We start from the raw sequence: 72,089 nt of genomic DNA, 5'->3' as shown, positions 1-72,089 counted from the left end.
ACAGAAATAGACAAAATATGGCTTTTTCATATGGATCCTTTGATAATTCAAAAAGTATAGCGGCTATGTTTATAAAATTTGGTATGTGAATACATGCTGATATGGAGATTATGCACATCATTTTGCTTTTTTCTTGGGTCAAAATTCTGGTTGCTATGGCAACAGAAATAGGCAAAATATGGCTTTTTCGTATGTATCCTTTGATAATTCAAAAATTATAGTGGCTAGGTTTATAAAATTTTGTATGTGAATACATGCTGATATGGAGATTATGCACATCATTTTTCTATTTTCTTGGGTCAAAATTCTGGTTGCTATGGCAACAGAAATAGGCAAAATATGGCTTTTTCGTATGGATCCTTTGATAATTCAAAAAGTATAGTGTCTAGGTTAATGAAATTCGGAATTGTGAATTTATATTGTTATGTAGATTATGCACGTCATTTTGTTTTTTGTCTTGGGTCAAACAGAAATAGTCAAAATATGGCTTTCTCATTATGAATCCTTTGATAATTCAAAAAGTATAGTGTCTAGGTTAATGAAATTTAATATGTGAATACATGGGAATATGGCGATTATGCACATGACTTTTTTACCTTCAATTAAAAATTTTGTTGCTATGGTAACTGTTGTTGTCAAAACATAGCTTTAATATCATGTACATTGCATCCTGTGATACCCAAAGAGTTATACTAGCTATGTGGATGTGAATAGGTGGCAAATCACAACACTGTGTTTTCCTTTGATCTTTTTTTCTAAAAGGGGGTTGGATGGGGAGTCAAAATATGACTTTGACTTATTGAGCCTTTGATAACTGAAAAGTGAGTTATGTTAATGATTGAAAATTACTTATATTTATAGTATCTAAAAAGATAGAACTGTGGAGTTTATGCATGCCACTTTGTTTTTAATGGTACGTCATGAGAAAATCATCAACATATGACTGGTATTTCGTTTTCAAGGCGTAACCGGTAGGGGACTTAATGTGTTGTGGGCAACACCTGTGCCTTGTTATTTCTGTCTGTAGTATTTATAGTACATACTATGCTATTCTTGTCAGGGTTATTTCTCAGAAAGCACTGGTTGGAATTCAATGAAACTTAATGGGAATCTTCATTATTACGAAGACATGCGCATATCTTAGGCATTTTCAGGTTCAACTTTTTTTTCATGGAGTAATGCCCCTTTGAATTCAACAAAACTTTGAAGGAAGGTTCACTATCAAGTTTGGGTTCATATATTATCATCATTTTCTGGTTCAATAATTTATGGCCCTTTTATACATCTTGTTCAGTGAATACTGTTATTATGCCCCCACTTTCGAAGAAAGAGGGGTATACTGTTTTGCAGATGTTGGTCGGTCGGTCGGTCCGTCCGTCCATCCGTCGGTCCGTTTCCGGATGATAACTCAAGTACCCTTGAGCCTAGGATCATGAAACATGATATGGAGGTCAGTCATGACTAGTAGATGACCCCTATTGATTTTGAGGTTGGTGGGTCAAAGTTCAAGGTCACAGTAACCTTGAACAGTAAAACAGTTTCCGGATGATAGCTCAAGAACCTTTGAGCCTAGGATTATGAAACTTTATAGGGAGGATGGTCATGACTAGTAGATGACCCCTATTGATTTTGAGGTCAGTGGGTCAAAGGTCAAGGTCACAGTGACCTTAAACAGTAAAACGGTTTCCGGATGATAACTCAAGAACCCTTGAGCCTACGATCATGAAACTTCATAGAGAGGTTGGTGCTGACAAGTAGATGACCCCTATTGATTTTAAGGTCAGTGGGTCAAAGGTCAAGGTCACAGTGACCTTGAACAGTTAAACGGTTTCCGGATGATAACTCAAGAACCCTTGAGCCTAGGATCACGAAACTTCATAGGGAGGTTGGTCATGACAAGTAGATGACCCCTATTGATTTTGAGGTCAGTGGGTCAAAGGTCAAGGTCACAGTGACCTTGAACAGTAAAACGGTTTATGGTTGATAGCTCAAGAACCCTTCAGCCTAGGATCATGGAACTTCATAGGGAGGTTGGTCATGACTAGTAGATGACCCCTATTAATTTTGAGGTCAGTGGGTCAAAGGTGAAGGTCACAGTGACCTTGAACAGTAAAATGGTTTCCGGATGATAGCTCAAGAACCCTTGAGCCTACGATCATGAAACTTCATAGGGAGGTTGGTCATGACTAGTAGATGACCCCTATTGATTTTGAGGTTGGTGGGTCAAAGGTCAAGGTCACAGTGACCTTGAACAGTAAAACGGTTTCCAGATGATAACTCAAGAACCCTTGAGCCTAGGATCATGAAACGTTATGTGTAGGTTGTTCATGGCTAGTAGATGACCTCTATTGATTTTGCGGTCTGTTGGTCAAAGGTCAAGGTCACAGTGACCTTGAACAGTAAAACGGTTTCCGGATGATAACTCAAGATTGCTTTGGCCTAGGATCATGAAACTTCATAGGGAAGTTGGTCATGACTGGCAGATGACCCATATTGATTTTGAGGTCAGGTGATCAAAGGTCAAGGTCACATGATCGACAAATGCATCAAAGGGGGCATTTTGTGTTCGACGAGCTCTTGTTATATATAGAACATGCTGATTCAGCAAAAGCATTTTCAGTTCAATGATATATCAGTATTTTCGTATCCAAGAATGTCATTTCGGTGAGCATACATCGGTTTCACCGATATCTTCTTGTTGAGTGAGTGAGTGAGTCAGTGAGTGAGTCAGTGAGTCAGTGAGTTGAGTTTTACGGCGAATCGACACGATATGGTCCATTTATTGAGGACTGATGGTTAATGAACATTAACGAAATAAATTTGTCGCTTTGTTAAGAGTGATGCGTGACTAGTAGTGAATCTGACCGAGAAAAAATATGTGTACTATTATTATTTCAGGCTGATTACCAGGGAGATCTGGAGGAGGCCATCGAAGAGTTGGAGACAAAGATGGATGTTAAATTTGAAGCGTTAAAGTCCTTCACGTTCCAACAACTAAAAGCTTCCGAAAGTGAAGTTCATGAACTGGCTGAACGCATTCATGTAATGGAAGATAAAGTTGCAGATTTAAATGTTGAGGACAAAATGGAGTCAATGAACGAGAGCATGTCTTCACTTAAAGACGAAGTCCAGACTTTTATGTCAAGTAAAATAAATGAACGGAGAAGTTTGTCAAAGCCTCCTGCGGAGCAGGACTGTAGTAGGAAGAGATCGTTTGCAGGGTTTGATTTCGTACCATTGAATAAGCGTTCTACTAGTGGCACATCAACACCTTTGCCGAAATCCCAGGCCAGTTCAATTAATGAGATACGAGATCCATTGTTAAAGAAACACCTGGAGAAATACCTATCGGATGCTCCTAATCCGACGGGGAAGTTGACACCCCTGCAGAATGCCTATTTCCAGTTTTTTTTTCTGGAACTGCATAGAGGTTATACTGGTAAGATACTGTTCACTCTATTTATGTCTCCTACTAGTGGGGGAGACATGTTGTTTTACCACTTTTGGTTGGTTAGTTGGTTAGTTGGTTGGTCCGCAAAAATGGTTTCCGTGCGATATCTCTTGAAGGCCTTTATGCATTGCATTCATATTTGGTATGCAGCTATACAATATAAAAATACAGGTCAAGTTCGACTTTGGGGTCAGTAGCTCAAAGGTCAAGGTCACAGTGACCCTTAATAGTAAAACGGTTTCCGGATGATTACTTGAGAAATCAAAGGCCTAGGATCATAATTTTTGGTACACAGGTTCAGCATCAAAAAATACAGGTCAAGTTCAACTTTGGGGTCAGGGTTAGGGTTAGGGTTAGGGTTTAGGGTTAGGGTTAGTGGCATTCCATATGGCGGCCCGCCAAAATCCCGTGTAGAGGCATGGCCTTAAACGTGGTTTTCCATATAGAGGCTTTCCTTGCTATATATTGGCCCTTGAATAAAGGCCCCGTCCTATATAGGCGCCCGTATTTCACATGCAGAGGTCTTCCGTACCTTTTCGTCATAGAGATTGACCTTGACCTTTGGAGTGACCTTGACCTTGGTTTCTGGACAGTTTTGGACTCGCTCTTTTACGTGAGGGGTAACTGTTGGGCGTAGGGGTAGTAATAAAAAAAGTCCAAAAAATAACCAGATTTTTCTGACCCGATGGTACCATATAAAGGCTTGGAGTACTGAATTGCCTCCCTTCGAATTGTTCCCCTTTGTCCATTAAGGGTAGAATTACTTCCTATACAAAGGCCCTTCTATCAAGTTGTCTCCCTTCTTGAATTACTCCCCTTGGGTGCGTCGGGGTACGATTACTTCCCGTGCAAAGGCCTTCAAATATTTTAACACTTAAACGTTTCATGTGCACATCTGTGGGGTAGGATACTTCCTATACAAGAGCCCTCTATACTCATTCGAGATATCGAACATGTTAAGATTTGGTAGGGTTCGGGACCGGAGTCGGGGTCGAGGTCGAGCTCGGGGTCGGGGTCAGGGTCAGGGTCATTGTCGAGGTCTGGGTCGGGGTCGAGGTCGGGGTCGAGATCGGCAAAAGGGGTAGGCCATTGTATATGAAATGAAGATTTGAAGTTAATTGAACCTGTCATTGAAAAGTAGATGTCGGGTTAGGGTTCCATATAAACGTCCTTCACCGAACCGTGGGCACGTCGAACTGGCTTTATCGCACCCTCTTTTACCAGCCCTGACTTACCTATGGAGTCACTGAATTAAGTAAAAGAATGTTTCCTAATGTCCATGAATCGAAGGGCCGATGTATGTGAAAGGGGTAGAAATGAGGTCAGGTCAAGCAGATGGCTTGACCACGCCCTCTTTTACCAGCCCTGACCCAGCCCTGAGCCAGCCCTGACTTACCTATGAAATTCATAAGAAAAAGTTTCTCCAAGTCCATAAATTGTAGGGCCTTTGTACGTGTAAAGGGGTAGAAAACTTAGGACATTTTTTTATATGAAAGGGCCTTTGTATAGGGAAAAGGGTCAGGGGCAGGTCATCCCGGGCAAGAGCCACTATATATGAGCAATTTTGAGATTTGATGTTTGAGGGGGGAAAGTCATGGACGCCGATCGGTAAGATTCGTGGTGCAATCGATCGAGCACAGTGCAGGCATCAATCGGCCGAACTTTGACCCCGATCGGTTTGACCCTTGAGGAGTTATGGGCTCTGAAAGGTCAAAGTAAAGGTAACAAAGCAGCTAGTTTGGGCATGTAATTGACCTTGAAGGGATAGATGTACTCCTACCCCGAGACCATGGATGGAACACCAGGACCTCTAAGGTTATGGTCAGGGCTGATAGAGGTGGTCAAGGTCATGCCCATGGACGCAAACCATGACCAAACATGGACCAAACATGCTGATGCGACATGTATTAAAACGTCCAAGTGTAATATGTTGAGGGCGGTTGTATAGGAAGTCCTTTGTATAGGATTGTAACCCTATCTCTGAAAAAACATTCTAAGTGCAAAAGTGTAAGAGCCTCTGTACAGAAAGGCCTCTATATGGGAAGAACGGGGGGCTTTTGTCTGGGAAGGCCATTGTATGAGAATGCATTACCTATATAAAGGCTCCGAACTCACATGCAAAGGCCCTTTCCTGTACAAAGGCCTGGTGTAAAAAGACTAAGTGTAATATAGTGAGGGCTTTTGTACGGAAAGGCCTTTGTATGAGAATGCATTCATATATGAAGGCCCTTAAATCACATACAAAGGCCCTTTCCTGTACAAAGGCCTGGTGTAAAAAGACTAAGTGTAATATAGTGAGGGCTTTTGTACGGAAAGGCCTTTGTATGAGAATGCATTCATATATGAAGGCCCTTAAATCACATACAAAGGCCCTTTCCTGTACAAAGGCCTGCTGTAAAAAGACTAAGTGTAATATAGTGAGGGCCTTTGTACAGGAAAGGCCTTTGTATGAGAATGCATTCATATATGAAGGCCCTTAAATCACATACAAAGGCCCTTTCCTGTACAAAGGCCTGGTGTAAAAAGACCAAGTGTAATATAGTGAGGGCTTTAGTGCGGGAAGGCCTTTGTATGAGAATGCACCTCATATACGAAGGCCCTTAAATCACATATAAAGGCCCTGTACTATATAAAGGCCTAGTCAAAAAAGACAAAGTGTAATAACTTGAAGGCCTTCACAAGGGGAGGCCTTTATATGGGAAAGGGGTTAAAGGGTTAGAAAGGGTTAGGGTGCCTTTGTATAGGAGAGGACCTATGTATGGGAATGTCTCCTATACAAAGGGCCTTTATATGGGAAAGGGGTTAAAGGGTTAGAAAGGGTTAGGGTCTCCTGTACAAAGGCCTTCTGAGAACCACCACAGAACCCTAAGTGCAATAATTTGAGGGCCTTTGCAAGGGATGATGCTAACATTATAAGCAGGAATAGTAGGCTGTGTCTGTCTGTGCGTGCATGATCTCTTTATCGAAGGAGCCACAAAAGCACTCTTACCCCTTCTTACCCCTTCCATTTAAAACAAAGTACAAACAGATAGAGGGCCTTTGCACGGGAAGATGCTGAAATTAGAAGTATGCTGTGTCTGTCTGTGCGTGCATGATCCCTTTATCGAAGGAGCCACAAAACCACTCTTACCCCTTCTTACCCCTTCCATTTAAAACAAAGTACAAACAGATAGAGGGCCTTTGCACGGGAAGATGCTAAAATTAGAAGTAGGCTGTGACTGTCTGTGCGTGCATGATCTCTTTATCGAAGGAGCCACAAAAGCACTCTTACCCCTTCTTACCCCTTCCATTTAAAACAAAGTACAAACAGATAGAGGGCCTTTGCACGGGAAGATGCTGAAATTAGAAGTATGCTGTGTCTGTCTGTGCGTGCATGATCCCTTTATCGAAGGAGCCACAAAACCACTCTTACCCCTTCTTACCCCTTCCATTTAAAACAAAGTACAAACAGATAGAGGGCCTTTGCACGGGAAGATGCTAAAATTAGAAGTAGGCTGTGACTGTCTGTGCGTGCATGATCCCTTTATCGAAGGAGCCACAAAACCACTCTTACCCCTTCTTACCCCTTCCATTTAAAACAAAGTACAAACAGATAGAGGGCCTTTGCACGGGAAGGCCTTTATATAGGAAGAAAAATGTAATGTTCATTAAACTATAACTTTTGAACCGGAAGTAGCACGAGGTTGAATGTAACATCAAATTGTTCGTCTTAGCAATACCAAAAAATAGTAAGCGAGAAAACGGAAATGTAACAAAGGGGTTAGAAATTGAACACTAAAAACGAAATGACACCGGTTTTCAGAATATGCAAACTCGCTTATAACTTTTGAACCGGAAGTAGCACGAGGTTGAATGTAACATCGAATTGTTCGTCTTAGAAAGACCAAAAAATAGTAAGCGAGAAAACGGAAATGTAACAAAGGGTTTAGAAATTAAACACTGAAAAAGACGAAATGACACCAGTTTTCAGAATATGCAAATTCGCTTATAACTTTTGAACCGGAAGTAGCACGAGGTTGAATTTAACATCAAATTGTTTGTCTTAGAAAGACCAAAAAATAGTAAGCGAGAAAACGGAAATGTAATAAAGGGTTTAGAAATTAAACACTGAAAACGAAATGACACCTGATTGCTGAATATGCAAAATCGTTTATAACTTTTGAACCGGAAGTAGTACGAAGTTGAATTAATATCAAATTGTTTGTCTTAGGAGGACCAAAAAATAGTAAGTGAGAAAACGGAAATGTAATAAAGGGTTTAGAAATTAAACACTGAAAACAAAATGACACCTGATTGCAGATTATGCAAAATCGGCCATAACTTTTGAACCGGAAGTCACAAATTTAAAAGTGACACACCAAAGTGTTTGTCTAATTAATACCAATAATTTGAGACCATGATCAACAAAATCGGACAAGGTTCATGTTTAACGCCATATGAACAGAGGCCCAAACTCAAAACCTAAATATCTTTTGAACCAAGGACCGTACAGTGCTGTCGAGTATACCAAATGATTTGTCTCTTTCATACCAACAATTTGATACCAAACTTTTTCTGTCCTTGTTCGATTGTGCATGATAAAGTCAGTCTCTTTCTAGTTTTCGTCCTGATAAGACGTGTTTTTTGATCTTCTTCAAAATGGGACGAAACAATTTCATATGCCCTATTTGTAATACTAGTTTCGTGAGAATTACACCTCACATTCACAGAGTACACCGTGAGGACCTAGGGTCCAGGTACAGGTGTAGGCTGTTTGGTAATTATGCCCGTTTGAGGGGGGTGACCAGTTACAGGGGTACGGCATACCGGGTATGCCCAATTAGGGGTTGCCCCGCTATTGTGGCCGAGATGCCACTGCACTTGAGAAATGTGCACTGTTGCACATCTCATAGGTCACGGGAATTATCCCGTATGGCCCCTCTTGTCACCTCCTTCTCATGGGAGGTTAATGTGGCCGGGTCAGATGTTGACGTTTACTCTGACATCAGCAGGGAGCCTTCCCCTGTGAGGGAACGGTCACCAATGTCTGCCAATTCCTCCCGATCAAGACCCCCTATTACCAGGGAACCTCCCAATTCCTCCCGACCAAGACCCCCTATTACCAGGGAATCTCCCAATTCCTCTCGACCAAGACATTCTGTTAGTAGGGAACGTGTGCAGCACACTGTATCTGCCAATTCCTCCAGATCAAGACCCCCTATTACCAGGGAACCTCCCAATTCCTCTAGACCAAGACCCTCTGTTAGTAGGGAACGTGTGGGGGATAGATCTGAACAGTCTGTATCACAGAATTCCTCCCAACCAAGACCCCGTATTAGCAGGGAACTTTACCCTGAATCATTAGTATCACACATACCAAGGCCAACAACCCGAGTCCGACACACTATATCTGCCAATAGATCTTCTTCCAATAGTCCTATATCATCTCCTAATCCAAGTCCTATATTTACCAAGTTAAAACGGTCGTGTGAAATACCGTCTGGTCTTTCCACTTTAACTAATAAGTGGTTTTTGTTTCAACAATCCTTCCAGGGTGGGAGCACCACACGTGAAAGGGCCCTTGAGTATGCAAGGGCCCTAGAACGGTACTGTGTTTTTATTAACTCTTATGACCCAGAGGTGTTATTAGACTCTGACAACATCGAATCTTTTATTCGTCACAATAATAAGTCCGCCTCTTGGGGTTACGGTATGATACTTCATATCGAGAAGTATAATTCATTCTTAGCCAAGAAAGGGGATGTTTCATCCCATAGTGTGCAAGCTTCTAAGCTTGCGCACTCTGGGATGAAAAGAACCCTAGGAAAGCTAAAGCAGAAGTCCAGAATAAGCAATGCTGGCCGAAAAGCAGGAAATATTTCGAGAGTTAATCTCCATGACTTTTTTAATAACAAAGCATCAATCAAATGCTTAGAGAACATGTCCCAGAAGGTAACATCTAACAACATCTCAAACAGGAGACACCTCATTGCAAGGCTACTTTTAAATAGTGGGGCCCGATCTGGGGCAATAGCCAACATGACTATCAACGAGGTTTTAGACGCCAAGAAGGTGAAGAAAGGGGAGCATGCGTCATACATTATCAGTATATCTGACCACAAGACGTCCTATAACGGCCCCTTTCAAATACCCTGTGACCGATTGGAATATCGGGTCCTTATTAAAATGTTGATATTTCTGAGACGGCGATTTCCCGCCGCGACTCACCCTTTTCTTACCTCTACGGGAACCAAATTTTCGACATCTAGGATATGCCGGGAACTACGGCTGGTCTGGAAAGAAACCGGCATGAGGGCCCTTTATGGGCCGTACTCATCCACGGACAACAGGAAGCGAATCGCTTCATTAATTGGTGAGAGGTTCCCTCATATGAGGGAACAGATTGCGAAACAACTGAAGCATTCGGCGGGGGTTGAAAGGCTTGTTTACGATCATGCCACGGGGGCTGAAAATGCACTCAAAATTTCATCCATAATGAGAACTGAGGATCGTGCAGATTACAATATGAGCCAGAGTACAATCAGTCTTGAATCTGATGACATAGCTCAGGTTATGGAGAGCCGCCAGAGCCAGTGTGGCAGTGTCTCTGGTAGCAGCGTCCCTCGAACTTCGGTTCGGGAGATGGCTGGTACCAGTGGCACTGCCACTCAGGCTCTGTTCAGCACAGCCTCAACCCTTAACCCTGATATTAACCCTGAAGGAAACTCAGTACCTTCAGTACCACTAATCAACACTGCCGCACGGGGTATTATACCCCTGAACCTAGACTTTAACCTGGAAGGAGACCCAGTACCTTCATGTACCAGTGGCCCTTCCACTCAGGCAGTGCCACTATTTAACACTGCATCACGGGGTATTATACCCCTCATCCCTGAAATTGTCATTCAAGAAAACCAAGCACCTTCAGTGTCCAACAACGACACTGAAGAAGGATCTTACATATTGATTGGTAAGGGTAACCCAGCGCCTATAGCCTCGACCCAATAAGGAATAATACTTTTACTCCATTGTCCCCCATAACATCTTCACCTATAGCCACCCCCCAAAAATCTGATACTAGCCTCAAAAAAGTGTCAGACTGGGTCCTGAATATGCCCGATACTTTGTCTACCGTACCCGAAGACGACTTCAAATGCCTTAATAAGTCTCTTGTATTCGGGTCTGTATCCGAATATACTTCCAAATCTGGAAAGACCTGTGTCCGGAGGGCTTGGACGTCTCAGGCTCTCCGGGAATTCCAGAGAGACTGGGCATTTGAGATAAGCTTAGCCAGGACGCTTGGTAAAAAGCCCAAAGTAACCGATATACGGGCCAAGTTGAAGGCCATTTCCGATATGCAAGACAGATGGAGTGAACTGACTCTGGTCCAAATAAAGGACAAAATCTGGACCGAGGCACTCAAGCATAAACGCAATCAGAAAGAGACTCCTTGAGTGCTTACGGCCCAGATATATCATAACAAGTAATACATAAAAATAATCACTAAAAATAAAGTCCTATAAACACTATAAAATAATCAAGAAATAGTAAAAAAATAAACATTGATTATTGTTATAATTTTTGTAAATATAAAACCAATCAGTTCAGTTGTTATCTGTGATTCATTTTGTACCTATATTGTATATTCATGTGCACCCTTTGATGATGTTATGATTTATGTACATAGACTACCAATGACTTTTATCTGTGATAGCCAGCCGGCAGAAAATTTATTTATTAATCAAATAATGAAATTGTATCGTCTGTGATAGTCAATGAACTTATTTATTACTAAATGAATTTATTTATTATGGAATGATATATTTAATTGATTTTAACTCCGCCAATGAATTTATTTATTATGGAATTATTTATTTAATTGATTTTAACTCCGCCATTGCCTGGTCCCAAGCCCAGGATGCGAAAGGAGGAGGGTTGTGCCTAGGCACTTAAAAATCAAGTACATTTACCGCAAAGAATTTTATATTTACTTAATTGATTTTAACTCCGCCATTGCCTGGTCCCAAGCCCAGGATGCGAAAGGAGGAGGGTTGTGCCTAGGCACTTAAAAATCAAGTACATATACCGTAAAAAAATTTACAAGTACAAACACATACAGGGCCTTTGCACGGGAAAACGGGTTTAAAGGGTTAGGGTACCTTTATATAGGAGAAGACCTATGTATGGGAATGTAAGGCCTTTATATAGGAAAGGGTTTAAAGGGTTAGAAAGGGTTAGGGTGCCTCCTGTACAAAGGCCTTCTCAGAAACGCCACAGAACCCTAAGTGCAATAATTTGAGGGCCTTTGCAAGGATGATAGGTTAAAGGTTCGAATCCGCTTTGCTCTGAACTCAAGCCAGTTGTGGCCGTGCCATTTTGGAGAACCCAACCAGGGCTACAAAATGGCATATAGTTTGCATTCCTGCGAGGTCGCAGTTCGGGGTAAACTCAAACCCTGGTGTGAAGGGAGCTGGACCGGTCGGTGGTATGCCAAGTGTTAGGTATAGTCCAAGTGCCTCGGCCAGCACTCTTACCCCTTCTAACCCCTTCCATTATTTTTCCCAAGAAGCCAAAAAGTAAATTTGTAAAGGCCTTTGTATAGGAGAGGTTAAAGGTTCGAATCCGCTTCTCCCTGAACTCTAGCCTGTTGTGGCCGTGCAATGTTGGAGAACCCAACTAGGCCTACAAAATGGCATTTAGTTTGCCTTCTTGCGAGGTCGCAGTTCGTGGCAAACTCAAACCCTAATCTTAAACCCTAGTTCCCAGTTGTGAGGGAGCTGGACCGGTCGGACCGGTCGGTGGTATGCCAAGTGTTAGATGCCATCCAAAGGTCCAAAATGGAACCTAGGTCGGTTCACTGCGTGACCTAGTTTTAAAACTGCAGGTGTTTCCTCTTCCCATACAAAGGCCCTAAGGGGTAAGGGGTAGGACGATGGGTTAGGGTTTAAAGCCTATACAAAGGCCCTCTTATTAAAAAGTCCTTGACCTTTCGTCGGACCCGCCGGCTGGCTCGTGTGCTTGGTGGCCAGGGAAAAGTCCAATAAAACGCACCCAAGTTTGAATCTCTGCAAGGAGGTTACAAATTGTGTTTCCTATAGAGTGGCCCCAGGGCAGACTTTCAAGGGCAATAACTCATTGTTGTGATGAATAAAAGTTATCGAACTTGTTTCAAAAAGTTGGCGCACTTGTGCCCTTTATGATGCCGCCTCAAGTTGACCTTGACCACTGCTCTAAGTGACCCTAACAGCAATGGGCCTATGTACGGTATTTTGAACTTCGACCCTGGATTATACCCCTTAGTTCAAGGTTGAGCGACCTTGAATTTTACCCGAAGGTCAGGCTTCTCGAGTCAAGGTCTCACACCAAAAAGGGACGCATTCAGGGACTTTGTAAATTTTCGACATTTATTGGACTTATGAGAGATAGTTCTGTTAAAGAGTATAAGTATTACTGAGAATTTGGCCATAACTCGGTTTTTGAGAGATTTCGACCCCGCCCCTTAGGGTGGGAGGCCATGTATCACCCCCCCTAACCCCCAACCCCGCCCTTACCCCTTACTACCCCTTCCATTCTACCCCTTACCCCGCCTACTCTCTGAATTTGGGCACAGGGCCTTAAGTTTGCCTCTGGTTAGGGTTAGGGTTAGGGTTAGGATTAGACTAAAAAACGAAGTTTGATACCAAAACTCCGCCTCTTGATACCAAGACTCCGCCTACTTTACTTTCATTGGATGAACATAACAAGTGAGCATATAATATAATTGTAAGAGGTATTTTGTGACCATTTATGAATTTGATGGTATTGAGATAAGGTGTTTCTGTGATATTTGGAAAATCAGAAATTGCTGTTGAATGGTTAGTGGATTAATTTTCTTTAATACTGTATTTTGCTGAACAGTTTAGTATGTTGAGAAAATATTTGAATGTTGTTCTTGAGATTAACGTTTTTGATTTTGTAACATATGATCTAAAGTATCATGAAACTGACGAATAATGATCATGAATATACTATTGCTTATAAAGAAAGTGATTTTTATGTAGAGCAATTCATATTTGATATCGTATGCTATGTTGATTATTTTTATTTGATGAGGTGCTGTTATGAAGTTTATAATATTAATGAAAGGTTGAATGTGATTCTTCAAAAACATCGAACATAAAAATCAAATTGTAAAAATGAAGACGTTGTTTGATTGAACTCTTCATAGTAAGCAATTTGAAATCGACCACACTCCACGTCCGTAGAAGACAACTAAAGTGGATTGCCATGTGATATGATGTTTTAATGATGTTGCTATGTTGTTGTTGATGTTGATGATGATATTGTTGATGTGAGATGATGACAATGATGATTATGATTATGACGTTGTATTTTGATACTGATGTTGGAGATTGTAATCATGATGATCATGATGAAGATGATTATAATTGATGGTGACAATGGGGTGATGATGATAATGAGGAATGTAGATGAAGATCAGCTCTACGGTTTTTAACATTTAGCTACCATAAAAATCCAACTATACTGAAAACCTATCCACCCCGTCTCTACGTGACCTCTACACTTATTGCATCGTCCGCTAACCGTAAATCCTACCTGTCAGCTGTGACTTCTACCATTAACCTATTACCCGTTACCCTGTGACCTTGATGTATTATATTTTACTTATAACCGTTAACCTGCCATCCTGTAACCTCACATGTACTTGCTGTACCTATCACCTGTGATCTCTACATCTTTCCCAGTCACCAATGTGTTAATATATGATCGAGTGATAAAGTGAAAAGAAATGATGAACAAGTGTGTAATTGACAGAGTACTTAAAGGGTCTTTCAGTAAAAAAGCCACATCCTGTAGAATTCAATCTTTGAGTGATGAGGTGATGAATACGTTGAAATGATTAGAAGTCATGATGAGTATGCAAATGATTGGGTGATATAATGATGATAAATTAGCAAGTGTTTTGCTTTCTCCGAATAATTGTAGAGTAACTTTCATTGCTTTTAATTAAGGATGTATTATTGTGTTACAGACTGATAAAGTGATAAATGTGTTGACGTAATTGACACTACATGATAACATATGTAAGTGATGATGTTGAATTTTGATATTGGCGGTGGTGATCGAATTGAAGATGATGATGTTGATGATGATGATGATGATGATGATGATGATGATGATGATTAACTGATGAGTAACAAACTGTACATCTTTAAACTTGTAAAATGCCTTCTCATTAGTATATTTGCCATCTTTCACCAAGCGACTTTCATCCTTAACTCTTCACCCCTATCATTTCATCATGACCTTCCACCCTTCACGCGTAATCCTAACCTCTTCGGCCTCTACCCTTAACCGATCACTCTTCATTGCTACCGTTTCACTATAACACTTCCATTACTACCCCTTCACCTTTCACCATTATGCTTTTACCGTTACCCTTCACACACATTAACATATACCCTTTCACCCTTCATCCTTCCGCTGCAATCGTACCCATTCACCATTATACCTTCACCCTTACCACTTGAGATTTACGGCAAAATACCTGATTTTCATGATTCTGATAGTTTTTGAAATCGTACGGTCAGACGGACACTCCTATATTAATAAAACTTATACGTTTAGAAAGCGATCGCTTTGTTTTCTAGTCACATATAAAATAGTAATTTAATAAAAAAAATGTCATTAATATATTTTCGCATTTTTGTCTAATTTACCAGAAAATAATTGTTTTTCATGGATTTCAGCGAGCTCAAACGGACGAAAAGTTCTCTATTGATATATTTCATATATTGAAAAAGCGCATATTGTTTCCTTATTTACATAATATTATAATAGATATGCTGTTTTCATGGGTGTAGGAGCGGCTCCAACATTGGGGGGGCCAAACCTATAACAACAGTCGAAATATGGTGGGGCCAAGTCATATTTTGATCCCCCGGCCCAGACATTGGGGTTAGGGTTAGGGTTAGGGTTAGGGTAGTAGCCAAATGACGAAAGTGAGGAATGAGTTTTGAGGAATTATGTAAACAAATATCACGGGGCATGCGCAATGGCAGTTGTTATGACGTAAATAATTCACAAAAATGTTGAAATACTAGCTATTTGAGATGTTTTTGGAAAGCCGTCATTTGATCATTGATTAAGATATGGAGATGCTTCTACCCTCATTTTGTAGCTGTGACATTTTTGAAGAAGTTTGCTGAGATGACATTAATCGTATAAGTGAGCGTTGTTAAGATATACTGTGGTAAACATTGAGTTGCGTTTCATTTTAGGCGAAACTTGACTTTGTGAAATTTCTAAGCGTGTCCTACTATACATATATTATGTTTGAACTGCCTGGACACTTGGTGGTATTGGTGCTATTGCAGGGTGTCGAACTTGGTATGAAATGATAGCAGGGAACAACATGTACTTAAGCATGTATCACATGAGAAGATGACGTAGTCGTACGTACTCGAACTAGGTGCAGAACATAGGAAACACGTGAAAATAGTGTTATTTTCATAGTGTCGGCACTTGCAGGGCACCTTCAGCGGAATGCCTTGACACATAGGGATGGTGTAGAATATGGAACTTGGTGGGAACGAATAGCCAGGAGGCATAGCTATAGAACGATGTATTATATTGGTAAATGCAATGGCCATAGAGCTTAGACCATGTTGAAAACATGTAAACAATTGTCATCAAAGTCGCAAGTATGACAAGAATATATCCTCTATGACGACAGCATATAACTATATGATACATGGATGTGTAGCTGGGGGTCCTTGCTACATTTTAAGACCATTCCCAAGTTCCTGGGGTAGCCCTAGGGGTGAGGCCAAGCCATAGAAAGTGTTAAGGTAGTGCTCGAACTTGTAATATTGGCTTTTTTTAAAGGATTTTATTGGTTTTCGACCTGGTTCGAGCCTCTATGACTATAGCATATAACTGTATGATACATGGATGTGTAGCTGGGGCTTAGGGTTAGGGTTAGGGTTAGGAACATGTTGTACAGTGGACTCCCATATGGGGGCTCCACGTTTATACAGTGGCTCTGACTTTTTTTTCTTCTGTGGGGGCTCCGAGGTTATAGGGTGGCTCTGGAACGTCCTACCGGGGCTCTGAAAAACAACGGATATTGCTCCATAGGGGCTCTGACCAAGCCAGAGTGGCTCTCAAAAAGCCCTTTTTTCAAGGGCGTGCCCTGGGCGACCCTTGACCTTGACGAAACTTTTGCAAAAAAATTCAGTGGGCCTTAGGGAACAACTTTTCCATTGGGACCTTCGTGATCAGACCGCAGACTAAAAAATTGCAAAATTTTTCTAACCCATGGGGTAGAGAGCCACTACAACGCAAAAGCCACTGCCGCACGACAAGTTTACTGGCAAAAATCCAAAGTGCAGAAAAACGACAGCCCCTGCCCAGCATTGTGGGTTAGCCTAATAAAATTATAATAATAATAATAATAATAATAATTATAATAATAAAACGTCTTCGTCTAACCCACGGGGTCAGAGCCACTGTACAGCGAAAACAAAGTTTTGCGTACGGCCATCTGTACGTCTGTCTAACCCATGGGTTAGAGAGCCACTGTATGACATAATACAATAACAATAATAATAATGATGATAATAATAAAACGTTTGTGTCTAACCCATGGGTGCAGAGCCACTGTACAGCGAAAACAAATTTTTGCGTGCGGTCATATGTACGTCTTTCTGACCTTTGGGTTAGAGGGCCACTGTACAATATAATGGTAAAAACAGTCAGTGAAAAGTGTGTGTGTGTTTTTTTTATTTGTGTCTGTCTTTGTCTGTCAGTGCCTGTTTTTCAGTCTATGTGTAGATATGCATGTATGTATGTATCTGTCTAGCTATCAGTCTGTATGTCTGTCTGTCCGTCTGTTTGTCTATCAATGTATTTGCTCAGTGAGGACAGTCCATGTCAGGTAGCTCAGTTGGTTAGAGCACCCCAGACATGTAAGTACAATGTCATCCTGGGGAGGTCTCAGGATTGAATCCTGACCTGGCACTTGTCTGTCTAGCTAACTATCAGTCTGTCTGTCTGTCAATGTATGTGTGTACGTGTCTGTCTAGCTATAGGTCTGTATGTCTGTCTGCCTGTCCATCCAACGGAACATGAGCAATTGAAGATATAATGTTACAAGGCAGTCTGAAAGACAGCTAAATCCCCCGCCACTGCTATGGATAGTGAAAGGGTAAAACCTTTGATTTTAGCTGTGACCTTGACCTTGAACTGACACGGCTGACTCATGAATTTTGCACAACGTCTTGATGAGGTGATCATTTGACCAAAGTTTCATGAAAATCCTTCAAGGGGTTTATGAGATACAGAGCTGAAACCTTTGACCTTCAGTTGTGACCTTGACCTTGAGTTGACATGGCTGTCTCATGAGTTCTTGATGAGGTGATCATTTGACCAAAGTTTGATGAAAATCCTTCAAGGGGTTAAGGAGATACAGAGTGGACACCAAATGGAAGGCTCAAACCTTCCACCCTTAGTTGTGACCTTGACCTTGAGCTGGCATGGTTGACTCATAATTTCTGCACATCGTCTTGATGAGGTAATCATTTGACCCAGGTTTTATAAAATTCCTTCAAGGGGTTTAGGAGATATAGAGTGGACACGAAATGGAAGGCTCAAACCTTTGACCTTCAGTTGTGACCTTGACCTTGAGCTGACATGGCTGACTCATAAGTTCTGCACATCGCCTTGATGAGGTGATCGTTTGACCCAAGTTTGATGAAAATCCTTCAAGGGGTTTAGGAGATATAGAGCGGACACAAAATGGAAGGCTCAAACCTTTGACCCTAAGTTTTGACCTTGACCTTGAGCCGGCATGACTGACTCATGGGTTCTGCACATCGTCTTGATGAGGTGATCATTTGACCCAAGTTTTATAAAATTCCTTCAAGGGGTTTAAGAGATATAGAGCGGACAATAAATGGAAGGCTCAAACCTTTGACCTTGAGTTTTGACCTTGACATTGAGCCGGCATGGCTGACTCATGGGTTCTGCACATTGTCTTGATGAGGTGATCATTTGACCCAAGTTTTATAAAATTCCTTCAAGGGGTTTAGGAGATATAGAGCGGACACAAAATGGCAGGCTCAAACCTTTGACCTTGAGTTGTGACCTTGACCTTGAACCGACAAGGCTGACTCATGGGTTCTGCACATTGTCTTGATGAGGTGATCATTTGACCCAAGTTTCATGAAAATCCTTCAAGGGGTTTAGGAGATATGGACCGGACACGAATTTGTTACGGACGGAAGGACGGAAGTACGGAAGGACGGAAGGACGGACGGACGGAAGGACGGACGCAGACCATTCCTATAATCCCTCCGCCACGGCGGGGGATTAAAAATGTGAGAGCCCCTGTACAACAGACAGGCAGGGTTAGAAAAGTCTCAAGCAAAGAGTGCCAGTGTATGTGCCAAAGTGCAGAAAAATGTGAGCCCCTGCGCAACAAAATGGGTTAGAAATAGGGAGAGCCACTGTACAACAGAATGGGTTAGACCAAAATGTGTCCAAGTGTAACAATTGTGAGAGCCCCTGCGCAGCAAATTGGTTAGAAATAGGGAGAGCCACTGTACAACAGAATGGGTTAGATTATTAGAGCCCCTATACAACATAATGAACAAGAAATAGAGAGCCACAGTACGACAAATGGGTTAGAACAATAGAGAGCCACTATACAACAAAATGGGTTAGGGTTAGAGAGCCACTGTACGGCACTTTGGGTTAGAAATCTGTTTATTCTTTTTTTACCAGCCTTGAAAAAAAATGATCGGCTGTAACTTTTGAACCAGATGTGTAAATAATTTGAAATTTAGTACGATTTGTGGTCTTGATAGGGGCTACAATGGAGGCAAATTTCATCTTCCTTGCTTTTCACGAAAGTGTAGAAACCGACCATGACAGGGTTTTTTTTTTGGTGTTTTTTGAAAAAAATAATCGGTTGTAACTTTTGAACCAGATGTGTAAATAACTTGAAATTCGGTACGATTTGTGGTCTTGATAGGGGCTACAATGGAGGCAAATTTCATCTTCCTTGCTTTTCAGGAATGTGTAGAAACCGACCATGACAGGGTTTTTTTTGGTGTTTTTTGAAAAAAATGATCGGCTATAACTTTGAACCAGATGTGTAAATAACCTGAAATTTGGTACAATTAGTGGTCTTGACTGGGACAACAATGGAGCCAAATTGCAAATAAATAAAAGAAACAGTTTCTGAATTACTAAGGACTACCGTTTTTTTTAAACCGGTGTGGCCTGTCAAAACTTGTTTTGCCCATAAATCATAAACCAGAAGCCCCAATTGCTTCAAATTTAGAGTGTTATCTGGCCTTGACGGGTACTAAAATTATGCCAAATTTCATTTTCTTGGCTTGTCATAAAGTGCTAAAAAATTCAGTCCGGCATAGAAATCTAGGTGTGTGGACTTTCTTTTTTTTCCTCCGGAATTTTTTTTGGCATACTTTAAATTCTCTCAAGTTTTTTAAGTGTGTGTCTTTTGCTTTTATAAAGCATTAATTCTCTTGGATTACTGCAAGTTTTGGATTCTTTTTGTGGATTATTTTTGTGTATTAATTCATTTTAGATATATATTGTTTACTGTTTACTGTACAGTGTTTTAATATTCTTGTGTGGATTTAGACTGATGGGTAAACGGAGAGAGAAGTACCAATGCCCCGTTTGCGGGAAAGGTGTTAGGAGGTTGACGCCTCACCTGAGGCGTCAACATTTGGAGGTTATGGGTTCAAGGGGCACATGCGAACTTTACGCAAATTATGTGCACCTGAAAGGGAAGAGGACTTACCGGGGTCATGCATATAAAGTGTGTCCCGTCAAGGATTGCTTTGCAATAGCAGCGGATGTTCCTCTTAATCTTCGCAGTAAACATGGTATGCACAGAGTAGCCTCGCTTCGTCTGTCAAAGCAGGCTCGTAAGATCGAGGACATGAGCTTTGAAGTTCCCCCGCCGAGGTCCCCAGCACATTCACGGGTCCCCGGTGACTCCATTACCTCGTCTGATGATGGTCAGGATGGACCAATAAGGAGGAGGCAGTCTCCCAGTCCCCCTAGGAGACGTGCGGATACGGATAGTACGAGCACATCTTCCTCAAGCACTCCTAGGGGGAGAGACAGCAGACGGGCCAGTCCTGTATTTACCAGAAAGAGAATTCTTCCTGTAGCTACTGATTCCCCACCTAGGAAGAGGCAGAAATCAGCCAGCGTTCACAGGAGCTGCCGGGAATATTTGGAGGCATGGCCACCATACCTTAGTAGCACGTTGGGGGGATCCATTGACGCAGCACGGGCCCAGGAGATGGTGAAGGCTGTTGAAAGATACACGCGACACTATGATGTATCAGTGAGTGATTTTTTTCGATTTTTTTTTACCTGCAATTGTGTCTATTTGGCAGGCAATCATGTGTAAGGCATCTCCTTGAACCTTATCCTAACCCTAATCCGCCGGAACATGAGCAATTGAAGATATAATGTTAAAATGTGAGAGCCCCTGTACAACAGACTGGGTTAGAAAAGTCTCAAGCAAAGAGTGCCAGTGTATGTGCCCAAGTGCAGAAAAATGAGAGCCCCTGCGTAACAAAATGGGTTAGAAATAGGGAGAGCCACTTTACAACAGAATGGGTTAGACCAAAATGTGTCCAAGTGTAACAATTGTAAGAGCCACTGCGCAGCAAATGGATTAGACATAATTGAGAGCCACTATGCAGCAATATGGGTTAGGGTTACAAATTGTTAAAGTGTAAAAAAGTGAGAGCCCCTGCCAGACAAATGGGTTAGGGTTAGGAATAGATAGGGAATGAGAGCCACTGTACAACGCAACATTTAGGAAGGCCTTTGTATGAGAATGCATTACCTATATAAAGGCCCCTAACTCACATACAAAGGCCCTTTCCTGTATAAAGGCCTTGTGAAATAAGACAAAGTGTAATAAAGTGAGGGCCTTTGTGCGGGAAGGCCTTTGTATGGGAATGCATTCCTATATAGAGGCCTTTAAATCACATACAAAGGCCCTCTCCTATATAAAGGCCCTGTCAAAAAGACAAAGTGTAATAAAGTGAGGGCCTATGTACGAGAAGGGAAGTATTCCTATATAAAGGCCTTTAAATCACATATAAAGGCCCTCTCCTATATAAAAGCCCTACACCAGAACCCTAAGTGTAATAACTTGAGGGCCTTCACAAGGGAAGGCCTTTATATGGGAAAGGGGTTAAGGGTTAGGGTAAAGGCCTTTATATAGGCAAGGACCTTTGTATGGGAATCAATCCTATACAAAAGCCCTCTCCTATATAAAGGCCCTACCACAGAACCCTAAGTGTTATAACTTGAGGGCCTTTGCAAGGGATGATGCTAACATTACAAGCAGGGTTAGTAGGCTGTGTCTGTCTGTGCGTGCATGATCGCTTTATCGAAGGAGCCACAAAAGCACTCTTACCCCTTCCATTTAAAACAAAGTACAAACAGATAGAGGGCCTTTGCACGGGAAGATGCTAAAATTACAAGTAGGCTGTGTCTGTCTGTGGGTGCATGATCCCTTTATCGAAGGAGCCACAAAACCACTCTTACCCCTTCTTACCCCTTCCATTTAAAACAAAGTACAAACAGATAGAGGGCCTTTGCACGGGATGATTGTATTATTATAAGTAGGCTGTGGCTGTCTGTGCGTGCATGATCCCTTTATCAAAAGAGCCACAAAACCACTCTTACCCCTTCTTACCCCTTCCATTTAAAACAAAGTACAAACAGATAGAGGGCCTTTGCACGGGAAGATGCTAACATTACAAGTAGGCTGTGGCTGTCTGTGCGCGCATGATCCCTTTATCGAAGGAGCCACAAAACCACTCTTACCCCTTCTTACCCCTTCCATTTAAAACAAAGTACAAACACATACAGGGCCTTTGCACGGGAAGGCCTTTATATAGGAAGAAAAATGTGTTATGCGATGGTTTGAATGTTCATTAAACTATAACTTTTGAACCGGAAGTAGCACGAGGTTGAATGTAACATCAAATTGTTCTTCTTAGCAAGACCAAAAAATAATAAGCGAGAAAACGGAAATGTAATAAAGGGTTTAGAAATTAAACACTGAAAATCGGATTGCTGAATATGCGAAATCGCTTATAACGTCTGAACCGGAAGTAGCACGAGGTTGAATGTAACATCAAATTGTTCGTCTTAGCAAGAGCAAAAAATAGTAAGCAAGAAAACGGAAATGTAACTAGAAATTGCTTTGTAAAAAAGCGCATGTCTCCCCCAATGCAAAGTCCTATAGGCAAGAAGTCAATAGGGGTCAGGAGCGAAAGTCAAAGAGACACTGATGGTTGGCTGCAATAGGGATCATCTACTTGGCATGTCCAGTCATCCCGCTAAATTTCAACACTCTTGGCCTAGTGGTCCTAACCTTTGATCAAGTGACCTCAAAATAGTTAGGGGTCATCTACTCTGCATGTCCAATCATCCTATTAAGTTTCAACATTCTAGGTCAAGTAGTTCTCAAGTTATTTCCAAAAAATGATTTTACATGACCAGGCCCCTGTGACCTTGACCTTTAATAGACTGACCCCAAAATCAATAGGGGTCATCTACTCTGCATGTTCAATCATCCTATGAAGTTTCAACATTCTTGGTCAAGTGGTTCTCAAGTTATTGATCAGAACTGGTTATCAATGTTCAGGCCCCTGTTACCTTGACCTTTTAACGGAGTGACCCCAAAAACAATAGGGGTCATTTACTCTGCATGAGCAATCATCCTACGAAGTTTCAACATTCTGGGTCGAGAGGTTCTCAAGTTATTGATTGGAAATGGTTTTCCATTTTTAGGCCCCTGTGACCGTGACCTTTAACAGAGTGACCCAAAATCGTTAGGGGTCATTTACTCTGCATGACCAATCATCCTATGAAGTTTCATCATTCTGGGTCAAGCGGTTCTCAAGTTATTGACTGGAAATGGTTTTCAATGTTGGGGCCCCTGTGACCTTGACCTTTAACAGAGTGCAGTGTACGAAATTCAGATTTGAATCCACTAGCCCGTTCGGGCTATCAGATTGGAAATTTTCCAAGCCCGACACCAATTTCACTAGCCCGAACTTTAACACCTTAAAATACATAATTTTTGCACCATATAACATTTTGTTTTACAGACATCTCTATGCATGTTTGAAGTAATAAAAAAGACATACAGTACATGTTTGCCATGTTTTTGAAAAAATTTAACTCGAAATACTCCAGTCCAGATCAGTGTCGTTAGAGTCCAAAAGCATCGTACATGACACTCCTTGCCAAAACGAAATCTAAACTGTTACGCCCGATTTGTTAGGATTCGCACTCGCCAATTTACTGCAACTCGGACTGTTGACAATTAGCAAGATGTAATGCACCTGTCAATATTTTGCCCGCCCAGGGGGGCGGTGGGCCGACCCGGGGGAATTTGACCTTTCAAAAATTTTGTTGTCTAAATCCCCACCCTAGGGACAACCTTTTTTGTCTAAATCCCACCCTAGAGCCTGGTTGGTACATCAAATGTTTGTCAAATTCCCGCCTGTCGGGAATGGTCTTCTGTCTAAAGTCCCGTGTATGCCCGCCGCTCCGCCGGGCGGGCAAAATATTGACAGGTGCATAATAACGAGTGCTGAATACACATTTACATACACGCTGATAGCATAATTTAAGCTCCGCCTACTGCAGGTACTTGTGAGATTTTCGCGAGAAGTGTGAAAGCTAATCAAATTATCCGTTACGCTAGAGGTGATTGTATTCAGCCAATTAGCGCTGCGGTTACGTCTTTGACACTGTGTTTGATTGTCAACACGTGAGAGTGCAAAAACCAGCAATAATTCCATAAGCGTTTCTCAGTCTGGAAAATCACGATGCAGTACTCGTTTAATTAGCATGATTTTTTAAACAAATTAGGAAAATTCGGCAGCCTGGTCGGGCTTGTACCTGCGGAAAATCGGTAGCCCGAGCTGAAATTTGCTAGCCACGGGCTGTCGGACTACCGCGAATTTCGAACACTGAGAGTGACCCCAAAATCGTTAGGGGTCATCTATTCTTCATGACCAATAATCCTATGAAGTTTCAACATTCTGGGTGAAGTGGTACTCAAGTTACTGACCGGAAATGGTTATCAATGTTCAGGCCCCTGTGACCTTGACCTTTAACGGAGTGACCCAAATTCGACAGGGGTCATCTACTTTGCATCTACAATCATCCTATGAAGTTTCAACATTCCGGGTCAAGTGGTTCTCTAGTTATTGACTGGAAATGGTTTTCAATGTTCAGGCCCCTGTGACCTTGACCTTTGATGGAGTGACCCCAAAATTGATAGGGGTCATCTACTCTTCATCACCAATCATCCTATGAAGTTTCAACATTCTGGGTCAAGTGGTTCTCTAGTTATTGATCGGAAATGGTTTTCAATGTTCAGGCCCCTGTGACCTTGACCTTTAATGGAGTGACCCCAAAATCGATAAGGGTCATCTACTCTTCATGACCAATCATCCTATGAAGTTTCAACATTCTGGGTCAAGTGGTTCTCTAGTTATTGATCAGAAATGGTTTTCAATGTTCAGGCCCCTGTGACCTTGACCTTTGACGGAGTGACCCCAAAATCTATAGGGGTCATCTACTCTTCATGACCAATCATCCTATCAAGTTTCAACATTCTGGGTCAAGTGGTTCTCTAGTTATTGATCGGAAATGGTTTTCAATGTTCAGGCCCCTGTGACCTTGACCTTTGACGGAGTGACCCCAAAATCGATAGGGGTCATCTACTCTTCATGACCAATCATCCTATGAAGTTTCAACATTCTGGGTGAAGTGGTTCTCTAGTAATTGATCAGAAATGGTTTTCAATGTTCAGGCCCCTGTGAACTTGACCTTTGACGGAGTGACCCAAAAATCAATAGGGTTCATCTACTCTTCATGATCAATCATCCTATGAAGTTTCAACATTCTGGGTCAAGTGGTTCTCTAGTTATTGATCGGAAATGGTTTTCAATGTTCAGGCTCCTGTGACCTTGACCTTTGACGGAGTGACCCAAAACAATAGGGGTCGTCTACTCCAGCAGCCGTTAACCCTATGAAGTTTGAAGGTTCTAGGTCAAATGGTTCTCCAGTTATTGCTCGGAAATGAAGGGTGACGTACGTACGGACGGAAGGACGGACAGGGCAAAAACAATATGTCTCCCCCAGATGGGGGGGGGGGGGGGGGGGGGGGTGGCGGAGACATAATAAAGGGTTTAGAAATTAAACACTGAAAACGAAATAACGCCAGATGTTAGCTGAATATGCAAATTCGCCTATAACTTTTGAACCGGAAGTAGCACGAGGTTGAATTAACATCAAATTGTTCGTCTTAGCAAGAGCAAAAAATAGTAAGCGAGAAAACGGAACTGTAATAAAGGGTTTAGAAATTAAACACTGAAAACGAAATGACACCAGTTTGCAGAATATGCAAAATCGCTCATAACTTTTGAACCGGAAGTAGCACGAGGTTGAATATAACATCAAATTGTGCGTCTAAGCAAGAACAAAACATAATAAGCGAGAAAATGGAAATCTAATGAAGGGTTTAGAAATTAAACACTGAAAACGAAATGACACCGATAGCTGAATATGCAAAATCGCTTATAACTTTTGAACCGGAAGTCGCAAATTTAAAAGTGACACACCAAAGTGTTTGTCTCATTAATACCAACAATTTGAGACCATGATTAAGAAAATCGAACAAGGTTGATGTTTAACGCCATATGAACAGAGGCCCAAACTCAAAACCTAAATATCTTTTGAACCGAGTATTCCAAATGATTTCTCTCTTTCATACCAACAATTTGATACCAAACTTCTTCTGTCCTTGTTCGATTTGCATGATAAAGTCAGTCTCTTTCTAGTTTTCGTCCAGAGAAGACGTGTTTTTCTCTACAGATTTAAATGGGACGAAATAATTTTATTTGCCCAATTTGCAAGAAAGATTTTGTGAGGATTACACCTCACATCACCAGAGTTCACAGGGACGATTTAGGGTCCACATACCGGTGCAAATTGTTTGGGAATTTTGCACGATTGAGGGGGGAGACTTCCTATAGGGGTACCGCATACCGGGTATGTCCAATCAGGGGGTGTCCTGCAATAGTGGCCGAAATGCCAGTGCACCTGAGAAATGTGCATTGTTGCACATCTTCTCGGTCACGAGAGTTATCCAGGATGGCCAAGCTCATCACCTCCTTCACATGGGAGGTTGATGTGGCTAGGTCGGATGTGTACTCGGACATTAGCAGTGAGCCTTCCCGTGAGGGAACGATCACGCATATCAGACCAATCCCCCAGACGAAGACCACACATATCAGACAAATCCCCCAGACGAAGACCCCCTATTAGTAGGGAACCTGTGAGGGATAGATCACACCACACTGTATCAGACAATTCACCCCGACCAAGACCCCCTATTAGTAGGGAACCTTCCCCTGTATCAAACCAATCACCCAGACCAAGACCAACAACCCAAGCCCGTCACCCTATATCTTCCAGTAACCCTTCTTCCAATGCTATGTCTCCTCTATCCTCTCCTATATCAATTCCTATAGCTTGCGCACTCTGGGATGAAAAGAACCCTTGGTAAGCTGAGACAAAAAGACAGAATAGTCAATGCTGGCCGAAAGGCAGCCAAGATTGCCAAAGTTAACCTGCATCAGTTTTTTAAACATGAAGGAGCCCTAAAATGCTTGGAGGGGATGGCCGAGAAAGTTACTACGTCCAATATTTCTAACAGAAGGCATCTAATTGCCAGATTACTTTTGAATAGGGGCGCCCGATCTGGGGCGATCGCTAATATGACAATAAATGAGATATTGGACGCCAAAAAGGTGAAAAAAGATGCTCATACCTCCTATATTATCAGTATATCGGACCATAAGACGGCCTACAATGGTCCTTTTCAAATTCCATGCGACAGATTGGAATACAGGTGTCTTATAAAACTGTTAATATTCCTGAGAAGGCGTTTTCCATCCGCCACCCATTCATTTGTGACCTGTACCGGAACAAGATTCTCTACATCACGGATATGCCGGGAACTCCGCCATGTGTGGAAGGAGACGGGCATGAGGGCCCTTTATGGGCCTTACACGTCAACTGACAATAGAAAGCACATTGCTACTATAATCGGGGAGAGGTTCCCTCATATGAGGGAACAGATTGCCAAGCAACTTAAACATTCTACGGGTGTGGAGAGGCTGGTATATGACCATGCCACGAGGGCTGCAAATGCAGTGAAAATTTCTTCGATGATGAGAGGCGAGGATAGGGCAGACTATAACATGAGCGACAGTACCATATCCCTTGAATCTGAAGGCATAGCTCAAGATATGGAGAGCCGTCAGAGCCAGTGTGGCAGTGTCTCTGGTAGCAGCGTCCCTCGAACTTCTGTCGGGGAGATGGCTGGTACCAGTGGCACTGCCACTCGACTGGTATCAGTGACACTGCCACTCAGGCAGTACCACGATTCAACACTGCCTCACGGGGTATTATACCCCTTAACCCGGACATTGACCTTGAACAAAACCCAGCACCTTCAGGTACCAGTGGCACTGCCACTCAGGCAGTACCACGAGTCAACACTGCCTCACGGGGTATTAAACCCCTTAACCCGGACATTGACCTTGAACAAAACCCAGCACCTTCAGGTACCAGTGGCACTGCCCGTCGGGCAGTACCACGATTCAACAATGCCTCACGGGGTATTATACCCCTTAACCCGGACACTGACGTCAAACTGCTGGACAGATTTCGACGAAACTTCACAGGAGTGGTCAGTACCAATACGTTCGGCTTCGCTGCACAAAATGCTGCCAGAGCTAAAGCCGGTGTAATGAAGTATTTCGACCCCCTTAGAATAATGACCCCCTGGTCATTATTCTATAGAAAAAGTGACTCCCCGGTAATAGTATTATGACCTGCAGATCATAGTACTATGACTCCCCCACGTGAAGTAAACTGAACCTCACGAAGAATATTGACTCCCATTAAAAAAAACGACCCCCGGTCATTTGGTCAAATTTAGTGATAACTCATGTATCTAAGGCCTAATTGCTGCATTTTATGCCCCCACTCGGGGAAGGGGGTGGAGGGGGGCATATAGATTTGCCCCTGTCCGTCCGTCCTTCCGTTTGACCATTAGCCCCAGATACCATCGCTTGACACAGAAATCAGAGCATTCCGCAACGGGAAAAAGGATTCTATTTCTAGACGCTGTATCTTGGTGTATACATTTTTTTTTTCAGGAAAATAACAATTCACAATACGTTCACAAAACACACAAGTGTCAATTATCCCTGCAAACTTCGGTATGAAGTAATTCTTCAGAAGAAAACTGCACAAGAAACTGCTAGCATAGAACTTAGTATTAATAGAAGTTGCAATATGTTGACTGTATGTATAACTTGCAATATTCAAACATATCTGGCCATATTTCAGCATATTAGTAATCAGTTAATATTTTAGTTATTTTAGTTTGAGTTACGAAAAAGTTCCATTCATACAGACATTTAATTCATAGGGGCGAATTAATTTACCATCATTATGTAATATTTTCTAATATTATCTTTCAAGTATTTACCGTTAGAGAAATAAAACATTATTATAGCATGTTAAAGCAAATAGATTTATTGAAACAGGTAAGTTTGACAATATTTATACAACTCTATGGCAAAACTGATAAACGTGGCGAACTATTTGAATTGCGCATGAAATTATATTTTGTGTTGTCAGTCTCAGTACCTTTGAACTTTTGTTGAACTTTGTGGAATCTCGATATATGGTTATAATTATAGCCTAAAAAGCAAATGCTGGTATAGGACTTAATATGATTATTTAAAGAAGGTAAGAAAATGAAGATTAGTTCAGTAAGTAGCTCATAAGGGTGATTGAGTCAAGGTCTGGCTACCTAGAACACGAGCAAATAATTCATATGTGTCACATAGGCTTGAAATAAGTGTCCATCTGTCAATTAAAGTTGGTCCCATTTTGTAATTTGTTGCATGGGCTCGGAATAAAGTGCATTTACTGTACATGTGCACATTTGCTTGTTTTGGGTTTAACACCGTTTTTTCAACAGTATTTCAGTTATGTAACGGCGGGCAGTTAAACCTAACCAGTGTTCCTGGATTCTGTACCAGTACAAACCTGTTCTCCGCAAGTAACCGCCAACTTCCCAACATGAATCAGAGGTGGAGGACGAATGATTTCAGACGCAATGTCTTTTACCACCAGTAAATGTTCAGCTGTGCACGTGCATACTCTCGATCGCTTTTGCAAGATCACATACATTATATCAACAATCTGATAACGTGATAAGGTACATAATATTCGACAACAATAATGTACACTTACAAATGTCAAACTAATGAGCAAGTGAATATACACAATCTGGACCCATTGTATATGTACCTGTACAAAATATCAATTTCAATCTCGACCTCGTGCTTATGTACACGTACGTATACAGTATCGTGGCAACCGTTTTTGCATATACACATGTAAAACCCCAACCTCCATTTCTTGTACACTTTCCCAGTTACGACCTTCCATTCCTAATGGGTCCAATGGACCAGAGTGAGCTGCTAGGATCAAAGAAATCAAAAAGTAAGGAGGCAGTTTGACAGATTTTTTCAACGATTTTTCAACGAGTTTGAATACTGACCATTTCAAATGAGCTGACAACGCAGTAAATTTCACCACGAACGAGCACGTTTATAACGAATTTTAGGTTATAAAGGCACTGACCTACAGATTTTGTCAAAAAATGATCTTTATTTAAAATTGAAGTTTGGTCATATTATGAACATTAGAACATGGTATCTTAGAATTGCCAAATCATGAAAAAAACAAAAAATATGCCCGAGTCGGGAATCGAACCCGGGCCGCCGCGTTCCTGCGTTTCACATAAAGATCTATATATATAGTATTACTGCTCGTACTAAAGTAGAGTTTTACTTCACAAAATTCAATATTCTACCTCATTTTCTTCAACCAAATTGCCAAAAATACATCCACAGTGATATTTTAAACAGAACTAGCTTTAGTTCATGCCCAAGTGACATAAGTGTTCAATAATCTCTCCGCCTTTACGGGACTAGACCAGACGGCTTCCATGCTGGTTCATATGGTGTTGCTATGCCTGTTGTTTGAACACCTCAGTAAGATGTTAACGTCCGTATTTTACGACGTTTTTGACGTTACACTTATTAGCTTCAAATTCTGACGCGATGTCTATGTACGGATAACGCATGTTTTTTTTCGTGTTATAATGTCTGCAGAATCCCGAGGGATTCTGAGGATGTTATAACACGAAATGAACAAGCGCTAACGCTGTTCTAGCATAAAACGCGAAAAAAACTAATAAATGAATACATTATCCCTCAACGTCATTACATTTCCATGAAATGCGCGGAAAAAACGTGAAAAAAAACGCAGACATTCCCGCGCGGTTCATACAAATTTAATGACGTTGAGGTATAATTTATTCGTTTATCAGTTTTACGTGCTTTATGCTAGAATAGCGTTAACACATGTTCATTCGTAATATAACATTTTCAGAATCCCTCGGGAAACGTTGGTACTCTCACCCTACCGGGCTCGGGCACCAGCCAATCCCTCGGGATTCTGCAGATGTTATAACACAAAAAAACATGCGTTATCCCTACATAAAAAAAACTCCGGTTATAACAAGAAAATTTTGCTTGTCCCGAGGAATTCGCTATAACCGGAGTTTACTGTAATAGTTTTATGTCAGATATTACATGTAGACGGAACTTGAAACTTTGCATATAATATTTTCTTTCGGTAAGCCTTGATTTCTTTACTTTTTCATTTGTGCTTGGAAATCAAGAAATTTGCACTGGAACAATTAAAACAATAACTCTGGTAACTTTTGGTATTTATTCTATCACTAGGGGCAAGATTATAAATATTTTTTTCTAAGTCGGAATTGAAATTAATTCCATTTGTAGTTTGTTCCACTGATCTGTCTTAGCAATACAGTCAGTAACAAACCAAATTACATGTATCAATACCATGATCCGCCGCGCGAATGCTTATCTAAAATAGCCAGGCTTTCCCTAAGAGAAATGTAGCGCAATATAAACCTTGGTATTGAATGCTCATAGAAAATTGTCTTAATCCTCGAAAAGTGGCAGGGGACCGTTTCGTATTGTGGCCCGGGTACGTTGTTTTTTTTAAATAAAATAGGTAGCTGTTCTTCAAAGGCATTAATCAGATTCAGCTCAAATTTGCGGAAAAAGTACACGGTAATGAGACGCTTTTCTCTCCACCATTATTTTCGTCTGGTCACATGCTTTAAAAATATACATAATATTATTATATTTTAGGTGAATACGGTACAGGTCGCGAAAGGTGTGCATTTTGGGTCATTTTTGCCTCAAAATTTAGTGTCCTGAAACCGGAGTTTTACTCGTTTTTATCACATAGAAACAACTGAATCGGCAGGCTGAAAATGTCACACGATTAAGTGCTAACTAGATCTATATGAAATACATCCGTTCAACACTTCCCTGGAATTTCTCAAAATTGGCTTTTTTATGATTTTTTTCGCATTGGTATCAGCGCAGAATTGTGGAATTTTTAAATTTACTGTCCCTTGCCCCCAAAGCAAAATTTGTCAATTAACAAACATAACAATCATGTTAAACCTACAACTATGAAAGTTTAAGCAATACACAACTGAAAAGCGCAGATAATTCCGGTCATCTATTGTTCATATCGGATCTGTGTAAAATAAGAATAGTCTATAGTTTGTGTATTATTATTTTTCTAACGCATTCAACTTGTTTGGGTTTAAGGAAAGCGTACTGTGTGTTTCTTTCTTTATTAATGCAAAACAATGGATACTTGGTTTTTGCAGAAAACTCTAATGTTTTTGTAAATTCTATCGCATAATGAAACATAACTACTGTAGCAGCCGACAAAAAAAGATCTAAAAATAAAAGGAAGCTCCGCGTGACGTTTACATTGATATCTTTCACTAATTTTATAAGGTAGCAGGGTACACTTAGATGCGAAAATTTTGGGCACGGATGGTCTTACATGTAGCGAGTCGCAATATTGCACTTCCCTTATGAGCAGAATCAGGGTGGCCATTTTATAAATTGCGTGCATGTTTTGTGCTTTTAATAAATGGCAAGATCAGGATTCTCATACAAGAATAAAGGAAGTTATCAAAACGAAAGGTTTACACCATCCATGAAAAATAGCATGCCAAAATCATCAATTTTGCACTTTTTGAACAGCCTGCAATGATCTCGCTGCAAGAACCATGCCCAATTTTATTGCATTTCTTAATTTAGTAATCCTTACTGAACGTCAGGATATAAACGGAATGGGGGCCCATCCAGCTCGTTTTTTTCACAAAATAGCGAAAATGTTCCGGAGTATCAATCAAAAAGCACAGAACCCTTCCGTAATTTGAATTTTTCCGCGAAAAGGTGTCTCATTGATCATACAAAGCTACCACCAGTTAGTTTTCCAACTGACATCAGAATTTTACATGTATCGGCTGTATAAATTTTCTAAAGAATTAATAATCATTATCTCTCGCCTTAATTTACAGACATCCAAAATCACGAAGTTCTATTTATAACAAATATTGACGGGGGCCAAAATTCGAAGTGTACCCTGCTACCTATATCTGCATGGCTTGGGTTCTAACAGATAATCGATAAGCTGTTTCCACACGAATATTCTAGCATTGTCCCATACAGTTAACGCTTGATAGGCACGATTCCATTCGTTGAAGGTCGCTTAATTTCGCGTAGGAAGACATTTCTTTTAAAAAATTCTGTAATTACAATATTTTAACAGCGAATTTCTCTTGGGTGATTTCTATTGTATAAGTAATATCACTTCAAATCCATTTTCCAGCTGATATCGCAAATGCTTACTTATTAACCAAGTACTACTTTCTATATGCGCACATGGCGGTTCAAACTAAAGGCTTTCATCGGGTGTCTTCGGATTTAGCCTAACTAAAGCAAGTGTCTCTGACGAGACCCTTGCTAAAAATGACCAGTTACTAGCCATTCTTGCACATAAGGCCAAAGAAATGTTCATGTTTGATAAATCTGTGTAGATTAAAAAATCACTTGGCACATTTCCAAATGAGAATGGCAATTCTGATTACGGAATGGATATACGCTGTGGCAAAGGTCCAAAAGGTTTGGGCACTGTTATGACGTCAATAAAATTTGTGGTCGACGATAATCACGATAAACCATTTATACAAGATATATTATAGGCGTGATTCGTCAGCACAGTTCCTGCTAACTAATACCATTTCTTTATTCCAACAACGTCCATCCTGAAAATTAGTTTACATTCTGATGAAAGTACTTCAAAACTTCGATCCCATTTTGAAGATGGGAACTCTATTTTGGAACCATTAACAGCGTTGTCACAGAACGTTTTTACACTGTGTAAAATATTTTCGAAGTGTAGAACTTCTAACTGGAAATCGTTCCCTTCTCGTTTAATTTTACTTTCTAACTCCTTCTTAAAATAATTGTAAATTTCAAAATCAAGCATGTTGTTCGAAAACAGTTTATGTTTCTCCTCTTTACTGAGGGAAACATTTCCATACGTATTTACCTTCTTTGCTCCGTACAGAATATCTGCAAACGACCAATTCAAAATTCGTTTTAGAAGTACCAGAGATTCATTAAATTTTTCTAAAACAAGAACCAACGAGAAACTAGTATTTAAGCTTCCTAGGTACTGATGAATATAATCTTTCTTTGTTTGGCTTCTTTCCATTCCAAAAAACGTTGCCATAATATTTTGTACTCCATATTTTGCCGTATTTCTTAGAACTTTGTGAATGAATTCTTGTTCAGAAAGACTTTTCATCTCTTTCCTCTTTCTTAGAGGCTTATAGAAAGCATGACTTATAATCCTCTGTGTTGGTTCCCGAACAAGTCCAATGATTGCCGAATCTCTGGGGACAATGTTCGTGAAAAACGTGCTGTCATAATAAGTATGCATTACGAAGATGTCATAGTACTTTTTCTCCTCTAACAGAAGCTTCTGTTTCTTTAGGCTAACGAATACGGTCGACTTTGGTAGGTATATGTCTAACTTATTCCTTATACCAAATCTAAGAAATATACATGCTAATGTACTAGATCTGGTCTTTGGCACTTTCAAAAACGCAATATGCATTATTTTGTCGACGGTTTTCATTTTTGGTTAGATTGACATCACTTTTGCAGGATGACAAGTCGGGCGAATAGTTTGTGGTCGAAACTATGTTTGTTACAAAGAAAGTGCACACTGCAACCAAAAGGCAGAAGCAGACTGCGCCAAGCGCTGAGCGGTTTCTGAAAAGAATAATGAACTTGATTGATTTTCAAGACAAAGTAAGCCATAGGATATTGAAAATATGTCCAGTACAACAAAACATCAAACGTGTTCAAGATTTGTCTGGAACGGTAAAGTGTATACGAACAGTGGTTCGCATGTTTGTTAAAAAAACAAGCCTGTATTCGCAATATCCTGATTCTGATCTTTTTATTGATATCCCAGTGAGCATGCCCATATCGGGAAGATGATAGTGGCAGGAGTATCGGCTAACATATCCAACAGCTGTGCGATATGAATCACATCAGTTTAAAGGTGGATAATCAGATTTTGGCCATGTAACGGATTTGTTCGAAACTTTAGCATCTGATCATTTACACTTATTTATTTATGTTCACTTAACACTTAATACAAATTAGATTTTCACTGGAGGTATTTTTAAAATTTCGCTTTCCTATCCTGGTTGCCCAACCAAGATAGAGTTATTTTATCATAAGTATAAATTTGATAAACATACTTTGCCTAATATCTTAAGAAGCTTTCGTGTGTACGGGCCCTCCGTAAGGATTTTAATTTACCCAACATACAAAACTTTTTCACCTATATAAGAATACAGTTCGGCAACAAATGGAGGTTTTAAGATCGGTCGTAGAAATCTAGCGGTGTGCCATAACCATGGAAACGGCTACAGAAGCTGATAATCGTGGAAACTAAAAAACTTTCTTTTGTCATATTTCAAAAAAGCAATGGTATTAGAAACTCATATTTTTATTAAGTCATAAATACCTATTGTTTGCAGTGATTATATTCTAAATATCTTATTAAATTTCTTAATTGTCGTCAGCATGTGCATTTTTAGTTATTGGCACGTGCGTTAAGTTGTGAACCAACAAGGTGCCTCTTCTAATCAGAAAATGTTTTCTGGACTTAATTACAACTATGGCTGATTTTTGGCTTGAAAATGTTGTATAATACGCATGCAATTAAAATTCTAAAAATTTTGATACGTCAGTTTAACACCACCCTTACAGAAGAAAAAGGCCTGCTGCGTACTCTTGCCGTGTACATACAGCGTATATGATGCGTACATGATGTGTACTGAAATCAAGGGCTTTAAATAGTACGCAGGATATACACCGCACATACACCGATAGTACGTTTGTAGTACACTTTTGACATGCAAATGAGCTCTGCCGCGTACTACTTGCTGCGTACATGCTGTGGACTACATAGTACACAGGATGTACGCTGGAGGAATTAAGTATGCGGGAAATAGTACGCAGCATGTACGCGGCACATACACTTTTCACATGCAAATGAGCCTGCGGTGTACTACCCCTGCGGCGTACATGCTGTGTACTCCTGCGGCGTACATGCTGTGTACTCCTGCGGCGTACATTCTGTGTACTCCTGGCCCGAGTCCTGCGGCGTACATGCTGTGTACTCCTGCTGCATACATGCTGTGTACTCTTGTGGCGAAACTGCTGTGATAATGTAAATTCCTTACCCCACCAACTTTCTTATGCAAATGCTGATCATTTGGACAGAAAAAAACAGAAAAAAGATAAGTGACATGCATCAATAAGTATTTACCCTTACCAAAATAATGTAGATTGATGTTATCAAATAAATTAGTATGCTTTTCTTCATCCACTTTTCAATGAAATAAATTAATTTTTGTAGCATGTAATTTGGTAAACATCTGAAGAAAATGGCGTAACTGCATCAAGGGGAAACAACTTTAATGCAACTAAATATAAGTGTTATAAATTTCGAAGTATCTGCGGTGTACATGCAGTGTACTATTTTCTTGTACAAGTCCCTCCTGCGTACATGCAGTGTACTCCTTAAATTTTCAGAGTCTGTGCTGCGTACTTGAAGTGTACTAGTGACCTCCTGCGTACATGCTGTGTACTCGTCGAAATAGTACGCGGCATGTACGCGGCATGCGGTGTATGTAAAACGTACTCCTCTGGCGTACTACTGTGTTCGCGGCATATACACAGCAAATACGCAGCATGTACGCCACAGAGGCTTGCTTCTGTAAGGGCAGTTGATACCTTGGGCTAAAAACTGATAGGAGGTTCAGTTGATGTCTCGGGCTAGTAACTGATAGGAGGTTCAGTTGATGTCTCGGGCTAGAAACTGATAGGAGGTTCAGTTGATGTCTTGGCTAGAAACTGATAGGAGGTTCAGTTGATGCCTGCTTTAATGTTAGATAGGAGAGGAGTGTAGTGGTTGTATGTATATAAGGCCACCTTCAACAGCCTTGCTGTTGGGTTAACCCTTTTAGCGACGTGGTTACAGTGTCCGCCTACAGATCACGAGGTGCGGGGTTCGATCCTTGGTAGAGTCTGTGGTATTTTACTACATAGGGAAATATGCACTCTTTCTTTAGCGGAAGAATACTGCGCTCCTAAAGTCGCGCAGTATTTCCGCTGCAGAACTTGTGCATATTTCCCGATACAAAGCTAATAACCTACAATTATTGCTTATTTGCTAGATCTTTAGAACATTACAATTTGTAGATAGATGATATGAGAGTTAATGCATATATGTGTCAGGACATAAGATATTTGGCCCAAATGCGATTTTGGTCGAAAATGGGGTTTTCAGCTAATGTGACAGATTGTCATGTTCAAAGTAAAAATTTGCAATTTGACAATAGAAATTATACTGGATTTGCTCAAATGAATCTATACTAGTCAAAAGTTCCAACGCCCATCTGTACATAAGTATCAATATTTCATTTAATATTATACCAAATACACTGAAATTTGACTAGAGATGGTACCTAAAAAATTCAAATTCATCTTTATAGGTTTTTTTCAGAGTGAAATGATAGCTAAGTGCACCAATGTTCTAAATATATTTATGGTTTTCCTCTTCTCCATGTCAAAAATATAAATATTTGATATCTAAAAAATGACTTTCTCAAAATATCTGAAGCAAAATGGACAACTCTTGTATTGACCGTTTTTCAAAGATTTTAGGACTTCCCCAATTATAGTCTATATCAAATGCTCCCACAGCTAAATAAATTCAATAGAGTATAAGGTAAGTTTACTCTACTTTCAACATTTTGAAAGAGCCTATACTGAACTTCCTTTTGTCTTTTAATAAAGTCAAATTCCAAGACTAGCCAAAAGTCTAAAACACTTGAAAAAAATTCTGAGTGAAAGAGAACGACATGCTCTTTATTAAAAGCTTACCAAAACCATACCAAAAATGTACCTTAAAGAAGTTATTAAAGATTTTATATTGTAAACAAACCCCTACACCATTTTACCATCAATATTTTCCACTCATGAATACACTCAATTCAGGTGATAATTGTTGATATATTTGTTAATGAGAGGCCCCAACAAAAACCTTTTTTCAGGTTGTGTAAACAGTATAAGTTTTAAATTAATGTTGATATCTGAAATTATCCGATTACTTTGTTTTCAACAATAAATAAAACACCTTTTAGTTTGTTTAGGGTAGTTGACCTGTAACGAAAATCATCAAATAGAGTAATCTCCATATGCTTTTTCAGCATTTATTCGTTTTTCAAGGAAAGCAAATGATCGTGCTAGTTCCCTCCAGAGAATGTTTAAATTGAGAATTACTTAAAATACATTACATAAGAGTCATTACCTGTCAGCTACCTTAACATGTAGTAATTACAACCACTACCTTAAAACATTGTAATTATATTTGACGACAATGAATTTTTGTGTTACCAATTTAACTTTTTTTGTTATTTCTCGTTGGATATATACATTTTACATTTTGATATATAAATGTTGTGTAAACCAATGTATCACCATTGAGAACAATAAATAAACAACTTGGCTAAAAGATCAAAACTTAATAACATTTCTTAATGTCGTTAATTTTCTTCAAAGGAATGTATTCATTATTCTATATAATCTTCATGCATTACTAAACTTTCTATCAGGGCCTCACTACAACTTACAAAAAAAACTGTCAGTGTAAGTCATGAGAAAAGCGTGCATTTTGTATATTGAATACAAAGGGATTTAAACAAATGTAGGTCATATTTTGTCTGCCTGATAAGTTGTTTGAAAAAGGACCTATCTGATTTTTCTTTCACTTTTGATCAATGTTTAAGGTTGGCTTCAGTTTATTGATCAATTCAGAGTTGTCCCCCTTTGATTTATTTGGGTAGGTACCATCTCTAATTTGACATGAGTATCACATAACTATCCTGTAACAGAATAAAAAACAAAAACATAATTATCAAAATACCACAGTAGACTGAGATAAAATGCATTAATTGATTGAAGGGTGCATTTTTAAAGTTTGCAGGATAAGTCAGTAGTGCGGATCCGATGTTACCACTAGCAGTATTCACTACGGCTTAAAATTGTCGTCGCATTGATGCGATCAAGCTAATCACACAGTAATGTGAATGTTATGCGACTCCTGGATAATTGCTTCGGTTGGTTTCACGAGTTGCACGTGGCTCGTATAAATATGGCATACCTGAAGCAGAACGGCGTCAACATTCTTGATTGGCCTGCATGGGTGAAAGTTTTCCGTATTATGACGGAATTCCGTATTTTGGACCTTCCCAAAGGTCATTTTTCCAAATCGTGTAAATCCGATGAGATTTTCGAGGGGTGGGGGGAGGTAACGTCCTGTCCGGTCATCTATCAATGGCAAAATAATAACATTATGCTAAAATGCTAAAAATAGCGCTGATTGCAACAATTTGATCGTCCTTTTCCGTTAGCAATACCGTATGTAACATTATTCGATAGCCGAAGATAACCGAACGCTGGCAATTATTCATCCAAAAATAGACTGTAGATCGGTTATTTCCGCGGGTAAGGCTGAAGATGCTATTCGAAGTTTCCTTGTGTAACCGTTTGTAACCGATGGTTAACGAATCATTTCTGCACGCGTGATACTTTATGACCTCCTTTTACGACAACCAACAACCTGTTCCTTACTGCAAATTTCGAATGTCTACAATAATTGAAGAAATAAACCGATCTGACCATTATGAAGTTTCTACCAACAGGTAGTTCAGGAGTTTGAGCAACAAGCCAAGAACAAAATTTAACGGCGATGGCAGTTGTCCGAGTTAGATTCTGAGGCGCTGAAATGGTCTGATAGATATTTGCTGTGTTGCATATTGCACTTTCTATGAAAACGATTAATTACAAATCCAATGGAAAGAAAAGCCTCAAACTTCACCACGAGGACGCCAAACACCAGAAAAAACACTGAGTTGTGAAAACGGGGAATATTCAATGAGGTGAGATGATTTTATATTATCTGTTAATAAATACTTAATCTATGTGGAAGAGGTTCTCAAGCATCCATGACAAGTATGCCTCAAATTTAAATAAAAAAAGGTATTCAACATACCCCAAAAGACTGAAACACAGTCTTTAACAATGTTACCTAAACTTTATACTTATTACTGTATTCTTAATTCAGGCAATTTTGGCATGGATGTGACCCCACCCTCTCCCTTTCTTCTGTCTTCTCCCTGCTTTACTGGCCATATACACTTGCTTGCTGGGACTGGTCTGTTAATACTGAGTAAATATTAGTTTAACTTGTCCTTAACTTATGAGCCCAGAAGCAAAGTGTCTGTTTAAATTGATGAAGCAAATTTGTTAGGGGAACCCATGCCCAATTTTTTAGAAAAAAAAATATATGGTCCAGTTTGGGACTCGTCTTTGCTCTACTGTATAATGTTGTATGTCATTAAATAATTGGTCCATTTGTTTACTTTCAGGTTCTTCTAAGGTTACTAAGAACACTGAATCTATGCAAGACAGAGTGGCTAAACAGCACGCCATAACCATAGCCTTCCAAAGTTGACACTGCCATTTACATTTATATATAGCAGAGCTGCTGAAATTCACAGAAGGGTTAGATGAGGATAAACCTCGGTTAGATGAGGATAAACCTGCTCTTGACAAGACCACAACTCGGTTAGATGAGGATAAACCTGCTCTTGACAAGACCACAACTATGTAAACACACATAGCATTGCCAAAAGTTAGAAGGATGATCTAAAGAAAAAACTTAAAGGACAGATCTTATCACTGAATTCCAGTGAGGCAACAAACAATAACAATGATTAGATTTTGAATGTAATTGCATTGTATATTGTGAAATAATGTGGAAATAATAAAATGACAAATTAATTTTTGAAGAATAAGGTCTTGAATTTATGTTTGTAGAAGACTCCAAAACTTAAATGCAGAGGACTCTACTTTTCAGGAAAAGCTTTGTACAGTACTTGGTAATTGCATTATTTCAGGAGCTTCCGGGGGCCTCCGGCCCCCTGGACCCCTGGCCAGGGCTTTGCCCTGGACCCACCGGGGGCCCTATCGGCCCCCTGGCCCCCAGATATTTGTTTCAGTATTTTCAGTTTTTCCAACTTTCACCCATGGGCCTGCGTTATCTTCCAACATGTCGCCAATTGAGCACCTGTGGGACGCGCCCGACAAGGCGATCCGCCAGCGTCATAGCATGCAGCCTGGAAACCTACAAGAACTAACCAATGCGATTATCCAGGAGTGGCGTAACATTCCATTTAACTTTGTGCGTCGTTTGATCGCATCAATGCGAAGAAGATGTTTATCTGTGGTGAATGCTGCTGGTGGCCACACCCGCTATTGACTGATCCTGCGAACTTTAAAAATGCACCATTCAATCAATTAATGCATTTTATTGTTATCTACTGTGTTTTTTGTTAAGTTTTTGTTTTTCATTCTGTTACAGGATAGTTATGTGTTACTCATGTCAAATTTCATTGTATTTGGTTTAATATTAAATAAAATATCGACACTTATGTACACATGGGCATTGGAACTTTTGACTAGTATAGACAAAGAGCTATAAAAAATGTATTTTATACTTCTTTGGTATAGATAATCGGTGTAAGTATCATATGATGGGCATAAAGAGTAAAAGCCGTGCACTTTATTGAACATTTTCCTTCGACAGAATCAGTTGGGCAAAGTTAACTTATTTAATGACTCTGAGCTGTGACAATCATTGAATGTACTTTATTCTGTTGCTATTGCCATAAGTAAGTTTAGAACGGGTGGTGAAAGTGATGACAACGATATATTTTGATGTTACACTTGACCGCACCGCACCGGAGTAGAAGTGCAAGAAATTCGACGGTAAATTAACAGAATTTAGGAGATTGTCATCTATAGCCGTTAGTAATTTAGGTAAGTAATACAGATAATTAATCGCGCTTCCAGGTTATCAGTTTTCGTTATTGCTTAATAACAATAATTTAAACATTTCAACGCGCAGGAGTTTGTGTATTTGGGACAATAAAATTTCGGATAACGCAAGTGAAGATTGTACATAGCAATTAGGCCAGAGTTTTTTATCTTTCGTTTTACGGGAGATTTTTGAAAAATGAGCAGGGGGAGGAGGGAATAAAAATAAAAATAAAAAGCTTGAAAGTGAGCATCTCGGAAAAAAATAAAAATAAAATAGAATTTTTTAAGATTTTTTTTATTTTGATGAACTTTCGTTTCAAGTTTTGTTTACTTGCGTTTGTGTCCAATATTTAATATTGTGACGTATTGTTATGTTTTAAGACTATAAAAGCCATTTATACAGGATGAACATTGAATAAAATTTTCATGCATGCTTGTGAATAAACTGCTTCAGGCACTGTAACTCACACTGGCAAGTCTTTAAAATTCAGAAAGCTTGTTTTACTTAATTTAAGTGGAAGACAAAAATTATTTTATCTGTTACAACAGCCACAGTAAATTTCAGTGACAGCAAGTAGAGACTAAACACGTCTGGTATAAAGTGGCTTAATTAGTAGTGTAGTAGTTTTGGTGGTTTGGTTTGCTTGCATCTTCTGCTGTGTAACCTCTGCTTTTTATACATAATATTTACTTATTGTATCTTTCACCAATATCATCTTTAATGAGCTAACTTTACAGTTTATGCCAGCTCATAATATACTGGATTTTATCAGCAAAATAAAGTATTTAGTAACTTTGAATAACAGTCACAGTGCAGAGGGCAAGATTTTTTTTTCAGTGATGAAAAACGAAAGATAATCTAGCAAAAAGTAATCTGAAAATTTACCTCATTTAACTCTGTGATTTGCACCTTTTTATAATACACTTAGTGCAAGTACTGAAGTTGCTTCTGTAATTTGCACCTTTTTATACTACACTAAGTTCAAGTACTGAAGTTGCATCACTTTTTGTCAAAATATTGTCTCCAATAAAAAGTATTCTTTATTATTCTTTATACACTTATGAATTCTATCGAAGTTACAAAAGAAATGGACCATCTGTCTGAGATTTTGCCAACACTACCAGCTGCTTTATGCCAGACAGTCCCAAGCCTGTGTAAAGTGTGAGGGGTCACCATTGAAATAAAAATGTAAAAACAATCTGCTGTTACAAACATTTATTTGTTCTGCAAACAACTAAAGTTTTGAATAAAATTTAATGTCAAAGCACCTTTGATATTGTATTACCTTTCTATGGCAAACTTGTAAGTTGAATCTATTGAAAACAAAATGTGAGTAAGACAATCTTTAGACAATTTAATACTTTTAATACTGTCACTTTTATGAAAGGAGTATTATGTACAATAGTATTATTTCCCGAAAACTATATATTTTGAAAAGTGTCTAAAAAATTTGGACACAGTCATCGTCCATCCACCCGTGTAGAAAGAGAGAAAAAAAAACGTTAAAGATTATCGGTAATTATTCAGTGATAAACTAAGTAATGTTGACCTTGTTTTCATGATCAATTTACACCCCTAAGAGCTAAAAGAAGTGTGTCAGTATCTTGACATCTGAAGCGGAGATCAAAGCGGTATTTTTGCTCGAGATTGTCATGGCATTACGTCATGTTTTCGCGCCATGTGACACATCACTGTCTGATCGTACCGCATCGGTTCTTAAAATTGCTGAGAAATAGAAATCAATAAAAAATTTCTTCTTTAATTTGTTATCAAAAGCGAATGTGCTATATCCCGTATAAAAGGTAAATGTCTCAAACGATAGTTACTATAGTGGATATCCTACCTCTGTGACCTATTTGCCCTCAAGGAATTTACATTATTGTTTGACAAGAAAAACTTTTAAATTGTTGGTCAAAAAATACATGTACAAAGATTCATTTAAAACTTATTAAAAACCGCAGTGACATCACATTGCTTTTTTCTACTTACGTTCACGAGGTCACGTAACCTATTCTGCCGCACTAACAAAAATCTGTTTGCCAAAAATCGTCTTACTCCATGTATTGTAATCGCAGCCGCTTTTTCATTATTTAAGATTTTTTTATTCTGTTTTTTGTACTTTCTGGTCAAAAGTCTGAATTTTAAGCCCATAGTATTCATCATTTATTTACTTTTAGAAAGAAATAAGTAACTAAGATCGCGCTGTTTGAATTTTTACAAATGATTATATGAAAATTCGACCGTTTTTATAGAATTTTGCCTACATTTCTGTTGATATCTTATTAAAATCATTATAGAATTCAAAAAGTATTATTTCTCAAGGGGTGTTGAAAACTTGAAGCGAAAATATTAAAAAATGAATGCACTACGCACGGTTTTTGTGTACGTGTCGATGTAAATTAGATGTTACGATAGGTCACACGTGCTTGTGGAATGGAAAATTACCGGCATGACGTTTTGAAATCTTTATCTGTTTCCAGTCAATCCAGGTAGCGACTGAACCATCTCAAAGTTTGTTGATGTTTTGTAGATGTAATTTCTGAATTTTGGTAAAGTAAGGACGTAATAAAAAACCACTCGCCCGATCGGTCGAGTACACAGCGAGGTCCACTCGTCCTACTCAGACTTAACTCGCCAATGCGAGCAGGCGAGTGGAATTTTACACCCTGTTAATGCCGATAAATGTACGACAAAACACGATATTTTGCACGCGTTAAACTCCCTTCCTGTGAAATTACGTCCAGGTGAAAATACACTGATTTTATTTTCTTTGGGGCTGTAAACAACCGACCGGCGGAAAAAATAAGATAAAACTCGGGAAAATGAATTTTAATTTTCTTCCACTTTTGCAATATTTAGGACCGGCGCTCCCGTAAAACGAAAAATAAAAAAACTCTGGCCTTATTATGTACTGTATTCACCTGCTACTGATAAAAGTAAACATCATTTTAACTGCAGCCATTTTTATAAAATTCAAGAAGTGTGTAACAGTTTGTGATGGGACAACATAATAATTGTTGTTGTTTTTCCTTTATGTCAATTTTCAGCTGACAAATTGACTGTGCGTATATATTCTTCTCTTTGTGGAATTATTTCTCTAAGTAAACTTAAGACTTTATTAGTCATTTTGTGAAGTTGGTCGCATTAGATTTACTTAAATCTTCTAGTGTCTTTAATAAATTGCTGAAACAGCTTCTGAATTTCTGTCCCAAACTCCCTCCTCCCCTCTACGTGGAACAACTGATACGGGGACTGGAAACCGGCATTTATCTTATCTTATGCTGTCGTCCAATCGAAGCGTATGCCGTAGGTTATTCTGCTATTACTCAAACACTTACGCCTTACAGTTTAACTCGTCCTTTCAGTGAAAATCTGGGAAAGCATTTGTTGATTTTTTTGTTGAAAACAAAAGTTCTGCCATGAAATTATTGCCTGCATCTGTTTTTAAATGGAAAATATCTAAATTAATGTTACTTTTCACCCTGTGAAAATGGCTAAATCTATACTTGTCTTACCCAGAGAGAAAGATGTCGTTTTTTACATGATATTTGCCTTGTTGATTCAGAGTATTTAGAACAAAAAAAATAGGACATATTTTAATGAAAATAGCAAGTCAAAACTGTAAACTGTTGCCTGAAAATATTTGTTTATGATATTGCTCTGTTCTTCACCATTTAAATGCGTGTTAAACCTAGATGATTTTCTGCAGTTTTATCTAAAAGTTCGGAATACTAAATGTAACTTCGTTGTCGGCCTTTTTAAAAAAAAATATTGTTATTTTAATTAAAATACATTGTATTTTTCACACATCAGTTTTAAGATTAAATTTATTAAACTAATTTTTGGAGTTTAAACAACAATTTCGTTTGAAACATTCCCTACGTTCAAGGAGAATGTTTGTTTCTGTATATTGAAATCTGACATTATAAACAATAATTATAATTATGGCTCTACAAGATTAAGAAAAGTGTCAGCTTTCTGTTATTTTCCATTTTTTTTTTATAAATTCAAATCCAACAAAAATCGGCCCTTTGTAAAAGGTTTGAAGTTACGTGGTAAAATATTTCTTCAGGGAAGTGAGCTCGAGTTAATTCATAATAATCAAGCATATCACCACATGCAGTCGCATGCTGTTTTTATGCCCCCGAAGGGAGGCATATAGTTTTTGAACCGTCTGTCTGTCGGTCTGTCAGTCTGTCGGTCTGTCCGCAATTTTCGTGTCCGGTCCGTTCTTTGTCATGAATGGGTGGATTTTCAAATAACTTGGCATGAATGTGTACCACAGTAAGACGACGTGCAGTGCGCAAGACCCAGGTCCGTAGCTCAAAGGTCAAGGTCACACTTAGACGTTAAAGGATAGTGCATTGATGGGCGTGTCCGGTCCATATCTTTGTCATCGATGGATGGATTTTCAAATAACTTGGCATGAATGTGTACCACAGTAAGACGACGTGCAGTGCGCAAGACCCAGGTCCGTAGCTCAAAGGTCAAGGTCACAATTAGACGTTAAAGGATAGTGCATTGATGGGCGTGTCCGGTCCATATCTTTGTCATCGATGGATGGATTTTCAAATAACTTGGCATGAATGTGTACCACAGTAAGACGACGTGCAGTGCGCAAGACCCAGGTCCGTAGCTCAAAGGTCAAGGCCACACTTAGACGTTAAAGGATAGTGCATTGATGGGCGTGTCACGGAGACAGCTCTTGTTGTTTCAGAATCCCTTTAGATCAATCTCTGATCATCTAATTATTGGCACTTAACATGTGACTGGTAAACCCTTTGAACAAAAAGTGTTATAGCTCCATGATTAACATGAGGTAATATGCTAATTACACGCTAATCGATAGTGGCGAAAACAAAATATCGATCGCTAACGACTGGTCAATATTTACAGGTATGGATGACAGCATAATACAGATAAATGTATTGATTTATACGGAGTTTCAACTCCCCGTATTAGACCTTCCTGCCTCTACATTGCCTATCAGAACTTTCAGATTTATGTCTGCAACTGGTTCACTGTGTCTGTTTGATGCCTCTTCAGCCTCTCTTTCTAGTTTATTTCTTTGCGTTGCATAAGCCGGACATTCAAATATGAAGTGTCTGGTAGTTTCTACTTTGTCACAATTTGGACATATCTCCTGCACATCATGTAAAATTTTTGACATGTGACTGTTCAGATGGGAGTGTCCTGTTATTTTCTGATTTATAATACATTCCAGTCTTCTTTCTGATTTATAAAGTTTTCTGGGCTGTACTGTCGGAAAAATCTCCATAAATCTTTCATTTCCTTCAGTATTTTCATATCTTCTTTGCCATTTTTGCCCCGCATTTAACCTTAAATCTTTCGTTAATTCTTTCTTGTCTACTTTCCTAGAGTTTTCCTCCACTTGCTTTCCTATCATTTCACTTGCCGCCTCCTTTGCTAGCTTGTCTGCAATTTCATTTCCCTCTATATTTTTATGTCCTGGCGTCCATTGTATTTGAATCTTGTTATTCTTGTTCTCTAGGTTTTGTAATATTTGTCTTGTTTCTATTGTTAATGCTGGTATTGTGTTTGAAAAAATGGTTTTAATTGCTGGCTGACAGTCTACAAACAAGTGAATGCTTTTTTGTTGGATGTTTTTTTCCTCTAAAAAGGATAGAGCCAGACGAATTCCATTCAACTCTCCTACATAGTTGTTGCTGTTTGGACTTACTGGGCATTTTAATTGGACTGGATCCGAGTTTGTACCTTTAAAGTAGATACATGCTCCAGTTCCTGTTGGTCCTGGATTTCCCAGTGTTGACCCGTCTGTGAACATGCTGATTTCCCTGTCTGTCAGTTTGCTAATTATTTCTGTTATGTTCTCCACTTGCTGGTCTTTCTTGTTCTGATTTTCTTCTTCATTTTTAATGTAACTGACCTTTCTACATAATGCTAGACCTCCTTCTTTGCTGCACTTGAAGTCTGTTTCTACATGTTCTAACTCTGTTTTACCTTTAACCTCATTGAAATGACTTATCAGGTGTTTGTACATGCACTTGTTTGTCTTAGCTCTGTCTGTCATCCATGCCTGTAGGTCCTGTTTGATTGGGTTTTCTTCCACTTTGCTGTAAAATCTAATCAGCTCTTCCGCATTTTTGCACTTTAAGTGTAGAGATATTGGCAGAGTACCTGTCATCACTTCTAGCTGATCTGTCGCTGTAGAAGACATACATCCTGTTGCGGTCAGTAGTGCCTATCTCTGTACTTTCCCAAATTCTTTTTCAGCATAATCTGTAGCTGTTGCTATCACTGGCATTCCATAAACCATCACTGAAAGAACTAATGTTTTGTACAGCCTCATGAAGATTTCTTGATCACAGCCTCTCTTATCATTACCAAAGTGACTTATTGACCTGAGAGCTTTGAAACCAGATTTTGTTCGATTATTAATGTGTTCATGGAAGCTAATTAGTCCAAATAATAGGATGTTTCGGGACAACGTGATAACTTTTGACTGTCGCTGTCTCCATCACATCCAGACTTATTCTGCATATTTCTGATAAGAAATCCCCAATTAAAATCTGTTGGGAAAGTTTTCTGGAACATGTACAAAGTATTTGTAATGATTATATATCTCTGATAATGAATTTAAGTTGACATTAAAGTAATAAACTTGCCTTGCTGACATTTTATGAATGTATATTTTGTGTTTTATTCCTGTAACTTAGTATCGTATAGGCAGTCTGCTGTTATTGAATTCAGTGTCAGGGTAGATATCTCCTCGCACCTGTCAATCATATTTTCGAAGATTTCAGTCTCTTATTTAAAATTATGGATTAAATTCAATCCATATGAAGTTTCTACATGAATATTAATGTTTAATTTATTAATTAAAGCAAGTAAGTCTGATCAGTATATTATGACTTTTTTAATTTTTTAATGTTTTCATTTTCCTAACAATGCAGATACGGGTAAGGCGTAGAAGTTAGAGTGACAACTATAAAATATCAGATCATAAAATAAGTCATCCCGATAAGCCAAATGAGTAAGGCTACATAATAATAGTCTGTTATCCCCAAGCAACCTAGTTATTAAATGTCACCGCAAAACCAAACTGTAGGTAGTGCACAGTATTATGGCGTTTAGAAGTGAAAACAAAACAGTTACATAAAATTAAGTCAGTACACTAAGTTTACGATTTAGTCAGTGATTTAGTCATTGGCCGAGTGGTTACAATATTTGTATTATACCTTTTTCGTCGGGAGTTCAATCCCCAATTTTTTTTTCAGTTTGCATTACAGACTTTGTGTAAGTTTGTTTTTCTTTGGTTTCTAATTTATTGTTTTGTTTCTTATTTTCGTATAAAATTAGTAGTATCTATAAATCAATCGATCCTAAAATTATAGCCGGGCAATGCTTTTATTAAAGTGAAGTGTAAAATTGTTAAAAAACTTAAAAAACTAACCCGTACAGGTTTAAAAATATCACAGGAAAGCTTAAAAACATTAGATCATATTAAAGGTGGAGTGTATTTAGACATAATTATGTGTAAATTGTGATATATAATTTTAGTGAACATGTTAGAACTAGATTTACTATCTCGTTTTGTCTTCATTGAATTATAGTAAAGAAAAAATTAAAGACAAAATTTAACGGGTCTTGGAATCGAACTCACGACGAAAAAGTATGATGTAAACCGTAACCGCATTAGGCCAACGAGGAATCACTGACTGCATCATAGACGTACTAAGTGTACTGACTTCATTTTATGTTATTGTTTTGTTTGTTTTTATTTCAAAACGTCATAATAGTGTGCGATACCTACACATGTGCGCTCTATTAATAATCACATGATGTTTGTAGACGGGAATTACGTTTTTAGTTCACCTGAGCACTGCTCAGGTGAGTTTTTGTGATCACTCGATGTCCGGTGTCAGTCGTCTGTCTGTCTGTCAACATTTAGCTTGTGTATGCAATAAAGGCTGTATTTTTCAACTGATCTTTATGAAATTTTGTCAGAATGATCACCTTGATGAAATCTAGGCCGATTTCGAAAATGGGTCATCTGGGGTCAAAAACTATGTCACTAGGTCAAATCAAAGAAAATCTTGTGTATGCAATAGAGGCTGTATTTTCAATTAATCTTCATGAATTTTGGTTAGAATAATTGCCTAGATAAAACCTAGGTCAGGTTCGAAAATGGGTCATCTGGGTCAAAAATTAGGTCACTAGGTCAAATCAAAGAAAAACCTTGTGTATGCGATAGAGGCTGTATTTTTCAATTGATCTTCATGAAATTTGGTCAGATGTTTGCATTGAAGAAATCTAGGTCAAGTTCGAAACTGGGTCACATGCCGTCAAAAACTAGGTCAGTAGGTCTGAAAATAGAAAAACCTTGTGACCTCTCTAGAGGCCATATATTTCACAAGATCTTCATGAAAATTAGTCAGAATGTTCACCTTGATGATATCTAGGTCAGGTTCGAAACTGGGTCACATGCCTTCAAAAACTAGGTCAGTAGGTCTAAAAATAGAAAAACCTTGTGACCTCTCTAGAGGCCACATATTTCACAAGATCTTCATGAAAATTGGTCAGAACGTTCACCTTGATGATATCTAGGTCAAGTTCGAAACTGGGTCACGTGCCATCAAAAACTAGGTCAGTAGGTCAAATAATAGAAAAACCTTGTGACCTCTCTAAAGGCCAAATTTTTCATGGGATCTGTATGAAAGTTGGTCTGAATGTTCATCTTGATGATATCTAAGTCAAGTTCGAAACTGGGTCACGTGCGGTTAAAAACTAGGTCAGTAGGTCTAAAAATAGAAAAACCTTGTGACCTCTCTAGAGGCCATATATTTCATGAGATCTTCATGAAAATTAGTTAGAATATTCACCTTGATGATATCTAGGTCAAGTTCGAAAGTGGGTCTCATGCCATCAAAAACTAGGTCAGTAGGTCAAATAATAGAAAAACCTTGTGACCTCTCTAGAGGCCATATTTTTCAATGGATCTTCATGAAAATTGGTCAGAATTTTTATCTTGATGATATCTAGGCCAAGTTCAAAACTGGGTCACATGAACTCAAAAACTAGGTCACTATGTCAAATAATAGAAAAAACAACATCATACTCAGTTCAAAACTGGGTCATTTTTGGGACAGGTGAGCGATTCAGGACCATCATGGTCCTCTTGTTTACTGAAATGCTTTCAGGGTTTTCATAATTCTTTTCAAGGCTTTTTCTTGGCTTGGGTTATTTTTAGCTCCACTATTTGGAGAATAGGGGGGCTATTCTACTCACCCCGGTGTCGGCGTCGGCATTACCCTTCTTGGTAAAAGTTTTTCGGCAACCTTTGTTTTTCTGTGATATCTTTGTTACTATTGCTTATATCCTACTGTAACATAAAAATTGTCCAGTATACAATGTATGTGTAGGGGCTGAGCCCATTATACCCAAGGTCAAAGTCACCAAGCTGTTATACTTAGGATATTTGGTAGAGCTATTGCACTTACCCCGGCATCGGCGTTGCCGTTGGTTAAAGTTTTTGATAAAGTTAAATATCTCTGTTACTATCAAAGCTGTTGACTTGAAACATAAAATAGTTATTTACTATCAAAGTCTACACCAGGAGACACAATTCCCATAACTCTGATTTGAATTTTGACAGAGTCATGTCCCTTTTTAACTTGGAATTTTTTTTACTGGCAAAGCTCTAATTCAGAGTCAAGCACTGAGAAAAGTCGAGCGCACTGTCTTACGGACAGCTCTTGTTAAGGTTAAAGTTTTTCCGGCAACCTTTGTTTTTCTGTCATATCTTTGTTAATATTGCTTATATCTTACTGTAACTTTACATAAACATTGTCCAGTATACAAATAAAGTGTATATAGGAGCTGAGCCCATTATACTCAAGGTCAAGGTCACCAAGGTGTTATACTTAGGTTATTTTTAAGGTTTAAGTTTTTCAGCAACCTTTGTTTTTCTGTCATAGCTTTGTTACGATTGCTTATGTCTTACTGTAAGTTCACATAAACATTGTCCAGCATACAAACAAAGTATGTGCAGGGGCTGGGCCCATTATACCCAAGGTCAAGGTCACAAAGTTGTTATACTTGGAATTATTTTCATGTTAAATTTTTTTGAAAGCTTCGTTTATAGACATATCTTTGGTACTTTAAAAGATAATTACTTGAAATTAAAACTATTTCTTTATAATCATCATCTGAATTTTGTTACAAACCCCATAACTCTAATTATATTTTTGACAGAATAATGTCCCTTTTGTACTTAAACTTTTTTTGCAATCTTCGCTTTCTGGATATTACTTTAATGCAGTATAAGATAAAGACTTGAAACTTAAAATGTATCTTTATCATCACCATCTGCATGTGTGGTAACAACCGCCATAACTCTGATTTGTATTTTTGACCAAATTAAGCCCTTTTTATACTTAAATTTTTTTAACAAACTTCGTTTTCTGGACATAACTTTGGTGCTATATAAGATAATGACTTGAAACTCAAAATATATCTTTACCATCATCATCTGCATGTGTTGTAACAATCCCAATAACTCTTCTTTGTGTTTTTGACAGAATTATGCCCCTTGGTATATCTTCCTTTTAAAGTAGAGGTCTCTTATTGAGACATATATTCATTTTACTGTCAAATCCCCGAATAGTGGAGCTCGCTGTCTTACGGACAGCTCTTGTTTGATGATACTATATATGGCAACATTCCCCTTCTGAAAAAGAATGTATTTCTCTGTTTTGATAAAATTTCCCTTCAATGTTAAAAAAAAAGGCATTTATTTCATCAAGAGCTGGTCAGCCCGGCTGTACATATTCCAGAGTAACTGTGGAAAAATTGCGGACAAATGCAAAACTTCCATGGAAAGTAGGTACTTTCCATGGAATGGTCTGGAAAAATCACCTGTTATATAACATGTCCAGAGTGATTGCAAATGTTTTCCACGGACATCTCTGGAAATTACTCTGGACATCTATCAAAATGTTCATGGAATATTCACAGACACTACGGAAATGTAGCACTTTGAAAAAATTCTGGTCATTTAACTCTGGAAAATAACTCTGTCATTTTCTAAGGGATTTTAAACACATCAGAAAACAATTAGCATCAGACTGGGAATACCATGTGATCAAGCTCAGCCAATTAGATCAACTGATCTTACAGAGGAATTTTCAAAATGTGTCTGATGTTAACAAGTTGTGTAAAAATTAGTGAGACTTTATTATATGAAGTAATTCTGTTCAAAGCTAATATTGAGGATTGTAGAAATTGCTCAAGTATGTTTGTTTACATAATTGACCAATGAAACAATACATACATTTGTAATTATGCTAATGAACACATGCATGTATATCAGTCATTATATAGCATAAAACAATGAATGCTAAAGTATAAACAAAGGCTTCACAAAGATTTTATAAATAATATGCATATATGAAAACAGTTATCTTTAGGTACTTTCTTTGAATGCTTTCATTATTATTTAAGTGTAACTAATTTTTGTTCCAAACTATGTATATGCTTAAAAAATATTCTAATCATTCACTTTTAACTGGCAAAGATTCATTTTCCTTGTTCATATAATTATATCATATAGTGTTTGAAACTGCAAAAGTGATTACATGCAATAAAATCATATTTGCTTGTACTGAAGTGTTATTGCTCACTGTACATGTACTGCAAAAAAGTCTGTAAATCACATTTATTGCTATTGTATAATACTGTCAACAGAACTTCCTGGACGACTGTGGAATAACTCCAGAAAATTGTTCACGGACGGCAGTGGAATCACTCTGTAAAATTGTCCATGGAAAGTTCTTCGGAAATCCCTGGACATTTTTCCGCAGTATTCCATATCAAGCTCTGGAAAGTTTGTCCGAATATTCCAGACTTCCATGGAAATTCAAAGACATTCCATGGAAACTTCTGGAATTTTGACAGCCGGGCTGAGAATAAGTATAAGAATGTAAGTTTCCATCAGCTAAAATCTCCACAACAAACAAGGTTTTTCCAATACTAACCTATATTTTCGAGCTAAAACATAGGATAACGCCATAAACTATAGTTCACCCTCGGAAACGTAGGTTCAGGCTTGCAAACCCAAATTCACCTTCATAAACATAGGTTCACGTTCGTAAACTATGTTTATGAGCGTGAACCATAGTTTACAGACACAAACCTATGTTAATGGACATGAACCTATGTTTATGACCATGAACTTGGGTATACCAACGTGAACCTAGGTTTATGTCCGATAAACTAGGTTTCTCGAACAAAACTATGATTTTCAGTCGTAAACATAGGTTCATGTTCGTAAACTATGGTTTATGCTCGTGAACCCAGGTTCACACCCGTAAACATAGGTTCTTGCTCAATCGAGAAACCAAGTTTATCGGAAGTAAATATGGGTTCAAGAGCGTAAACTATGGTTTACGTCCGTTATCCTATGTTTTTGCTTGAAAATATAGGTTAGTATTCGATAATCCTAGTTTTTCAACCAAGAACGTAATTATTGGATAATTGGCTTGCTGTGAGTCATAGTTTACGAGCGTGAAACTATGTTTACGACTGTGAACTTTGGTTTACGAGCGTGAAACATAGTTTACAAACGTGAACCTAGGTTTATGTTCGATAAACTAGTTTCTCGAACAGAACTATAATTTTCGGTCGTTATCCTATGTTCACGAGCTTTAACTTTTATATATACGGTCGTAAACCCATGTTCATGGTCATAAACCAAAGTTCACCGTTGTTAACATCGGTTCATGTTCATAAACTATGGTTTATGCTAGTGAACTGAGGTTTATGCCCGTAAACATAGGTTCACGCTCGTGAACTTAGATTAACAACCGAAATGCATAGTTCAATCGAGAAACCTAGTTTATCGAACATAAACCTTGGTTTACAAGCGTAAACTATGGTTTACGCCTGTTATCTTATGTTTTTGCTCGAAAATATAGGTTAGTATTTGAAAAACCTGGTTTTACGTTAGAAAAATCTAGTTTATTGATCTTTAATCCTAGTTTTTCGACTGTAATTATTGAACAATCGGCGTGCCATAACTGCTACTTACCGTAATCTTCTATTGACAAAACATCTCTCAACATCGAAAGCAGTTTATTGTTTGTGCAGACTGAACACCACATTGATAATTACCCTCGGTATAGATGTTTGATTATGGCAGTCTGTGACGTTTCTGCCAATTTATGACAGCACCAATTCAAAACACTTAAAAAAATGCCAAATTTTGGCACCACCAATATAAATACATACTAGTATACAGTATTGGTTAGGCCAATGGTCATACATGCAGCAAGAACACAAGTAACACACACACTTATTTTCAATTTAGGCCTTAAATACTAGAGGTAAATGAAACCTTATTTAAGCTGGAATGACATACCAACTTTTGGGAAGTTATATTCATTCTTTTAAGTATGAAATAATTCTTTGAAAAAGTAATTTCATTACAGGTATTGAGATTAAAGAAAGCATCTAATTACAAACCAGAGAGAATGAGAAGATCTAAGCGAAGAAAGAGCTCTGTTACAAACACAAAGAGCACTGCTAGAAACAGAGATGAACAAGAGTTGAAAGGGGATCATAGTAGTGAACCAGACAAGAAAAGACTGAAAGTTGTTTTAAGAAAAACCCCATATAACGAAAAAGATATAAAGTATCTTAAAGAGGATAAAAGCTGTGAATCAGATGGGAGAAAGCTTCAAACAGTTGAAAGAGAAGTCTATGCAGGGAGTCCAGATGTAAGAGCATATAATGAGAAACAATGCAATAATTCAAATACAGAAAAAGTTAAAATTGTTTGGAGGAAAGGCCCATATGTACGTACAGATAGAAAGTTGCAGGAACAAAGAAGTGAAAAGGAAAAAGAAAACCTCGTTGTTGGAAAAAGCTCTGTTGAAAGTAAAAACTTTGAGAAGTATGATGAGGATCAGAATTTTGAACCAGATAATGCAAAACTTAAAATTGTTGTCAGAAAGGATTCTGAAACAGGAGAATGGACAGCATCTGAAGACCAGTTTAGGAAGGTAGATAACATGTCAGCCATAGACAGGACACATTCGGAATCTATGAAGCAAACAGTTTGTACATTGAAAGAAACAAACAGTTCCAGTGTTCCTGAAGAACAGAAAATGTTTGCATCAAAAGGACAGCAATGTGTTTATAAGAATGAAAAGTCTGTTAAAAGGTGTAATATTGATACAAAACAGAAAAGCAGTGAGATTACATCTGATACTGGTGCTCAAATAGTAAAACAAGAAAGTGGTAACAAAAACTTTAAAAAACTGAAACATAACTCTGATGTAATGTTATCTTTACATGAAAATGATAGCAGTAGTGGCAACTTTGCAAAGGTTTCTGCTAATTTAGAACAAAGCAGTGTTGATAAAAGTGCTGGAAAAACATATGACATTGAAAGCTGTAATGATGAAAGTAACAATGCAAAGCACGAAGGAGAATTTGGTAATGAAAATATTAATCTTAATAAGGATATGTTAAAGTTAAAAGTTGCATATGAAGGAGATGGAGAGAAGCCATATGTGGAAAATGAAACCAAATTGTGCTTGAATGAACAGATAAATGATGCACAAAACAAGATACTGCCTAAACAAATGGTCAAATGTAAACATAACCATGATATTGACATCATAACAGATGAAATAGAACAAAACATTGTCAGTGATACGAATGATATCAAATCATCAAATAGATTTGCTAAAAGCTCCAGTAAAGATGTTTTGATAGTGGAATTCTTTGAAGATGAAGATTCAGTGTTCTCTAATGACAAAGAAAATGCAGGTAACAATAATAATCTAGACAACTTAGAGGCATTTGATATAGATGTTGATATTAAACTATTCCCATACAAAAGTGGGTGTACAAATAGAAAAGACATTGAAAATGAGAAGCAAAGTTTTGATGATTCTAGTAAAGATGAAGTTAGTGAAAATTCACATTTTCCAAAGAGCAATGATGTACATTTTTCTGAAATGGGGGTTCACAAAGAAGATGGAAATATTGGGGATTATTCTTTAGGTATTGAGTATCGTGCTGAAAACCAAGTTCATAAGCCAGAAAATGTTATACACTTGGAACAAAATATGGTGAAACCTGCTGAGCAAGTAAAAATTTCAAAACAAGTTGAAAATTATCGGTCTTTTAAACAGCTGATGAATAAGAACCCATTGTTTGAAAACATTACTAATGGAGGAGTTGATTTGAATGAAAGTTTCAAAGAAGCTGATGAAAATGTGTTTAAGATGAATGACAGTAGATGTAAAACACACTTAAATCAAAAACAGGGTGATGAAACATTTGTAAATTCTACAAAGAACGGAGAGCACATTTCTGAATTAGAGCCAAACTTGGCATATACAAACATGAATGAAAGAGCTTTTGAAGAGGTGAGTGATGTTGCTAAAACAAATGTAAATGAATTTTGCTGGAGTCAGACTTGTTCAGCACATAGTGTAAACGATGTCACAGAGAATTTCAAAGATATTAAAGACCTAATAAGTTGGACAGTCAACCAATGTTTAAGCAATGACAACATATCCGATGATGTAGCGAGCAGACCTTTTGAAAATCAGGATAAAGAAGTTGTTCCAGAATTTAATGAAAAACATTTGGAACATTCGGATGAAAACAATAACTGTTTGATCGAAGTTTATGTAATTGATGACAATGACATGGATGTGAATAATAATAATGCAGAGCAAATGATGAATTATGATGTTTCAGTAGACACTGAAGTAAAAACTCAAGTAGGAAATGTAGGGTATTGGACTGAAAGGGGATTGTTTGAGTCTGATAGTCACACAGACTGTTACCAAACTGTAAATGAAAATGACTATAGACCAATTTGCTATGATAGTAGAGTATACTCTGAAGGTAATGATGGTGATGTTCAAGAGTATTTTGAAGCAAGTAACTCTGTAATGTCTGAATATTCCAAGCAAGATGTAGATTTACAGATGCATGAAGACTTGTTAGAAGTGGACAGCTCACTAAATTTGTCACCGGTAAGTGATGTTATGTATGAGGATGTACCATATTGGGACACTTGTTTAGTTCGAGAGTTTGAAACGAAAAATTACTGCATTGGCAAAAACAAACCGCAAAGACAGAGAAATGCTAGAGGACATAGAGGGAGGAAAAGTAAGAGGTTTATCAAAAAAGTAAATTCTGCTAAAATTGATGATGAGAATTTGTTAAAGTCAGAGGTAAAAGCAGACAAGTCTGAAATAAAACTGGCTGCAAAAAGCAAGAAGGGACTTACTAATCATAAATACAGAAATATGAAAGGTCGAAAGCGAAAAGGTAACAGGAAAAACAATGATTTGTGTACAAGAATTGAGGATGATTTTATTGCTAGAAAAAAGTTGTTAAGAAAACTAAAGAATGGAAAGCTTGGAGACAGACCTCATGTTGTAAGAGTAACAGAGAAAGGGATGATTATGGATGTAACAGAGGAATATCATGAATATTTGCCTTACCAGTATGGCTACTAATTTTTGTCATTTCTACAGTATTGAGATTTTGAATTGTATTACTTTTGCCTGTTAAATAGTGGCTGTGGAATATCAGGGACATTTGTTACAATACAGCTATTTTCTCTTGTGATTTTTACAGCATTGGGATTTTGAATCATTGTATTATTGTTATATGTTAACTTAACATTAGTGATAGTAGAATATCAGGGATATTTGTCATATCAATATGGCTACATACTGTTGTTCTTTTTATTGTATTTGAATTATGAATTTTATTATCTCTGTAAACATTTCACGTCAGCTAGATGTTGTATAGACGTCAGACTAATGTTGGATTTTGGTTGGATTTGCAAACTGTTTAGATGTTGGATCCCGTTATAAGCTAGTGCTACTTAAAAGCATAATTACTGCATGTACAACAAACATATAACATTTTAAAATCTGGAACTTCATAAAAAGAAGCTTTGTATAAATTATGCAAATGCATTTTTACAGTTACTAACATAATGCATCAATCTGTGAAAAAATAATTAAGCATTTATAAATATAACTATTAAAGTACGGTATGTATAATTTTTAGAATGTTTTACTCACATTGTGAAACCCTTTGTATAAAGTATTTATAAATTATATAGCTCTATCTAACCTCCAACATACATCAAACTACTGGAAGACTGTAAAGCCATGCAGGTTTATCTCAGGAATGCGTGACTAATAGACAGCATGTGTAGAAGAAGACCCTTATATAGGTGACTCTGAGAATAATTTATACATGTTTCAAATTTACTTTTTATGCCCCCGAAGGGAGGCATATTAGTTTTCAACTGTCTGTCCGTTCGTTCGTTCGTTAGTTAGTTAGTTAGTTTGTTCGTCACAACGTTAACTTTTTGCATGAAGGCACTTTACTCGCAAACCACTGCACCCAGGACCTTCATACTTTACATGCTGATAGTACTTATAGAGTACACCACACCTACTGACTTTGGGGTCACCAGGTCAAAGGTCAAGGTCACAGGGGCCAACGTTAACTTTTTGCATGAAGGCACTTTACTAGCGAACCACTGCACCCAGGACCTTCAAACTTCACGTGCTGATAGTACTTATTTAGTACACCACCCCTACTGACTTTGGGGTCACCAGGTCAAAGGTCAAGGTCACAGGGGCCAACGTTAACTTTTTGCATGAAGGCACTTTACTCACGAACCACTGCACCCAGGACCTTCAAACTTCACATGCTGATAGTACTTATGGAGTACACCACCCCTACTGACTTTGGGGTTACCAGGTCAAAGGTCAAGGTCACAGGTGCCAACATTAACTTTTTGCATGAAGGCACTTTACTCGCGAACCACTGCACCCAGGACCTTCAAACTTCACGTGCTGATAGTACTTATTGAGTACACCACTCCTACTGACTTTGGGGTCACAAGATCAAAGGTCAAGGTCACAGGGGCCAACATTAACTTTTTGCATGAAGGCACTTTACTCGCAAACCACTTCACCCAGGACCTTCAAACTTTACATGCTTATAGTACTTTATGAGTACACCAACCCTACTGACGTTGGGGTCACGAGGTCAAAGGTCAAGGTCACAGGGGCCAACGTTAACTTTTTGCATGAAGGCACTTTACATTCGAACCACTTCACCCAGGACCTTCAAACTTCACATGCTGATAGTACTTACTGAGTACACCACCCCTACTGACGTTAGGGTCACCAGGTCAAAGGTCAAGGTGCTGCGGGGGCATTTGTCACCATTAGTGACAGCTCTTGTTCCTGAACAGTTTTAAACTGATATAAAAAATCATATGCCCCATATGGTTCTGGGACAATCTGTGTATGAAAAGAATTGGAACCTCTGCCTTACCCTTGCATGATCATAAAAGGCGACTAATAGGGTCTTAACACTTGGTTTTGCTGTAAGTCTGTGATTCCAGCAGGTATGCAAATTTTGATTCCATACCTCATGTTTTTATTTCGATGTAAATGGGATGTGAAAACAAAACTTGTAGTCCTGTTTGGCGCCATATAACTTATACTGTGTTGGTGTGCCGTAAAACCCAAATAAATAAATAAAAAATCATATTCTGGAAATAGACAATCTTACACATTTTGGTAACATAGTTAATAATAATTTTAAATTTGACTTTCGGATGAAATTTCATTTATATGCATGCCTCTGTTCAGGCCATTATAAAAACGAGTAAATATCCTTAAACTATACTAGTTTTACTAAATTATATATGTTAGTTCTATAACAAAAAACAGCATCAACTGACTTCTTATCCAACATCTCTTAGACATCTATGTCTGATGTCTATTAGCCATCTCAGTTGGATATGACATTGGTAAGAAGTTGGATTTAGGTTGCCAGTGTCGCGACCAAAATCCAACTAAGATCCATCGTCAGTATGAGACTGTCGTCAAGTGTATACTGGGATTGTTGTATGTTAAATAGTGATAGTGGAATATCAGGAACATTTATCATACTGTTAAAGCTATAAGTTTTTGTCTGTTCTACAGTTTATGGAATTATGAATCTTAATATTAATGTTGTATGTGAAATAATGATAACAGGTTATCAGGGACATTTGCCATACCAATATCATATGGCTATTTAATTTTGTCTGTTTTTTTTTTTAGCTCACCAGAGCCAAAGGCTCAGGGTGAGCTATTCTGATCACTCACTGTCCGGCGTCTGTCGTCCATCGTCAATCGTCTGTCGTCAGTTGTCCGTCCGTAAACTTTTACTTTAAACAACATCTCCTCATAAACCGCTAGGCCAATTTCATCCAAACTTCACAGGAATGTTCCTTGGGTGAAGCTCTACAAAAATTATTCAAAGAATTGAATTCCATGCAGAACTCTTGTTGCCATGGCAACCGAAAGGAAAAACTTAAAAAATCTTCTTCTCAAAAACAGAAGCCCTAGAGCTTAGATATTTGGTTTGAAGCATTGCCTAGTGGATCTCTACCAAGTTTGTTTAAATCATGACCCCGGGTTCAAAATTGACCCCGCCCAGGGGTCACTTGATTTTACATAGGAAAATCTTAAAAATCTTCTTCTCAAAAACCAGAAGCCCTAGAGCTTAGATATTTGACATGTAGCATTGCCTAGTGGACCTCTGCTAAAATTGTTCAAATCGTGACCCCTGGATCAAAATTGACCCCCGCCCCAGGGGTCACTTGATTTTACATAGGAAAATCTTCAAAAATTTTCTAAAAATAAACCAGCAGGCCTAGAGCTTAGATATTTGACATGTAGCATTGCCTAGTGGACCTCTACAAAATTTGTTCAAATCATGACCCCCGGGGTCAAAATTGACCCCGCCCCAGGGGTCACTTGATTTTACATAGGAAAATCTTCAAAAAATTTCTAAAAATAAACCAGAAGCCCTAGAGCTTACATATTTCACATGTAGTATTGCCTAGTGGACCTCTACAAAATTTGTTCAAATCATGACCCCCGGGGTCAAAATTTACCCCGCCCCAGGGGTCACTTGATTTTACATAGGAAAATCTTCAAAACATTTCTAAAAATAAACCGGAAGGCCTAGATCTTAAGATATTTGACATGTCGCATTGCCTAGTAGACTTCTACAAAATTTGTTCAAATCACGACCCCCGGGGTCAAATTGACCCTGTCCCATGGGGTTACTTGATTGTACATAGAAAAATCTTCAAAATTTTCTAAAAATAAACTAGAAGGCCTAGAGCTTAGATATTTCACATGTAGCATTGCCTAGTGGACCTCTACAAAATTTGTTCAAATTATGACCCCTGGGGTCAAAATAGACCGCCCGAGGGGTCACTTGATTTTACATAGGAAAATCTTTAAAAAATTTCTAAAAATGAACCAGAAGGCCTAGAGCTTAGATATTTCACATGTAGCATTGCCTAGTGGACCTCTACAAAATTTGTTTAAATCTTGACCCCCCAGGGTCAAATTGCCCCCGCCCCAGGAGTTACTTGATTGTACAAAGGGAAATCTTCATAAATTTGCTAAAAATAAACCAGAAGGCCTAAATCCCAGATATTTGATATGTTACATTGCCTAGTAGACTTCTACAAACTTTGTTCAAATCATGACCCACGAGGTAAAATTGGCCCCGCCTCAGGGGTTACTTGATTGTACATCGGAAAATCTTTCAAAAAATTTCTAAAAATCATCAGTTTGACATTTGAAACATGTAGCTCATATTACTCGGGTGAGCGATCCAGGGTCATCATGACCCTCTTGTTCAATATTTTGATTATATATAAAAAGTGATATGCGCATGGAATATCAGAGATTCAACTTAATCATTCCAATAAATCTACTAACTTGTGTCTATATTAAGAAGTATTGTGCTTATTGAAAATGGTATTATTCTTGTATGTTGAGAAGCAATTTTGGAAATATCAGGGACATTTACCATACCAGTATTCTTTTTCCTATTTTATATTGTTGGGTTATAACTATTGTTATTATTATTATTGAAATATTTTATGTTAATAAGTGATAGTGGAATATCAAAAACATTTGCCATACCAGTAAGGTTATTTACTTTTGTTTATTATGCATTGTATGTATTATTATTTTATGTTAATTAGTGCTAGTGGAATATCATGGATATTTGTCATTCCAATATGGCTGTGTACTATTGTCCATTATCAAGTGTTAGGATTTTCCTATTATTTTTTAGTGTAGACCATTTTTTAGCTCACCTGTCACAAAGTGACAAGGTGAGCTTTTGTGATCGCGCAGCGTCCGTCGTCCGTCGTCCGTCCGTCCGTGCGTGCGTAAACTTTTTGCTTGTGACCACTCTAGAGGTCACATTTTTCACGGGATCTTTATGAAAGTTGGTCAGAATGTTCACCTTGATGATATCTAGGTCAAGTTCGAAACTGGGTCATGTGCGGTCAAAAACTAGGTCAGTAGGTCTAAAAATAGAAAAACCTTGTGACCTCTCTAGAGGCCATATTTTTCAATGGATCTTCATGAAAATTGGTCAGAATGTTCATCTTGATGATATCTAGGTCAAGTTCGAAACTGGGTCAACTGTGGTCAAAAACTAGGTCAGTAGGTCAAATAATAGAAAATCCTTGTGACCTCTCTAGAGGTCACATTTTTCATGGGATCTTTATGAAAATTGGTCAGAATGTTCACCTTGATGATATCTAGGTCAAGTTCGAAACTGGGTCACGTCCGGTCCAAAACTAGGTCAGTAGGTCAAATAATAGAAAAACCTTGTGACCTCTGCAGAGGCCGTATTTTTCATGGGATCTGCATGAAAATTGGTCAGAATGTTCATCTTTATGACATCTAGGTCAAGTTTGAAACTGGGTCGACTGCGGTCAAAAACTAGGTCAGTAGGTCAAATAATAGAAAATCCTTGTTACCTCTCTAGAGGTCATATTTTTCATGGGATCTGCATGAAAATTGGTCAGAATGTTCATCTTGATGATATCTAGGTCAAGTTCGAAACTGGGTCACGTCCGGTCCAAAACTAGATCACTAGGTCAAATAATAGAAAAACCTTGTGACCTCTGTAGAGGCCTTATATTTCTTGGGATCTGCATGAAAATTGGTCAGAATGTTCATCTTGATGATATATAGGTCAAATTCGAAACTGGGTCAACAGTGTTCCAAAACTAGGTCAGTAGGTCTAAAAATAGAAAATCCTTGTGACCTCCCTAGAGGCCATATTTTTCAATGGATCTTCATGAAAATTGGTGAGAATGTTCACCTTGATGATATCTAGGTCTGTTTTGAAACTGGGTCACGTGCGGTCAAAAACTAGGTCAGTAGGTCAAATAATAGAAAAACCTTGTGACCTCTCTAGAGATCATATTTTTCATGGGATATGCATGAAAATTGGTCAGAATGTTCATCTTGATGATATCTAAGTCAAGTTCGAAACTGGGTTACGTGCAATCAAAAACTAGGTCAGTAGGTCAGATAATAGAAAAACCTTGTGACCTCTGTAGAGGCCAGATTCTTCATGGGATCTGCATGAAAATTGGTCAGAATGTTCATCTTGATAATATCTAGGTCAAGATTGAAACTGGGTCACATGTGTTCAAAAACTAGGTCAGTAGGTCAAATAATAGAAAAAACTTGTGACCTCTCTAGAGGCCATATTTTTCATGGGATCTGCATGAAAGTTGGTCTGAATGTTCATCTTGATGATATCTAGGTCAAGTTTGAAACTGGGTCAACTGCGGTCAAAAACTAGGTCACTAGGTCTAAACATAGAAAAACCTTGTGACCTCTATAGAGGCCATATTTTTCAATGGATCTTCATGAAAATTGATGAGAATGTTCACCTTGATGATATCTAGGTCAAGTACAAAACTGGGTCACATGCCTTCAAAAACTAGTTCATTATGTCAAATAATAGAAAAACCTTGTGACCTCTCTAGAGGCCATATTTTTCAATGGATCTTCATGAAATTTGGTCAGAATTTTTATCTTGATGATATCTAGGTCAGGTTCAGAACTAGGTCACATGAGCTCTAAAACTAGGTCACTATGTCAAATAATAGAAAAAACGACGTCATACTCAGTTCATGTGGGGACAGGTGAGCGATTCAGGACCATCATGGTCCTCTTGTTTACAGAGGAACATGAACAATATTTTGCTAAACCAATGTGGCTGGTAACATTCTTATGCAGTATTGTGGTAATGAATCTTGGTTTTGTTGTCGTTTTCAGTCTATAGACTGAAGTAGAATATCGGGGACAGTTTCCTTCCTCTCTGGATATACTAACTCATGTCTGATCTGCTTTATTGAGGTTATGAATTTCCTATTTAATATTGATATACACAAATACAATGTTTTGCAGTATTTAGGTAAGAAATCTTAATATAAATGATGTACACAAATACAATGTTCTGCAGTATTGAGGTAAGAAACCTTGATATTATTGATGTACACAAATACAATGTCCTGCAGTATTGAGGTTAGAAATCTTAATATTATTGATGTACACAAATACAATGTTCTGCAGTATTGAGGTAAGAAACCTTGATATTATTGATGTACACAAATACAATGATCTGCAGTATTGAGGTTAGAAATCTTAATATTATTGATGCACACAAATACAGTGTCCTGCAGTATTGAGGTTATTATTGATATACACAAATACAATGTTCTGCAGTATTGAGGTAAGAAATCTTGATATTATTGATGCACACAAATACAATGTCCTGCAGTATTGAGGTTAGAAATCTTAATATTATTGATTTACACAAATACAATGTCCTGCAGTATTGAGGTTAGAAATCTTAATATTATTGATGTACCAGTACACAAATATATTTTTTAGCTCACCTGTCACGAAGTGACAAGGTGAGCTTTTGTGATCGCGTGGCGTCCGTCCGTCCGTAAACTTTTGCTTGTGACCACTCTAGAGGTCACATTTTTCATGGGATCTTTATGAAAGTTGGTCAGAATGATCATCTTGATGATATCTAGGTCAGGTTCGAAACTGGGTCAGGTGCGGTCAAAAACTAGGTCAGTAGATCTAAAAATAGAAAAACCTTGTGACCTCTCTAGAGGCCATATTTTTCATGAGATCTTCATGAAAATTGGTCAGAATGTTCACCTTGATGATATCTAGGTCAAGTTCGAAACTGGGTCACGTGGGGTCAAAAACTAGGTCAGTAGGTCTAAAAATAGAAAAACCTTGTGACCTCTCTAGAGGCCATATTTTTCATGAGATCTTCATGAATATTGGTCAGAATGTTCACCTTGATGATACCTAGGTCAAGTTCGAAACTGATCACGTGGGGTCAAAAACTAGGTCACTAGGTCTTAAAATAGAAAAACCTTGTGACCTCTCTAGAGACCATATTTTTCATGAGATCTTCATGAATATTGGTCAGAATGTTCACCTTGATGATACCTAGGTCAAGTTTGAAACTGGCTCACGTGGGGTCAAAAACTAGGTCAGTAGGTCTAAAAATAGAAAAACCTTGTGACCTCTCTAGAGGCCATATTTCTTAATGGATCTTCATGAAAAATGGTCAGAATGTTCACCTTGATGATATCTAGGTCAAGTTTGAAACTGGGTCACGTACGGTCAAAAACTAGGTCAGTAGGTCTAAAAATAGAAAAACCTTGTGACCTCTGTAGAGGCCATATTTTTCAAGAGATCTTCATGAAAATTAGTCAGAATGTTGACCTTGATGATATCTAGGTCAAGTTCGAAACTGGGTTACGTGCGGTCAATAACTAGGTCAGTAGGTTTAAAAATAGAAAAATCTTGTGATGTCTCTAGAGGCCATATTTCTCAATGGATCTTCATGAAAATTGGTGAGAATGTTCAGCTTGATGATATCTAGGTCAAGTTCGTAACTGGGTCATGTGCGGTCAAAAACTAGGTCAGTAAGTCGAAAAATAGAAAAACCTTGTGACCTCTCTAGAGGCGATATTTTTCACGAGATCTTCATAAAAATTGGTGAGAATGTTCACCTTGATGATATCTAGGTCAAGTTTAAAGATGGGTCACATGCCTTCAAAAACTAGGTCATTAGGTCAAATAATAGAAAAACCTTGTGACCTCTCTAGAGGTCATATTTTTCAATGGATCTTCATGAAAATTGGTCAGAATTTTTTATCTTGATGATATCTAGGTCACATGTGCTCAAAAACTAGGTCACTATGTCAAATAATAGAAACAACTAGGTCATGCTCAGTTCAACACTGGGTCATGTGGGGAAAGGTGAGCGATTCAGGACCATCATGGTCCTCTTGTTTCTGTATTGAGGTTAGAAATCTTAATATTTTTGATGCACACAAATCCAAAGTTCTGCAGTATTGAGGTTAGAAATCTTAATATTATTGATGCAGACAAATACAGTGTCCTGCAGTATTGAGGTTATTATTGATATACACAAACACAGGGTCCTGCAGTATTGAGGTTAGAAGTCTTAATATTATTGATGCACACAAATACAATGTTCTGCAGCCTGCCCGCTTAGCTCAGTAGGTAAGAGCGTTGGTCTACGGATCGCGGGGTCGTGAGTTCGATCCTTGGGCGGGGCGTATGTTCTCCGTGACTATTTGATAAACGACATTGTGTCTGAAATCATTAGTCCTTCACCACTAGTTCATGTGGGGAAGTTGGCAGTTGCTTGCACAGAACAGGTTTGTACTGGTACAGAATCGAGGAACACTGGTTAGGTTAACTGCCCGCCATTACATGACTGAAATACTGTTGAAAAACGGCGTTAAACCCAAAACAAACAAACAAAACAATGTTCTACAGTATTGAGGTTAGAAATCTTAATATTATTGATGTATACAAATACAATGTTCTGCAGTATTGAGGTTAGAAATCTTAATATTATTGATGTACTGGTACACAAATATAATGTTCTTCTGTATTGAGGTTAGAAATCTTAATATTACTGATGCACACAAGTACAATGTCCTGCAGTATTGAGGTTAGAAATCTTAATATTATTGATGCACACAAATACAATGTTCTGCAGTATTGAGGTTAGAAATCTTAATATTATCGATGCACACAAATACACTGTCCTGCAGTATTGAGGTTATTATTGATGTACACAAACACAGTGTTCTGCAGTTTTGAGGTTAGAAGTCTTAATATTATTGATGAACACAAATACAATGTTCTGCAGTTTTGAGGTTAGAAATCTTAATGTTATTGATGCACACAAATACAATGTTCTGCAGTATTGAGGTTAGAAATCTTAATATTACTGATGCACACAAATACAATGTCCTGCAGTATTGAGGTTAGAAATCTTAATATTGTTGATGTACACAAATACAATGTCTTGCAGTATTGAGGTTAGGAATCTTAATATTATTGATATACACAAATACAATGTCCTGCAGTATTAAGGTTAGAAATGTGGTTCTGGGACAATCTGTGTATGAAAAGAATTGGAACCACTGCCTTACCCTTGCATGATCATAAGAGGCGACTAATAGGGTCTTAACACTTGGTTTTGCTGTAACTCTGTGATTCTAGCAGGTACGCAAATTTTGATTCCATACCTCATGTTTTTATTTCGATGTAAATGAGATGTGGAACCAAAATTTGTAGTCCTGTTTGACTCCATATAACCTATACTGTGTTGGTGCACCGTAAAACCCAAATAAATAAATAAATAAATAAAAAAATAATATTATTTATGCACACAAATACAATGTTCTGCAGTATTGAGGTTAGAAATCTTAATATTATTTATGCACACTTTTGCAGTATTGAGGTTAGAAATCTTAATATTATTGATGTACACAAATACAATGTCCTGCAGTATTGTGGTAAGAAATCTTAATATTATTTATGCATACAAATACAATGTCCTGCTGTATTGAGGTTATAAATCTGAATATTATTGATGCACACAAATACAATGTTCTGCAGTATTGAGGTTAGAAATCTTAATATTGTTGATGTACACAAATACAGTGTTCTGCAGTATTGAGGTTAGAAATTTTAATATTGTTGATGTACACAAATACAATGTCCTGCAGTATTGAGGTTAAAAATCTTAATATTATTTATGTACACAACTACAATGTCCTTCAGTATTGAGGTTAGAAATCTTAATATTATTTATGCACACATGTACAATATGTTATGCAGTATTGAGGTTAGAAATCTTAATATTATTTATGCACACATATACAATATGTTCTGCAGTATTGAGGTTAGAAATCTTAATATTATTTATGCACACAAATACAATGTTCTGCAGTATTGAGGTTAGAAATCGTAATATTATTGATGTACACAAATACAATGTTCTGCAGTATTGAGGTTATAAATCGTAATATTATTGTTGTACACAAATACAATGTCCTGCAGTATTGAGGTTAGAAATCGTAATATTATTAATGTACACAACGCAATGTCCTGCAGTATTGAGGTTAGAAATCATAATATTGTTGATGTACACAAATACAATGTCTTGCAGTATTGAGGTTAGGGATCTTAATATCATTGATGTACACAAATACAATGTCCTGCAGTATTGAGGTTAGAAATCGTTATATCAACGGGCTAAAATTTCTCTGTTCGGAAGTACTGAAGCTTAGATGATGACTCATTACTATTGATGTAAAAAAATATGTCTGTTATGCAGTATTGTAGTTATTTATAATGGTATTTTGATACACCTGTTTTGGAAAAATGGACTTATTATGTGATGGCATGTGCGTCTGGCCATCAGTCTGTCTGTCCACCTGTCATATATTGTCTGGATCATAACTCAGTAACCATTCAAGGTTTTGACTGTAAACTTGGCATCAAGGTAGATGGCAATAAGAAATGTGCAGAGCATGTGAATCAGGTCGGTGGTCACAAAACTCAAAGGTCAAATTTATTCTTCAAATTTCTTGTTCAGAGCATAACTTAATAAACATTCAAGGTATTGACCTCAGTCTTGGCATATAGATTTGTGGTAGTTAGACGTTGTGCAGAGTCCATGAACCAGGTTGGTAGATCAAAGGTCAAGGACACAGCATGGTTGAATATGACCCTCAGATTTTGTGTCCAGAGCATAACTTGATATACCATTTAAGGTATTGACTTCAAGCTATTTGCAGAGTGCATGATCTTGATCTCTGGGTCAAAGTCAAAGGTCACATATTGAGTACAGATAATCCTTTGTATTTTCTATCCAAAACACAATTTTTAAAATTATCCTAGGTTTTGACTTTAAACGGGTGGTGATAAAGTGATTTGAGGAGTGCAACTATCTACGTTACTACATATCACATACACACAGCACATCCCCGCCCCACCTCCACTTCCCCACTAAAAAAAAATCAGCTTTAAGCTTCTTGAGTCTTAAGTACTGAGTATTCCGTTACTGCTGGCAGTTACTTACAGAGAACAGGTTAGTACTGGTACAAAATCTTAGAAAATTGGTTATGTAAACTGCCTACCATTTAATGAGTTACATATTAACTGAAATACTATTGAGAAACAGCATTCAACTCAAAAGTAAAAAGAAAAGTGGAACTCTAGAGGTATTATTTTTTACTTGGTCTTTGCTGGGATACTTGTTTTCAGCTCACCTGTCACATAATGACAAGGTGAGCTTTTGTGATCACCCTTAATTCGTCCATCGTCCATCCATAATGTCTTGTGAACACGATAGAGACCACATTTTGCGATCAATTTTAATCAAACTTGCATGCAACTTGTATTGGTATAATATCTCGGTTTCTTTCGAAAACTGGCCAGATCCCATCATGGGTTCCAGAGTTATGGCCACTAAAAGGACCAAAATTTGCTATTTTTGGCTTGTGAACATGATAGAGACCACATTTTGCAATCAACTTTTATCAAACTTGCACACAACTTGTACTGGCATAATATCTCAGTTCCTTTCGAAAACTGGCCAGATCCCATCAAGGGTTCCAGAGTTATGGACCCTTAAAGAGACAAAATTTGCTATTTTGGCTTTTGCATTTATGGTTTGATTTGATACAAACTTGCAAAATATCTTTAACAACAATACATCTTGGATTCCATGATTAATCTGTCAGATCCAATCATAGGGTCCGAAGTTACGGCCCCTGATTGACCCCTGAAAGAGCCAAAATTTATTAATTTTTACCTTGTGAACACGATAAAAGTGACATTTTATATTTGATTTTAACCACACTTACACACAACTTAAGTCACAATAAGATCTCGGTTCCTTTCGAAAACCGGCTAGTTTCCTTCACGGGTTCTAGAGTTACTGCCCCTGAAAGGGGCAAAATTTTCTATTTTGGCCCTTTCAGCCATATAGAGGTTTCATTTGTGCTTTGATTTGATACAAACTTTCACAGAATGCTTATATAGATGATCTCTAAGCTTGGATCGAAACTAGGTCATGCCGGGTCAAAAACTAGGTCATCAGGTCAAATCAAAGGAAAAGTTTGTTAACTACCTAGAGGCCAAATTTATGATCCTGTCTTCATGAATATTGGTCAGAATGTTTATCTTATTGATTTATAAGGCAAGTTCAAAACTGGGTCATATGGGGGTGAAAAACTAGGTCACCCAGTCAAATCAAAGGAAAAGCTTGTTAACTCTCTTGATGCCACATTTTTTACCCTATCTTCATGAAAGTTGGTCAGAATATTTATCTTGATGATTCCTAGGCCAAGATAAAAACTGGGTCATATAGGGTCAAAAACTAGGTCACCCGGTCAAATCAAAGGAAAAGCTTCTTAACACTCTTGTTCATTTCATGTGCATGAAACTTGGTCAGAATGATTGTCTGCATGAAATATCGTATGAATTTTTATCTGGGTCATGTGGGGTCAAAAACTAGGTCACAAGGTCAAATCAAAGAATAAGCTTGTTTACATCCTAGGAGGCACATTTTTGATTCTATCTTCATAAAACTTGGTCAGAGTGTTTGTTATCATGAAGTCTTGGAAGGATGGTTTTAAATCTGGGTCATGCGGGGTCAAAAACTAGTTCACTAGGTCAGATCAAAGGAAAAGCTTGTATACACTATAAAGGCCATTGTTTTGCTCAAATCTTCTCGAAACTTTGTCAGAATG

At 38.2% G+C, this 72,089-nt stretch overlaps 2 protein-coding genes and 1 long non-coding RNA gene across 3 annotated transcripts; 2 read left to right on the top strand and 1 right to left on the bottom strand.

Annotated features, from left to right (window-relative positions):
- The first annotated feature begins 39,207 nt into the window (after positions 1 to 39,207).
- Positions 39,208 to 41,663, top strand: LOC128557776 (uncharacterized). The gene is made up of 2 exons (XR_008371375.1): positions 39,208 to 40,103; positions 40,593 to 41,663. It is a non-coding gene; the product is annotated as an uncharacterized LOC128557776 (long non-coding RNA).
- Positions 41,664 to 41,952: 289 nt separating this feature from the next.
- On the top strand, positions 41,953 to 60,839 carry LOC123548786 (uncharacterized protein MAL13P1.304-like). The gene is made up of 2 exons (XM_045336325.2): positions 41,953 to 42,045; positions 55,516 to 60,839. The coding sequence occupies exon 2, from the start codon at positions 55,558 to 55,560 to the stop codon at positions 58,570 to 58,572; it is 3,015 nt and encodes a 1,004-aa protein (XP_045192260.2). The 5' UTR covers positions 41,953 to 42,045; positions 55,516 to 55,557; the 3' UTR covers positions 58,573 to 60,839.
- Positions 45,197 to 48,245, bottom strand: LOC128558051 (uncharacterized). Its single transcript, XM_053546836.1, has 2 exons — positions 47,025 to 48,245; positions 45,197 to 45,298 (listed from the first exon to the last, which is right to left on the bottom strand). Exons 1-2 carry the CDS (start codon positions 48,243 to 48,245, stop codon positions 45,197 to 45,199), a joined length of 1,323 nt encoding a protein of 440 aa, XP_053402811.1.
- Positions 60,840 to 72,089: the final 11,250 nt, after the last annotated feature.

The sequence above is a fragment of the Mercenaria mercenaria genome, chromosome 6, assembly GCF_021730395.1.
Source record: "Mercenaria mercenaria strain notata chromosome 6, MADL_Memer_1, whole genome shotgun sequence".
NCBI classification, from domain to species: domain Eukaryota; kingdom Metazoa; phylum Mollusca; class Bivalvia; order Venerida; family Veneridae; genus Mercenaria; species Mercenaria mercenaria.
Note: the sequence above shows the minus strand (reverse complement) of the source record. Positions and strands in the feature narration are given on the sequence as shown.

Excerpts from the sequence above, each read along its gene's own strand:
- LOC128558051 (XM_053546836.1), bottom strand. The coding sequence starts at position 48,245 with ATGTCTTCTACAGCGACAGATCAGCTAGAAGTGATGACAGGTACTCTG. Across the intron at positions 45,299-47,024 it reads TGAAAGTTCTGATAGGCAAT|TCCCCGTATCAGTTGTTCCA; the intron begins GTAGAGGCAGGA and ends GCCGGTTTCCAG.
- LOC123548786 (XM_045336325.2), top strand. The coding sequence starts at position 55,558 with ATGAGAAGATCTAAGCGAAGAAAGAGCTCTGTTACAAACACAAAGAGC.